We start from the raw sequence: 70,478 nt of genomic DNA, 5'->3' as shown, positions 1-70,478 counted from the left end.
GATTCAAATCACCGATGATCTTAGCACCGAACGGACGATGCCTCCGCGTTCAACACACGTACGGAACGGATGACGTCTCCTCCTTTCTTGATCCAGCAAGGGGGGAAGAGAGGTTGATGAAGATCCAGCAGCACGACGGCGTGGTGGTGGATGCAGGGCGTCACAGTAGCAGGGCTTCGCCTATACTACGAGAGAGAGACGTAACGGGGAGAGAGGAAGCACCAAAGGCTGAGGTATGAAGTCCTCCCTCTCCTCAACTATATATAGGAGGGCCAAGGGGGGGTGGTGCGCAGCCTAGGAGATCTGATCTCCTAGGTGCGGCGGCCAGGGGAGGGTTTCCCTCCCCCCCAAGGCACCTCGGGGTGCCTTCCACCACTTGGACTCCTCCTTGGTGGAAACCCTAGGCGCATGGGCCTAGTAGGGCTGGTGCCCTTGGCCCATGTAGGCCAAGGCGCACCCCCTACAGCCCATGTGGCCCCCCCGGGACAGGTGGCCCCACCCGGTGGGCCCACGGGACCCCTCCGATGGTCCCGGTACAATACCGATAACCCCGAAACTTGTCCCGATGCCCGAAACAGCACTTCCTATATATAATTCTTTACCTCCGGACCATTCCGGAACTCCTCGTGACGTCCGGTATCTCATCCGGGACTCCGAACAATCATTCGGGTTACTGCATATACATATCTTCACAACCCTAGCGTCACTGAACCTTAAGTGTGTAGACCCTACGGGTTCGGGAGACAAGCAGACATGACCGAGATGACTCTCCGGTCAATAACCAATAGCGGGATCTGGATACCCATGATGGCTCCCACATGCTCCACGATGATCTCATCGGATGAACCACGATGTCGAGGATTAATCAACCCCGTATACAATTCCCTTTGTCAATCGGTATGTTACTTGCCCGAGACTCGATCGTCGGTATCCCAATACCTTGTTCAATCTCGTTACCGGCAAGTCACTTTACTCGTACCGTAATGCATGATCCCGTGATCAACCACATGGTCACCTTGAGCTCATAATGATGATGCATTACCGAGTGGGCCCAGTGATACCTCTCCGTTATATGGAGTGACAAATCCCAGTCTCGATCCGTGTCAACCCAACAGACACTTTCGGAGATACCTGTAATGCACCTTTATAGTCACCCAGTTACGTTGTGACGTTTGATACACCCAAAGCACTCCTACGGTATCCGGGAGTTACACGATCTCATGGTCAAAGGAAAAGATACTTGACATTGGAAAAGCTCTAGCAAACGAACTACACGATCTTTGTGCTATGCTTAGGATTGGGTCTTGTCCATCACATCATTCTCCTAATGATGTGATCCCGTTATCAATGACATCCAATGTCCATAGCCAGGAAACCATGACTATCTGTTGATCAACGAGCTAGTCAACTAGAGGCTTACTAGGGACATATTATGGTCTATGTATTCACACGTGTATTACGATTTCCGGATAATACAGTTATAGCATGAATAAAGACAATTATCATGAACAAAGAAATATAATAATAATGCTTTTATTATTGCCTCTAGGGCATATTTCCAACATCACTCGTGAAATTATTTTGTTGGAAGAGTACATTGCCTTCCGGAGCATCAATCATATATTGGAGCAGCTATTGAGGCCGAAGTGCGAAGCCCCTACTTCATCATCATCATCATCACCAAAGAAGGATACTTGAATACATGGGTATGGGCACTCCCCTTGGCTTTTTCCAAGCTTGGGGAGATGCCCCGATATCGTATCACCATCACTTTTGTTACCTTCACCGGTTTTTAGTTCGATTCTTAGTTATTTCGTGATTTGGTTGAATAAAAGTTTAGTATGATCTATTTTCGAGTGATAGTTTCGTGATCTATCCCCCTATGTAATCGAGTTGAGAGTTATATAATAAAGTTTAGTTTGATTTTTTGCTTCTTTCCTTTCTTGTTTCAATCAAAATAAAGAAAAAAATGAAAAAGATCATGTGCTAATCGTATGGAAAGTAATGACATCACATAAGGAAAATTATAAGTGGTAAAAATTAAAAGTTGATAAACATAGCATTGGTCAATGATGCAATTCATGAAAGAATTAATAAGGAAGATAAGATTCACATGCAAATATACTATCTTGGACATCTTTTATGATTGTGAGCCCCCATTAAATATTTTATGCCAAATTGTTGACGTTGGACAAGGAAGACAATGTAATGATTTATGTTAGTTCATATTCACATAGAAGTTATATTGTCATAGATCCTCCAACATGTGGTGCTTGCTCAATAGCTTTGCTAGCCAAAAATCCGCACTAAGTAGAGATACTACTTGTGCATCCAAAACCCTTTAACCCAAAGTCATGTTTTGAAAGTCCATCATACCTACCTATGGATTGAGTAAGATCCTTCAAGTAAGTTGTTATCGGTGCATAAGGCAATAAAAAATGCTTCTAAATATGTTTGATCTTTTAGTGTAAGGGGAAATAAGCGTTGTACCAACTTGTGATGGCAAAGAAATAAAAGCGACGGATTGCATAATAAAGGTTGCTATCATAAGGGGCAATATAACGTGGTGTTCTTTTGCATTAAGAGAATGTGGATACAAAAACCAAAAAAGCGCATGACAACCTCTGCTTCTCTCTGCGAAGGGCCTATCTTTTACTTTTATGTATTTACTTTTTATGCAAGAGTCAAAGTGTTCTCCTTTATCCCTTTTTTTCTATTTTGCAAGCATCATGTGGTGGGGAAAGATCTAGGCACATATATCCAGTTGGATATGAGTGATCATGAGTTATTATTGTTGACATCACCCTTGATGTGAATAAGTTGGTAGGCGAAACTATAAGCCCCTATCTTTCTATGTGTCCGGCTGAAACTTTTTGCTCCATATATATGTTGAGACTGTTAGCAATCATAGAATACTAAATGATGGTTGAGTATGTGGACTTGCCAAAAGGCTCCGATACAAGACCCTTCCTAAAGATAGGATGAATTGTAATTGCAAAGTTGACTGAGAACATAATTTGTTAGTTTTCAAGAAAATTTATGCTTTATACTTCGATGTTGTGATGAATTGTTACTTGCTCAGGAGAAGTTTTATGATAAAGTTTATTGTTGTTACAATAATGGGCATGATGCTACTATGTACATATTTTGTTTTTATCAGCACCACTCTCTCTAAACATGTGGACATGATTTTCGATATCGGCTTTCGCTTGAGGACAAGCGAGGTCTAAGCTTGGGGGAGTTGATACGTCCATTTTGCATCTTGTTTTCCTACTGTTATCTATAGTGTTTTTATGCAATATAACACTTTGTGGAGTAATTCTAATGCCTTTTCTCTCATAATATGCAAGATTTACACAAAGAGGGAGAATACCGGCAGCTGAAATTCTGGATCTAGAAAATCTATGTCAGAGATACATATTCTGCACATCTCCATTTGAGCTGAAATTTTACGGAGAATTATTTTGGAATATATAAAAAATATTAGAGAAAAATGATACTGGAGGAGACCACCCAGGTGCCCACTAGGCATCAGGGCACGTCACCCCCTCCAGGCGCGCCCTGGTGGGTAGTGGGGGCCCTGGCCTACTTCTAGATGAAATTCCTGTGTGTCCTCAAGAATGCTTTGCTTACTATAAGAGATTGTTTTGGCGTGTCCTGTGCTACAAAAAGGATTGGGCTACCTTGATGCGCCTATTGTTACTATTGCTACTTGTTATTTGTTACAAATTATCTATTTATCAAACTACCTGTCGAGGCGAACATCAGGAGGAACTCATAGCGGCCACGGCTATGGACGGAGACCTCGTCGCTGGTCAGGACGGATCTTTCGCAGCGCTGGTTCGCCACCTCGTCACGAGAGACGCCGGAGCGGGTCCCGGCAACGATGGCCAATAGGGCACGCTCGCGCGGCGCCGTTTCGCTGGCGACAAGGCTAGGCGTATGGGGTAGATACCAGAGCGCGGCCGCTCGAGGTGGCCAGAGAGCACAACGGGTATCGTGCTCGAGGTGGTGGAGGGGTCAGTGCGGGGCGAGCTCGGGGGAAGGTTGGAGGGGAGAGGCGAAGGCGGAGCCGGACGAGGACCCGCCCCCACACACGGAGGACACAGGGTGGCTTGGGCCGGCAATGCCCGAGCTCGAGTCCGCAGAGGTCGCCATTGATGACGGGGCGCCCTGCCGTGGAGAGGGCTCGCGACAACGCTTCGATTGTGGTTTGGTGGAGGAGGCTGGGGAGCACAAGGCAGTGCAGTCCCGTACGACGTGGCCGGGGAGCGACATCGGCTGCAACAGATGGTGCGCCGACACTATGAGCGAGGATGGCTTGTGCTGAAGCACCGCAGGCATTCGCCAGGCACAACCGCGGGGTGGGCATGCCTTCCTGAAGCAGGGGCAACGCGGTGACGTCGGGGGGGGGGAGCACTATCGTGAGCCGTCACCCATGGCCTCCTGTTGGCGAAGGGGACGTCGGGCGTGACGCAGTGGACCTCAGATCTCAGGCCAGGGCGCGGAGCCGGCGGTGAGACGCCCTCAGAGGACACGAGGGGCTCGTCACATAGCGCGGCTCGGTAGAACGGGACGCGGGGGGCTTGCAAATCAAGCGACAGATGGGCTGGAGTCCATCCAGCGGAGCTCGCGGCCGTGGCCGCCAGTGGGGGAGGGTGAGTCCATGCTCAAGCAAGAGTGGTCGGCGGGGCCGGAGTGGCCGCCATCAAGGGCGGTGGTTTCCGGGGCTGGAACGGCTGTCGACGAGGAGCGGGTGCGGCTAGCTGTGGGAGCGGGTGCGGCTGGCTGCTGAAGTTTTACAAACTAGATGATGCACCGCACGTTGGTGCGGGAATGAGGTTTTGATTATATATGAAACATGAATGTTTAAAATGATAGTTTTGGAACAAATGTAAGAATTAAATGTTAATAGCATAATAGAATGGAATTTTTCATGCATGCGTGTTTGCATGTTGAGGCAGATTTTTATTATGAATAATTGCATGTTTGGGCCTTTCCCATAAATGTTGGGGTTCGGCTCACCTGCGGGGCTCCCAGCAAGGATTATCGTGCAAGGCCAGTAAGGGAGTGCCACGTGTCCAAGTGGGCCCGTAGCTCTAATTAAGTTAAATTACTTTGTTTCTTCCTAGTTCCTGCTGCTTCGGTCCTTCATCAGTAGACGATGGGGGAGACGACGAAGGGGGAATGGGGATGCGTCGCCGCCAAACGCAAGACGATGAGACAAGGAGGCGTTCAAGCTTGACAAATACTTCAGGATCTCCGACGTCCTCCACAATAGGTTCTCGTTCTTGCGCGTGAAGCTGTGCTTCTCGCCGGATCAATGCTCGTCGTTTAATTGGATATATGGACACACCACAGACGGATTAATCCTCAGATTGGCGACGTGCGACGGGATGCAGTGAGGAGAAGGCTAGCGCGGATCGGTTATTGCTCATCAGCCGGGACGCCGCTGGCCGCCTAGCCCGTGTACGGCCAGTCGAGGACGGCGTGGATGTCCGCGGCAACCGAGGAGAGTGCACATGATGCCGTCGACGAGCACGTCGTTGCAATTGTTGGCTTCGAGGTAGTATCCTATAGGAGTCTACTGAGACTGTGAGAAGGACTTCGATCATAGAGGGAGACTGAATCTCACCGCAGCGGGAGATTAACACGGCGGCGTCCCACTGGACAAGAAACTACGGCTTCCGATCTTGTCATTTGGAGTGCTTTGGCTCAATTAATTTGGCGAAAAGGTGTTAATATCAATATTTTAAATAACAGGCTATGCAAAATAGCGGCGGGTCTCCAAACAGCTATAGCGAAGTTATAACGGGCTATTTGTAAAGACAGCCACTTAGCGGCACCCTGCTGAAAAGGCTATAGCGAACTATAGCCGGTTATTTAAAACTATAATTAATATGCATGATCTAGAAAGAAACAACGAGGAGCTGAGCTGCATGTGTCATACAACCGCGCACGGTATTCCTCTACCGGTGGTACACGAGTCAGCAACATCGCCGGTGGATGAACAAGAACCTGTCCGCGGCTTCGTGATAGCATCCAGTCTCGTGTTTCCTTAGCGCAGAGGCCAGGTCAGGAAGGATCGAATCATCCAAGGAGCAAGTTTTTCAGACAAACACAAAATAAATCTAACTTAATTAGAGTTGCTGGCCCACTTGGACACAACGTGGCACTCTCTAACTGGCCCTGCACGATAATCCCTGTTGGGAGCCCCGCAGGTGAGCCGAACCCTGAATGTTGAATGATGAAATGTCATATTTGCATATTGAAAAAAATATGCTAATGAAGCTAGCTATTTAGATATAAAAAATGGGCAAGCAGTCTACGCGAACTAGGACCGGAAGCCGCTAGCCAGGGGTCACTGCACCTATTATGGTGCAGGCTCAATGAGTGCGTGCCATGTATGAGTGTAGGCCCACACAATTAATTAATTAATTTTAATCCTCCTCTAATCCCTTTCGTTCTGAACTCTCCATGCTCTCTCCAATCTCGGGACGAACTCCTCCGGCTTCGTACAGCACACGGCAGCATATGCTCGCCAGGTTCCTAAACACGTTATATCACCCCCAACCTTCACAAGTTCACAACTACAATGTGTTGTATATATTTTTATGGACATGCTCAAGGCATGGAGCACATGCCATCGACCTGAGCACAGAGCACACGCTCCTCGACGCTATTGATCAAATGATCTATCACGCTGCTTTCTCATGGCATCCAACTCCGGCTAGCCAGTAGTTTTGACTGTCCTACGGGAAGATTCTTCAGCAGGTTAGCAAGCATGGGGTCGCCATGATTCTTACGCGGACCTCGAGCATGCACTCACCATGGCCGATGGAGATTAGCTGCTGCATGGACAAACGGAGATGGGGATTTGCAAGTTTGCAATTGCAGCAAGGAAGAGGAATAAACGACAAAGAAATTAGAGGGAGCATGGAGAGTTCCGAAGAAAATAGATTAGTGAAAGGATTAAAATAGTTAATTAGTGAATTGTTTGGGCCTACAAGTACACATGGCATGCATTGATTGGGCCTGCAGCATAATAGGTGCGGTGACCCCTGCACCTGATCTTTATTTGTTGCAATAAAATAAGATCCATCTTCCATAAAAGCGTGCATCAGCTTGCCTCACGTTTGTCCATGGTGTCAACTCCATGATTGATTCCCTAGTTTCATGATAGCTAATGCATGCATGTCGTCTATATCTGTACAGCTAGAACTAGAATTGGCCGTATCAGCCGGTGGATGCGCTATGCTCATCAGCAAGACAACAAGAAATATGTCTTCAAAGTTTGAATTGGACGTTAAGGTATGGTCAGCTGGCCCAAAATTCAAGAAATTTTAGGCTAGGACCGAATATTTACATGCGATCGACCAGAAGTAGGTTACTGCAAGAAATTATAGACAAAGCTTTCGATTGGTATACGGACTTAATTAACCAAAGTACTCCCTCTCTTCCTGTTTATAAGGTTTATCTTAAAGAATGTATTGCTCCTCATCACATATTCAGATTTTAATGTGCATTAAATCGTTGTATGCAAGGATTATGAGAAAACTCACCAATGTATGTTTTTTTTTGGTGATTTATTGGTCACGCCAGCATGCATTGCAACTAATGCGTTGGTAACCACAATTTGTTTAGAAAATTGAGTGCAGTACTTTTGCAAACTACAAAACTATACCACCACTCAATATCTACCTTGTTTGTTGAGATTTTTGAATTGGGCCCTATAAATCAGAAGTGAGGGAGTAATTATCAATGCCTGGATGGCCTTCTAGGAAGAGCAACTGCAAGAGATCTTACATTTGATTTGGATGCACTGGTTATGCTCCCTACTCAACTGCCGGAGCTAGACACCATATTTATTGAAGAAGAAGTTTGGGAAGTTATTAATGAGATATCTCCTAGTCGTTCCCCTGGCCCCTATGGATTTATGGGTGCCTTCTTCCACAAGGGGATATAATGATGACATTGCTAAATTTTTGTGTTGGCGATGAGAGAGGTTTTGTTGCTCTTAACAAGGCCTTGATCATGCTCATTCTGAAAAAAACTAGACACACCCATTGTTGGAGTTCCAACCCATAACCTTGTACACGACTTTCCAAAATTAGTTGCCGAGTTTCTTTCCAACTGTACCAGATCGCACATGGCTATGCTAATTAGCGTGGACCAAACAACCTTTATCAAGCACAAGAGTTTGTATGGAACCACCCTTCTTGTTCTTCATAGGTGGCTAGGAGACATAATGACATAAAATGCAAAGGTGCAGTATTAAAATTGGATGTTTCTCATGTTGAAAGTATGGCCTAGAGACAATAATAAAGTTATTATTATTCTATTTTCATGTTTAATTAATTTTATATCTTGGTGCTATAATTGCAATAGTTATTGAACATGAAATTCGGAGGAAAACTCAGTTGCATGTGGGAAAACATAAACACCGAACAGATCCCTAGTCAGGCCCATAGGACTAGCCCATATACTGTCGATGATCCTGTTTTCCTAATCATTGGCAATGTCAATGTGACAAGGATGTCGACAATAATGAGAACACGATATTAGTAGAAGAGCAATGATATTGGAAGAGATAGCAGAAACACAACATAATTATTTAAGCCGGAAAGCGATAGCAGAAACACAACAGCACAACAAATGAAACTATTGGACGAGAGGAACGAAGTACTACTGCATGTCCTTAGTGCCTGCACCTGCATCGACGGGTTGGAACGATCATAGCTTGAGGGACAGGTCAATCGCCTCCTCCGCAAGCTCTTGGTCGCCTCTTCTTGCCCCGGACGAGGTTGCCCCCGAACCAGTACCCGTGCGCCGCGCCTGCTGACGATATCCTGCTCGCCAAGCGCGGGCGCCGGGGCGCGGCGGAGCGCTGTGGTGGTTCTCGATGGCGAGCTCTCCCGCCGCCGCTGAAGAGAGCGCCGTGGCCCGCCTGGCCAGCTTGTGAGCGTTCTGGTGGCCGCCGAGCGCCTGCGAGTTCTTGAAGCTGCGTGAGCAGTAGGAGCAGGCGAACACCAGCTGCGACCACGGCGGCGTGTACTGGCGCAGCGACAGGCTCAGATCGAGCCCCTCTTCCATCTCCATGCCCAGCCCTTGTCACAACACAACCGGAGCACTGCTCGAGTCACCCTGTAGTGGAACCTGGCGTAAGCGGCGTGGCAAGGCAGTCAATCACGCATGCAGGAAGCCGGATATTATTGGCGCGGCCGGCGGTACTCCCACAGTCCCACGGACAAGTTTCAGTATTCATCTCAGATTACTTTAGAGCCGGGTACGAATCGAAAGCGACGCTGCATGCTTGCGGCCGCTCAGTGCTCTCGTGATCAGCGGCCACCCTACACATCTACTGCAGCATTATTACTGTCAACAGAGCCCACAGACATGGCCGAAAAGGCTTGGAATCATGGACCTTAATAGGGTACCTGGCCTACTTCCGTGGAATTTCGTGATCCCGAAAAGCTAACTACACATCTATACGTAGATTTGTCATGAGCTGCACATGCCTATTCGCGTATACTCACTTCGTCCCGAAATAAGTGTCTTAACCTTAGTACAAGTTTATACGCCCTCCATTCTAAATATAAATGCTTTTAAAGATTTCAATACAAACTACATACGGATGTAATATAGACATACTTTAGAGGGGATTCACTCATTTTACTTCGTATGTAATCTATATTGTAATATATAAAAGGACTTATATTTAAGAACGAAGGAAGTACCACTAGTAGAAAACCAACCTTTCATCCGGAGCACTAGTCCCGGCCGGGTTTGGGCCCGGGACTAATGTGAGCATTAGTCCCGGTTCCAACGGCTAGGAGCGGACGAGGGCACGGACAAGATTAGTCCCGGTTCAAATGGGACCTCTAGTCCCGATTGGAGATACCAACTGGGACTAAAGGGGTTACGGCAGACTGGGCCCCTGCGAGCACCTTTAGTCACGGTTGATATGACCAACCGGGACTAAAGATATCCCTATATAAAGATGCTTCGTCCAGCCCGAGTCCAAGCTCTCTCATTTCTCTCATCTTTGTTTCCTTCCCCTAGCTCAAGTTCATCCTCCATTTTCGCCAAGATTTGTCAAGATTAGAGGCACCCCATCTATCCAAGGTTCTAAAAGGTTAGCAACTTCATCCTTTCATCTCTCGTTGCTAGTTTAGCTCGTTTCATGCTTTATAAGTATAGTGATTTGTGGGTTTTAGTTTGGGAGTAATTATGTGGGAGTTTATTTGATTTATATGCAATTTGAGCTCAAATTAACTTCTTAGTTTGCATATGTGTAGGTCTGGTTTAAGTGCCTTCCCGTCTCCGTCCTCACCGCCGTCGATCGCCCGCGTTGTCCCGTCACCGGCACCACCTTGGTGAGCCTCTTGTTCTTATCCTTTTTGTAAAAGAAAAAATTTTATTTGTATGATTTAGATAGTTACTTGTACTTTTCTTGCTTGTATGATTGTTTGTTATTTAGTGCCATGGTTGTGATATCTGTCCCTCATAGGTCTCCAACGTATCTACTTTTTTAAACACTTTTGCCTTTGTTTTGGACTCTAACTTGCATGATTTGAATGGAACTAACCCGGACTGACGCTGTTTTCAGCAGAATTGCCATGGTGTTATTTTTGTGTAGAAATAAAAGTTCTCGGAATGACCTGAAAATCCACGGAGACACGTTTTGGAATTAATGAAAAATATTGGCGAAAGAATCAGCATCAGGGGGCCCACACCCTGCCCACGAGGGTGCAGGGCACGCCCCCCCCCCCCCCCGGGGGGGGGGCGCCCCCTGCCTCGTGGGCCCCCTGGGACTCCACCGACCTCAACCCCAACTCCATATATTCACTTTCGGGGAGAAAAAAATCAGAGAGAAGGTTCATCGCATTTTACGATACGGAGCCGCCGCCAAGCCCTAATCTTTCTCGGGAGGGCTGATCTGGAGTCCGTTCGGGGCCCCGAAGAGGGGAATCCGTCGTCATCGTCGCCGTGCGTGAGTAATCCTATCATAGGCTTGCTGGACGGTGATGGGTTGGATGAGATTTACCATGTAATCGAGTTAGTTTTGTTAGGGTTTGATCCCTAGTATCCATCTAAGATTGATGTTGCTATGACTTTGCTATGCCTAATGCTTGTCACTAGGGCCCGAGTGCCATGATTTCAGATCTGAACCTATTATGTTCATGAATATATGTGAGTTCTTGATCTTATCTTGCAAGTCAATAGTCACCTACTATGTGTTATGATCCGACAACCCCGAAGTGACAATAATCGGGACCACTCCCGGTGATGACCGTAGTTTGAGGAGTTCATGTATTCACTAAGTGTTAATGCTTTGGTCCGGTACTCTATTAAAAGGAGGCATTAATATCCCTTAGTTTCCAATAGGACCCCACTGCCACAGGAGGGTAGGACAAAAGATGTCATGCAAGTTCTTTTCCATAAGCACGTATGACTATATTTGGAATACATGCCTATATTACATTGATGAACTGGAGCTAGTTCTATGTGACCCTATGTTATAACTGTTGCATGAGGAATCGCATCCGACATAATTATCCATCATTGATCCATTGCCTACGAGCTTTTCACATATTTATCTTTACTTAGTTACTTTTCTGTTGCCACTGTTACGATTGCTACAAAAACTGCTACTGTTTTACTTTTGTCATCGTTACTGTTACTTCCATACTACTTTGCTACTAAATACTTTGCTGCAGATATTAAGTCTTTTAGGTGTGCTTGAATTGACAACTCAACTGCTAATACTTGAGAATATTCTTTGACTCCCCTTGTGTCGAATCAATAAATTTGGGTTGGATACTCTACCCTCAAAAACTGTTGCGATCCCCTATACTTGTGGGTTATCAGTCCCCGTCGGCCCTCGTCCGGTTTATGATCCAAATGTGGTATATCATCTTTTATAACTATTTGTTTCATTTCGTGTTTATGACAATCATGCCCATCAAGTTGACAAAGATAATTTTATCTAAGAGGTATGTGAACCGGAAATTGCAACCGACTCTCTTGTCGAGAAGTTAAATTGAGTTGAAAAGAAAAATGGTTATTTGAAAGAAAAGTTGAAAAGAATTGAAGAATAGAAGTTGAAATTGGAGTTGTATGTTGCCGATGTCGTTGATGATCACAAGATCAAGATGGATACAATGCGCTTGAAGATTAGAAAGATTAGAAAATATGCCATTAATAAAGAGGCTTAGTATCACTATGTTGTTTGATCAATTATTACCTTAGTTGCGATTTTGATCGCATTTGTTAACCCACAAGTATAGGGGATCAATTGTAGCCTCTTTCGATAAGTAAGAGTGTCGAACCCAACGAGGAGCTAAAGGTAGAACAAATATTCCCTCAAGTTCTATCGACCACCGATACAACTCTACGCACGCTTAACGTTCGCTTTACCTAGAACAAGTATGAAACTAGAAGTACTTTGTAGGTGTTTTTGGATATGTTTGCAAGATAATAAAGAGCACGTAAATAAAAAGTAGGGGCTGTTTAGATAAAGACACAACTAAGTTAGTTTTAGTAAAGAGTTTTTTGTTACGAGAAAGTTATTTGTCCCTAGGCAATCGATAACTAGACCGGTAATCATTATTGCAATTTTATTTGAGGGAGAGGCATAAGCTAACATACTTTCTCTACTTGGATCATATGCACTTATGATTGGAACTCTAGCAAGCATCCGCAACTACTAAAGATCATTAAGGTAAAACTCAACCATAGCATTAAACTATCAAGTCCTCATTATCCCATACGCAAACAACCTACTTGGGTCTGTGCTTCTGTCACTCACGCCACCCACCATAAGCAAATCATGAACATATTGCAAACCCTACAGCGGGAATCCCTCACGCTTGCGCGACACAGAGAGCACCATAGGACAGCACCAATAATAAAACCTGCAACTCAAACCAATCACGATCATCAAATAACCCATACGACAAAACGGATCTACTCAAACATCATAGGATAGCCATACATCATTGGGAAATAATATATAGCGTTGAGCACCATGTTTAAGTAGAGATTACAGTGGGTAAGACAGAGGTTACACCGCTGCATAGAGGGGGGAAGAGTTGGTGATGATGGCGGTGAAGTTGTTGGTGAAGATTGCGGTGATGATGATGGCCCCCGGTGGCGCTCCGGCGCCACCGGAAGCGAGGGGGAGAGAGCCCCCCTCCTTCTTCTTCTTCCTTGACCTCCTCCCTAGATGGGAGAAGGGTTTCCCCTCTGGTCCTTGGTCTCCATGGCGTGGGACGGGCGAGAGCCCCTCCGAGATTGGATCTGTCTCTCTGTCTCTCTCTGTTTCTGCGTTCTCAGATTCTACCCTTTCATCGTTTCTTATATTCCCGGAGATCCGTAACTCCGATTGGGCTGAAATTTTAACACGATCTCTATCTGGATATTAGATTTATTGCAGCGGAAGAAGGGCATCAACCGCCTTACAGGGTGGCCATGAGGGTCAGGGGCGCGCCTAGGGGGGTGGGGCGCGCCCCCCTGCCTCATGCTTCCCTCGGGCACCGTCTCGCGTGGATTTTTCTTCCCAAAAATCATATATATTCCAAAAATAATCTCCGTCCGTTTTTATCCCATTTGGACTCCGTTTGATATGGATATTCTGCGAAACAAAAAACATGCAACAAACAGGAACTGGCACTGGGCACTGGATCAATATGTTAGTCCCAAAAATAGTATAAAAAGTTACCAAAAGAATATGAAAGTTGTAGAATATTGGCATGGAACAATCAAAAATTATAGATAATACGGAGACGTATTACTAACGCCCCGCCTATTTCATGAGTATGATGAATAAGGTGTTCATGGAGTTTTTGGATAAGTTTGTTGTGGTTTTCATTGATGATATCTTGGTATACTCGAAGAATGAAGAGGAACACAAGGAGCATTTGCGTTTATTTCTCGAGAAGCTCAGGGAACATCAATTATATGCCAAGTTCAGCAAGTGCGAGTTTTGGTTGAAGGAAGTTGGACTTCTTGGACATGTTATATCAGGAGAAGGTATAGTAGTGGATCCCACCATGGTTCAGTCAGTCACTGAGTGGTTGGCACCCACCTCAGTTGGAGAGATCCGTAGTTTTCTTGGACTCGCGGGATACTACCGAAGATTTATTGAGAATTTCTCCAAGATTTTGAAGCCTATGAAGGCATTGTTGAAGAAGGACACCAAGTTCCATTGGACTGAAGAATGTGAAGCAAGTTTCCAGGAGTTGAAGAAACGTTTGACTACATCCCCAGTGCTAATTATACCGGATATACGCAAGGATTTCCAAGTGTATTGTGACGCCTCTCTCTTAGGACTTGGAGGAGTACTTTTGCAAGACAGAAGAGTTGTTTCGTATGCCTCACGACAACTTAAACCGCACGAGTTGAATTATGCCACGCATGATTTGGAGTTAGCAGCCGTAGTGCATGCCTTAAAGACCTGGAGACACTTTCTTATTGGAAATCATTGTGATGTGTACACGGATCACAAGAGCTTGAAGTACATTTTTACTCAGAAGGAGTTGAACCTTAGGCACAGGAGATGGTTGGAGCTCATAAAGGATTATGATATGAAGTTGCATTATCATCCAGGCAAGGCCAATGTCGTAGCAGATGCTTTGAGCCGGAAGAGTTATGTCAATACCCTCGTAAGCGGAGGAATGCCAAAAGAGTTAGCAGAGGATCTCAGGGAACTTCGTTTGGAGATAGTTCCTAAAGGTTTTGTTACAACCATGGAAGTTCGGTCTACATTGTTGGGAAAGATTTGAGAAGCTCGGAAGGATGATAAGGAGATTGCCGAGATAAAGGAGACGATGAGTGAAGGAAAAGCCAAAGGTTTTCGTGAGGATGAGCACGACACCTTATGGTTTGAGGGTCGTGTATATGTGCCCAATAATGCAGAGATCAGGAAGTTGATACTACAGGAAGCTCATGACTCGCCATACTCGATACACCCCGGAAACACCAAGATGTATTTGGATTTGAAGGAGCGTTTCTGGTGGACGGGTATGAAGAAGGATATTGCCGAGTATGTAGCCGTATGTGATGTATGTCAGAGAGTGAAGGCAGAACATCAGAAGCCAACAGGATTACTGCAGCCTATGCCGATACCCGAATGGAAGTGGGATAAGCTTGGCATGGATTTTATCACCGGATTGCCCAGGACCCGATCGGGATATGATTCTATATGGGTAGTAGTGGATTGCTTGAACAAAGTAGCTCACTTTGTCCGAGTGAAAACCACCTATACCAGTGCAAAGTTGGCCAAGATATACATGACCAGGATCGTATGTCTGCATGGAGTTCGGAGGACCATCGTATCAGATAAAGGAACATAGTTTACTTCAAAGTTTTGGCACCAGCTGCACCAGACCTTGGGAACCAGGCTGGAGTTCAGTACAGCTTTTGAAAGTGCGTTATATCGACTAGAGGGGGGGTGAATAGGCGATTTTTATGAAAGTCTTCAGAACATAGAAGTTTTGAAGACAAACGATAAAATTAAACCTATTACCATGCAGCGGAAGGTAGACTACACTAGGCAAACCATAGTCAAGTATTCAATGAAGTGAAAGCACAAAGACTAATAGCAGCTAGGTAGTAAGGATCAGGTAGGAAGATATTGTGAAGCCAAACAGAACACGCAGTCACTCAATGAAGACAAATGATAGTGCAAACATACAATGACTTCACAAGGAGTAACAGTAAGTAATGGGAAGTGAAGATGAAACCAGTGACTCGTTGAAGACAATGATTTGTTGGACTAGTTCCAGTTGCTGTGACAACTGTACGTCTGGTTGGAGCGGCTAGGTATTTAAACCTTAGGACACACAGTCCCGGACACCCAGTCCTCACCGTATTCTCCTTGAGCTAAGGTCACATAGACCTCGCCCAATCACTCTGGTAAGTCTTCAAGGTAGACTCCCAAACCTTCACAGACTTCGTTTACTGGCAATCCACAATGTCTCTTGGATGCTCAGAACGCGACACCTAACCGGCTGGAGGATGCACAGTCCTCAAGTGTAATAAGTCTTCAGATCACACAGACAAGAAGACTTAAGTGATGCCCAATTCTCTCTGGCTCTGGTGGTTAGGGCTTTATCCTCGCAAGGAATTCTCTCTCAAAGGCTTCGAGGTGGGTTGCTCTCAAACGACAAAAGCCGTACTTTCAATCTGAGCAACCAACCATTTATGGTTGTAGGGGGTGGGCTATTTATAGCCACTTGGCAACCCGACCTGATTTGTCCGAAATGACCCTGGGTCACTAAGGAACTGACACGTGTTCCAACGGTCAGATTTCAAACTCACACAGCAACTTTACTTGGGCTACAAGCAAAGCTGACTTGTCCGACTCTGGACAAGATTTGCTCTCATAGTCTTCACTCGAAGACATAGGATTTTGGTTTAGGCATCACTTCAGTCATTCTGACTGGTTCTCTTGGACCCCACTTAACAGTACGGTGGTTCCTATGACTCAACAGAAAAAGAACTACGAAAGATCTAAGTCTTCGAGCTCCATAGGCTTCATATCGTGTCTTCTCTTGTCATAGTCTTCAATGTGAATATCTTCATATACCACCTTTGACTTCAATGTCTTCATACATTTTTAGGGGTCATCTCTGGTAGTAAAACCGAATCAATGAGGGACTTCTACCTGTGTTATCCTGCAATTCTCACAAACACATGAGTCCCTCAACTAGGTTTGTCGTCAATACTCCAAAACCAACTAGGGGTGGCACTAGATGCACTTACAATCTCCCCCTTTTTGGTGATTGATGACAAACTAGTTGAAGTTTTCAACAGGGAATATAATCTGTGAAATTGTAAAGAATAAGGAATTGTCTTCATAAGTTGCAAGGGCTCCCCCTGAAGATGTGCATATGAGTTAATTTGCTTTTGGAATGCAAATGCACATGGCAGGTTGTACTTGTGGAGATCCACTTCAACTTATGATGACAATCCACTATGCATGTGAAAGTATATGAAGATAATGACATGCATAATGGAAAATGGACGTCTGCAAAATGAGCTAAGTGCGGAATTTATCGTCGCACATGCGGAATTTATCTTCGCAAAACAAGGTGGCAAATAAGTTGCAGACGACCATCTAGTTTAAGTGTTACAACTCATAAGAACCAAATGTAGCAAAAATGAGAGTTGTAAGCACGAAGCAAAATATAGAGCACCCGACCATATGGACCCGCTTGAAGACTATCAATCTCATATGCTTCTCCCCCTTTTGTCAGTAATGAACAAAAAGGTTTGAAGACATAGAGTCTCTACTCGTTCCCATGAGGAGTAGGTGAAGTAGTAGGGTTGTTGGTGTTGTTTGGCAGTGCAGAAGAGCTTGGAGGTGCTGAAGGAGGTGGCGATGAAGTAGCATCGTCTTCTTCCTCAATAATTCTGGCAGTCACTGTGGCAGCAGAGGAAGAGAACTCAGAGTCTTCAAGTGATGGAGTTCCTAACAGCACAGCCCTTCGAGGAGGTGTGGAGTCAAACTTGAATCTCTCAGTGAAGCCATCCTCTTGAAGATCAGCTTCAGAACACATCATCGAGAGCCCTTTCCATGTGCGGCGACAGGTTTCATGGGCAACGAAAGCATTCTTGGTGGCAAGATTTCGAGTGCGATTACATCCACCAAGAGGCTTTTCATCTGACGCTTCAGCCAGTCATGATGCCTATCCTGTTTCTGATGTAGAGCCACAAGAAGCTCTTAGTCGTTGAGAACACGAGTGCGCTTCTTGGGTCTTGGAGCAGTGGCACTGTCAGTGGCTTCAGTGGAAGCAGGGTGTGGTGCACGTGTAGTGCCAGCCAAAGGATACACCCGAGAAACTGCTTCAACTCCTTCAACGTTCTGAGTAAAACTCTGATGTTCTGCATTCTGAAGACTTAGAGGTTGCTTGGCAGGCTCAGAATATATGGCTTCAGTAGACGTGTCCACGTCAGGCAAGAAGATCCGATGGTTGTGGGCTGAGGGCTGATACGAGATGGCGGAGTGTAGCTTGATCAACCGCATGACCCAAGGGGCGTAGTACTTCAAACCAAACAGATCAATGCCTGATGCAGCAAGTTGGTGTATGAAGAAGTCCTGTGCATTGAAGCATTTGCCATGAAAGATATAGAAGACCAAAGTCTTCATTGCACCCTGAAGCTTGGCATTTGGAGAGTGCCCTTTGATAGGCCAGAGAGTTCGCCTGATGATGTGATAGATGGTTCTTGGCAGGTACTCAAGGTCTTCAACGAAGAACTCTGTGGGATAAGCAGCATCTTGGGGCAATGGCTTCATCATGCTGAGCATCTGACTCATATTAGGTTCTGGCCGCTGAAAGATGCTCTCAATAGCTTCAGCATGCAGCTGACAGCCTTGCTCGAAGAGATCGCCAGGAGTGGGCAAGCCAGTGAGCTCAATGATGTCAAATGCATTGACTTCGTGGTGAACGTTGCCAGTCATCCACTCCAGGACCCAAGTCTTCGGATCTCTGCTGTACCCTCTGATGTGAAGTGTGGCATAGAATTGAAGCAGCAGCTCTTCATTCCAATGCTCTTCGTCAGTAATGAACGGCAGCAGTCCAACTTCCTTGAAGCAATCTAAAGCTTCTTCCAGACAGGGCAGACCAGCTATAGCTTCAACGTCAAGGCGCTTGTGTGGGAAGATGCGACCTTGGTTGTAAAGAATGCAAGAGTAATAGCTTCGCTGAGGATAGCTTCAGAACCGATCAGATGATATCCTTTCCCTTGAGTAGGGGTTCCTGGAGCTATTGAAGAACGTGTTGTTTGCCCTGAAGCCATTGATGTTGAAGGAGCCAGGTGCTGATGCAGGACCTGGAAACCTTGGCAGTCTTGGGATTGGCTTCTGGACCTGAGGCCTGTGCTCAACATGATAGTTGAACTGGGGACCGGCAGCAGACTCAGGAACAGAAGTGGCAGGATCAGTGGCTTCGCTGTCTTCTGAAGCTTTTGCTGGGGAGGGCTCCACATTAGCTTCATTGGTGGTTGTGGCAGCCTCATGATTTTCATCCTCCACTTGACTAGCTGGAGGGTCCGTCACAAGCACATTCTCCTGGAGAACTGCTTCTTGGTGGGACAGGGGAGTGGGATCTTGTGGGACTCCTTCTTCTGCGGCTGATGCAGCCGGAATGTCTTCAGCAGAGACTTGAGGCCTTGGACCTTTGCAAAGCCTGCGGTACGCAGACGACGCCTGTGGAGTTGGAGTGGGCTGGGCCTCATAGTCTTCTTCCTCTTGTGGGCGATCTGCCCATGAAGCATCCTGTGCAATTGGCGTCAGTGAACGACCAATGCTGATGATTTCGTTGTTTTCATGCTGAGGAAGGACTGCACCATCTTCTACATTGTCATGTTGACCAATGTCTTCAGCAGTGATGGGATCAGCTGCTGGAATGTCTTCAGCTTCATGAGCCTCTGTGGAAGCAGGCTCATGAATTGTCAGTTGTCGTTCAGCTTCAGGATAGACCATAGAAATGGGTTCAACTATCAAGGGCTCTGTGGAAGCAGCCCGAGCTTTCTTGGTCTTCCTCTTCTTCTTGGAGGGGGCAGTAGGAGAGGCTTCAGAGTGTTTCCTCTTCCTGGTTTCAGCCTCAGCAGTCCTTGTCTTCTTGAGCTCTGAAGCTGTTGACCGGCTTTTCGAGCCAGTCAGTCTAGTTGGGAAGACAATCGGAACTGCTTCTTGCCTTGGTGCATCAGATTCAGCCGTAGCAGGCTTCTTCTTCTTCTTTGCGGCCATCCTGGGGTCGATGCCAGGACGCCCAAGTGCCTTGCGCTTCTCAGCCTCATTATAGGCTTGCACACATCTGTCAGCCAGAGTCTTCATGCGTTCACGCGAACCTTGAGCTTCTGCACGTTTCTTCACAAAGGCTTCCTTGAGCTCGTGCATCATTGTCTTGAAGTTCTTCACTTCTTGCATGCTGAGCTTGGCCATATGCTTCTTGAACTGAGCCTTTTCATAGTCAATCTTCTGCTTCAGTTCAACAATGCGCTGGGCAATAGCAAGTTCTGAAGCAATGGTGCCTTGGAAGGCGACACTGAGGCCAATGGGTAGCTGCAGATCTTCAAAGCTGATGTTTGGCGTGTCAAACCACTCATCAATGAAGTTGTGGATGATGGTGACATCAAAGAGAGGCAGATCATTGAAGATTTCTGCTTCTTCTTTGCTCTTGATGAGTTGCTCAAGAGCGTCATCTACAAGATCTTCATCACTTGACAGATCAATGTTGTCATTGCACAGAATGGCAGTAGCTGTTAGCTCTTTGCCAGTGTGAGACAGAGGCATCTTGGCCTTCTGGGGCTTGGAGACACGTGATAAGTCTTCAGACTGCACACTGTCTTCAGGAGGGGCAGTTGCCAATGGCTTCGCCCTTGAGATTTTTGGTGAAGGGGCCGGCTTTGACGCTTTTGGCTTCTTCAACTACTTTGGCTTCGGCACTGCAGGCACATTATCAGACTCAGTGTCAGCTGCAGGCTCATTCATTGTAGTCCCTTAAACCAAGATGTAGGTGATGAGGCCTTCAAGGTTGGCGAAAGGACCGATGACATTGGGTTCTGCATGTCGTGTGCCATCTGCCCTTGGAGATGAGGGACCAGGGTTGAAGTCTAACCCAAAAGTCTTCTTGTTCTGCTTCGCTGAGTTTTGAGCAAACTGGAAGTTGCGCTTGAACAGATTGTCGTCACGACACCATAGCAGTGACGACGAGTGTGCATCAGCAGGCTGTGGTCCACGGACCATGCATGGATAGAAGCCTTGAGCAATGGCTTTATCTCTGGACCTGGGTAGAAGATTCTTGAATAGGATGTCTCCCCACGGTCTCTTGATGGCGTTTTTCTCAGCATACTCCTGGGTCACAAATCTGTATTTGAACCATTGTTCTTCCCAATATCTTCGAATCCATGGGATTCGGGTCTTGCGCTGACTGTAATCCTCTTCAGGATCTGTCTTGTACATTTCTGAGAGTTCATCTGGCAGATCTCTGGAGGTCTCACCATGACGCTTTCTGCCACCCTTCCTTGCTGCTTTCTCTGAAGCCATAAACTTTAACATGAAAGGCTTCAAGACATTCAAAGGCTTCAAAGGTTTTCGTTTGTTGGACCAACAGGAACTGGCTTCGGGAGAATTTATGTGATGCTGTAAGAATTCTGTAAATGAATGCAGACTATGAGAACCAAAGGATTCTCCCACGGACATGCACCTGTGACAGCATTAAGGTGCGAGGGAAGGGGAAGAGGTCATATGCATTCTCAGAAGATTTTGAAGATAAATCAGTTTAGAAGACATTGACCTCATCGTGCGAAGACATTCACTCATAGATAAGAAGTTGGTTCCAGATTTGTACGAATCCACAGATCAGTACAAGTGAGGAATCTAACTACTTTGTGAAGCACAAGTGAATATACTAGGCATGTTATGAGATGCAGTATGAGAGAGATCTAGCTTGTGTGAACAGAAACTGCTTGTGGTAGAAAGTGACAAATCCATAGGATCAATGGTGCTGTAAAAAGAGGAAGTTTTATTTACCACACTAAGAACTGCTAGACGGAGTGTAAGATGAGGCCGAGCAGTTCGATCTTCCATGCCCTAACTTGGCGATGGAGGACACCTACGGCGACGGCGGAGAGGACGATGTCCGCGGTCGGCGTGAAGACGGCGTCGGAGAGGTTGCAGTAGCGAAGCGCTTCGTCGCCGGCGTCGTCGAGGGCTAGTGGTGGCGCTAGGGTTCGTGCGAGGGTGGAAGAAGAGATAATGACCGCTGTGAGTGTGTATTTATAGATACAGGGGCGGCATTATGCTATTACATGGGTGCCCCTGGCGATTCGCATCTGAGGAACACGTGGCCATTATGCGGAATTTTGGGGTTTGTTCCACGTCCCACGCACGCCTGGATTGTCGGGTGGTCGTTCCTACTTCTCCGGATTTCATGTGGAGGAAAGAGCATAAACGGACTTAATGGTTGTCTCTGTATCTTCTTCTGACAAGGACGCAGAGAAGACATTCGACAGTTTCAATAGAATGCATATGACTTGGAGAGATAGAGTTTGAGATAGAAACCATAGAGAGGTTAGGGTCCGATCACATTCACTTAGTTCAAAAGATTCAACACGAAGACATAGCTATAAGTGAATGTTGTAGAGGACAGAACACTAGTATATATATATAATCAACATAATGATGATAATCATGAAAATATGTTGAGATCGAAGCCAAACCAAATGTGAAGACATTGCAAGGTAACGCCATGAGTGAAACACTTCAAAATAGAACGTTTGGTGGTGGCGTTACCCACCGTATAGGAAGTATTAGACCCAGACACGGCGCACAATTATCGTGGCGCTCCGAAGTCAAATTCCACATTAATGTATTCACACTTAGAATGTATGTCTTCATTGATTGAAGATATACTTTACTTCGTGTGTTGCACATCTAAGTCATCAATATGCATAAGGGTTAGGATGTGTGCCTGATCACAGGACATTTGAGGATTCCAGGATATTTAGCTCACACCGTAACTTGCAAAACCTCTTCTCATCCAAGGGCTTGGTGAAGATATCTGCCAATTGCTCTTCAGTGCTGACGTGTATGATATCAATGTCTTCCTTCACAACATGATCTCTGAGAAAGTGATGACGGATTTCAATGTGCTTTGTCTTCGAGTGCTGAACTGGGTTGTTGGCAATCTTGATGGCGCTTTCGTTGTCGCAGTAAAGTGGCACTTGCTTCAGATGAATGCCATAGTCCTTGAGTGTTTGCTTCATCCACAGAAGCTGAGCGCAGCAAGATCCAGCAGCAATGTATTCAGATTCAGCAGTGGAGAGAGATACACAGTTCTGCTTCTTTGAAGACCAACATACAAGTGATCGTCCCAGAAAGTGACATGTGCCTGATGTAGACTTGCGATCAACTTTGTCACCAGCATAATCAGCATCCGAGAATCCAACCAGATCAAACTTTGAGCCCTTTGGATACCATAATCCTAGAGTTGGGGTGTGAGCCAAATATCGAAGAATTCGCTTCACAGCTAAGTGATGCGACTCCTTTGGTGTCGCTTGAAATCGAGCACACATGCAAACACTGAGCATAATATCTGGCCTAGATGCACATAGATAAAGTAAAGAACCAATCATGGAGCGGTATACCTTTTGACCGAACTCTTTACCATTGTCGTCAGGACCCAGATGATGTTTGGCTGGCATTGGTGTTGTGAAGCCTTTGCAGTCTTGCATACCGAACTTCTTCAGGCAATCTTTGAGATACTTCTCTTGAGATATGAAGATGCCATTGCGTTGTTGTCGTATTTGAAGACCAAGGAAGAACTTTAGCTCCCCCATCATGGACATCTGATATTGCTCTTGCATCATATATCCAAACTCTTCACTGTACTTCTGATTGGTGCAGCCGAAGATAATGTCATCCACATATATTTGGCACACAAACAGTTCACCATCATATGTCTTCGTGAAAAGAGTGGGATCTAGGGAACCAGGTATGAAGCCTTTGCTCTTCAGGAAGTATTTGAGTGTGTCATACCAGGCCCGAGGGGCTTGTTTGAGGTCATACAGTGCCTTGTTGAGCTTGTATACCATGTCAGGATGTTTTGGATTTTCAAAGCCAGGCGGTTGTGCAACATACACTTCTTCTTCAATATTGCCATTGAGAAAGGCACTCTTCACATCCATTTGATATAGAAGTATGTTATGATGATTTGCATAGGCCAGCAGTATGCGTATGGCTTCAAGTCTAGCCACAGGAGCAAATGTTTCATCGAAGTCAATGCCTTCCACTTGAGTATATCCTTGAGCAACGAGACGAGCTTTGTTTCTGACAACTTGACCATGTTCATCTTGCTTGTTGCGGTATATCCATTTGGTGCCTATTATATTGTGCTTCCGTGGATCAGGACGCTTAACCAGTTCCCATACATTATTCAGCTCAAACTGTTGAAGCTCTTCTTGCATAGCTTGAATCCATTCAGGTTCCATGAAGGCTTCTTCAACTTTCTTGGGTTCTGTTATTGAGACGAATACAAAGTGCCCACAGAAATTTGCTAGCTGAGTTGCCCTTGAACGAGTGAGTGGACCAGGTGCATTGATGCTATCAATTATTCTTTCAATCTGCACTTCATTGGCAACGCGAGGATGTACAGGGCGAAGACTTTGCTCTTGCTGTTCATTGTCGTTGTTGGAAGGAATGTCTTCAGGCTGAGCATTGTCTTCATGTTGATCAGGTGCTGAAATGATAAGTTCTTCTTCAGGATGAGCTTCAGAGGGTATAATTTCTCCAGTTCCCATTAGCTTGATTGATTCACTGGATGGAACTTCATCTAGCACATTTGGCAGTTGCTCTCTTTGTGAACCGTTGGTCTCATCGAACCGCACATCCACTGTTTCAACCACTTTGTAATGAAAGAGATTGAAGACTCTGTAGGAGTGCGAATCCTTTCCATATCCAAGCATAAAACCCTCATGTGCTTTTGGTGCAAATTTTGAGGTGTGATGTGGGTCCTTGATCCAGCACCTTGCGCCAAATACTCTGAAGTAAATGACATTTGGCTTTTTGCCAGTAAGGAGCTCATAAGATGTCTTGTTCAGTAGCTTGTGAAGATAAACACGATTGATTGTATGGCATGCAGTATCAATGGCTTCGCGCCGGAATTTTCTTGGGGTCTTGTATTCATCTAGCATCGTTCTGGCCATCTCAATTAGTGTTTTGTTCTTGCGTTCGACGACACCATTCTGCTGTGGCGTGTACGGGGCTGAGAATTCATGTGTGATGCCCAAGGTATCAAGATATGTATCAAGGCCAGTGTTCTTGAATTCAGTGCCATTGTCACTTCTGATGTGCTTTATCTTGGCGCCAAGATTGTTCATAGCTCGATTGGCGAAGCGTCTGAAGACATCCTGCACTTCAGTCTTGTAAAGGATTATGTGCACCCAAATATATCTAGAATAATCATCAACAATAACGAAGCCATAGAGGCAAGCAGTAGTAGTTAGAGTTGAGTAATGAGTGGGACCGAAAAGATCCATGTGAAGCAGTTCGAAGGGTCGAGTAGTAGTCATGATTGTCTTCGAGGGATGTTTGGCCCTCGTCATCTTCCCATAAGTGGTCTTTCTTGAACTTGACGCCCTCGATGCCTATGACATGCTTCTTCTTCGCAAGGGTGTGGAGGTTCCTCATGCCAGCATGTCCAAGCCTCCGATTCTAGAGCCAGCATTCTGAAGCCTTTGCTAGAAGACATACTGCAAGTTGTGGCCCTGCTGAGAAATCTACCACGTACAAATCATCTTTTCGATACCCTTCAAACACTAGAGACTTGTCAGATTCCATTAGTACAAGGCAACGGTATTTTCCAAACATTACGATCATGTTCAAATCGCAAAGCATTGAGACAGACATTAAGTTGAAGCCAAGGGATTCAACAAGCATGACTTTATCCATGTGTTGATCCCTTGAGATTGCAACTCTACCTAGACCCAATACCTTACTTTTACCAGTGTCAGCAAATGTGATGTGGCTCTTGTCGGATGGACGTAAGGTTGAGTCCATAAGAAGACTTCTTTTGCCAGTCATGTGATTTGTACACCCACTGTCAATAATCCATTCTGAAGACGCTGGTGTCGTACCCTACAGTGCAGTTAGGGGGATAGGCTTCACCAAGAGCATTGTGAAGCAAAAACATTTGACGAACCAGTGGGTTATGAAAGCTTAGATCCAGGTTAGGACTAATAGGGAGAGTAGCAAGCGATTCAGGTACGAAGTACATAGTAAGACCATTTGGGCATTTGATCTTGCGCCCTACAAGATGTTTAAGGTCCCCAGCAATAGCGTCAGACGATTTTGGTTTTCTACTGGAGACCTTTCCCTGCAAAAGAGAGTTAAGCTTTCTTAGCCACCCACATCAAGGGCGGCTTAGAAGCAATAAGTCTAAGTGCAGCATCTGAGAATTTTGGCTTTGAAGCCTTAGCAAACAGTCTTGCAGGCGGACAATAGTACTCATAAGAATAAGCAGAATAGTTCTTGGTCTTATGAACATGGCGGTTTGATGAACCGCTCTCATATTCATATGCCTGAGTATGGTTTCCCTGCAAAACGTTTGCGTTAGTGCGACTCAGGTGAGTCCTCTGTCTGTATGAAGCCTTTGGACCGTATGAAGCCTTTGGACTGAGGTTTGTCTTCTTCACGTGAGGTGTCATGATGACATTCACAGGAAGACTCTCCAGACACCTTTTCGGAACCCAGATCTTCTTCATAGGCGGTCCATTCCTGCAGTTAGTACCAATGTATCTGGCAAACACTTCACCATTCTGATTCTTAAACAGTATATAGTTTGCATCAAGGGATTCATCAATGATAATGGGGTTAGCACAAGTGAAGCCAGATAGATTGGATGGATCTGTTGAAGGTTCCTTTGCAGCAACCCACATGGTTTTGGGGTACTGCTCAGGTTTCCAGTAAGAGCCATCTGCATTCATTTTCCTTACGAACCCTACACCCTCTTTCCTAGGGTTTCGGTTCAGAATCTGCTTTTTCAGGACATCACATAGCGTCTGATGCCCTTTAAGACTTTTGTACATCCCTGTTTCAAGCAATGTCTTCAACCTAGCATTCTCATCAGCAATAGCGGTGGTATCCTCAGCAGAGGGGTTAGTTACCACATCAACAGTTGAAGATATTGCAACAGCAGTAGCAGTAGAACATTCAGCAATAGAAGTAGCATTATCACGCTCAATGCATTTAAGACATGGTGGTTCAAATCCTTCCTGAGCGGGACTGACCTGTTTGGCGCGAAGTGACTCGTTTTCCGTTTGAAGATCTTCATGAACCGCTCTCAATTTCTCAAGATCTTGCTTCCTTTGAAGATAATCATAGGAAAGCTTTTCATGAGTTGTTGAGAGAGTTTCATGACGACTTTCAAGTTCCTGATACTTAACGTGAAGATTTTTTATGTCTTCAATTAAGGACTCAGATCGAGTCATTTCAGCACCTAACAGATCATCGCTTCTATCTAACAGTTTTTGAATATGTTCCATAGCTTTCTGTTGCTCAGTTGCAATTTTAGCAAGTGTTTTGTAGCTAGGTTTGAACCACAATCAGAGTCATCGTCACTAGATGTTTGATAGTGAGTAGTGCGTGTGTTTACCTTGGCACCGCGTGCCATGAAGCAGTAGGTAGAAGCGGAGTAGTCCTTGTCATTTGCATCGGTGTCGGTGATGAAGTCATTGTCTTCAGTGTTGAAGATCGACTTGGCAACGTATGCTGTAGCCAGACTTGCGACGCCTGAGTCGGATTCCTCCTCAGACTCCACCTCCGCCTCCTCAGAAGCAGACTCCTCCTCTGAATCCATTTCCTTGCCAACAAACGCACGTGCCTTGCCAGATGAGCTCTTCTTGTGTGATGAAGACTTTGAGGAAGACTTGGAAGAAGACTTTGAGTATTTCTTCTTCTTCTTCTTGTCGTCAGAGTCATATTCCTTGCTCTTCTTCTTCTTTTTGTTCTCATTGTCCCACTGTGGACACTCAGAGATGAAGTGGCCAAGTTTCTTGCACTTGTGACATGTTTTCTTCTTGTAGTCATGAGCAGGAGCTTCATCATTCCTTGAACTTGATCGGGAAGACTTTCTGAAGCCTTTCTTCTTGGTGAATTTTTGGAACTTCTTGACAAGCATAGCAAGTTCCCTTCCAATGTCTTCAGGATCATCAGAACTGCTGTCAGATTCTTCTTCAGATGAGGAGACAGCTTTTGCCTTCAAGGCACGAGTTCGCCCATAGTTTGGACCGTAGATATCTCTTTTCTCCGAAAGCTGAAACTCATGTGTGTTGAGCCTCTCAAGTATGTCAGACGGATCGAGTGTCTTGAAATCAGGACGTTCTTGAATCATCAGGGCCAGGATGTCAAACGAACTATCAAGTGATCTCAACAGCGTCTTGACGACTTCATGTTTGGTAATCTCAGTGGCGCCGAGGGCTTGAAGCTCATTTGTGATGTCAGTGAGTCGGTCAAATGTGTGCTGGACATTCTCATTGTCATTTCGCTTGAAGCGGTTGAAGAGGTTGCGAAGGACACTGATTCTCTGATCTCTCTGGGTTGAGATGCCTTCATTGACCTTGGAGAGCCAGTCCCAGACCAGCTTGGATGTCTTCAAAGCACTCACACGGCCATACTGTCCTTTGGTCAGATGACCACAGATGATATTCTTGGCAGTAGAGTCCAGTTGAACGAATTTCTTGACATCAGCAGCAGTGACACCTTCTCCAGCCTTGGGAACGCCGTTCTCGACGACATACCATAGGTTGACGTCAATGGCTTCAAGATGCATGCGCATCTTATTCTTCCAGTAGGGATATTCAGTTCCATCGAAGACGGGGCACGCAGCGGAGACTTTAATTATCCCTGCAGTCGACATAGCTAAAACTCCAGGTGGTTAAACCGAATCACACAGAACAAGGGAGCACCTTGCTCTGATACCAATTGAAAGTGCGTTATATCGACTAGAGGGGGGTGAATAGGCGATTTTTATGAAAGTCTTCAGAACATAGAAGTTTTGAAGACAAACGATAAAATTAAACCTATTACCATGCAACGGTAGGTAGACTACACTAGGCAAACCATAGTCAAGTATTCAATTAAGTGAAAGCACAAAGACTAATAGCAGCTAGGTAGTAAGGATCAGGTAGGAAGATATTGTGAAGCCAAACAGAACACGCAGTCACTCAGTGAAGACAAATGATAGTGCAAACATACAATGACTTCACAAGGAGTAACAGTAAGTAAAGGGAAGTGAAGATGAAACCAGTGACTCGTTGAAGACAATGATTTGTTGGACCAGTTCCAGTTGCTGTGACAACTGTATGTATGGTTGGAGCGGCTAGGTATTTAAACCTTAGGACACACAGTCCCGGACACCCAGTCCTCACCGTATTCTCCTTGAGCTAAGGTCACATAGACCTCGCCCAATCACTCTGGTAAGTCTTCAAGGTAGACTCCCAAACCTTCACATACTTCGTTTACTGGCAATCCACAATGTCTCTTGGATGCTCAGAACGCGACGCCTAACCGGCTGGAGGATGCACAGTCCTCAAGTGTAATAAGTCTTCAGATCACACAGACAAGAAGACTTAAGTGATGCACAATTCTCTCTGTCTCTGGTGGTTAGGGCTTTATCCTCGCAAGGAATTCTCTCTCAAAGGCTTCGAGGTGGGTTTCTCTCAAACGACAAAAGCCGTACTTTCAATCTGAGCAGCCAACCGTTTATGGTTGTAGGGGGTGGGCTATTTATAGCCACTTGGCAACCCGACCTGATTTGTCCGAAATGACCCTGGGTCACTAAGGAACTGACACGTGTTCCAACGGTCAGATTTCAAACTCACACGGCAACTTTACTTGGGCTACAAGTAAAGTTGACTTGTCCGACTCTGGACAAGATTCGCTCTCATAGTCTTCACTCGAAGACATAGGATTTTGGTTTAGGCATCACTTCAGTCATTCTGACTGGTTCTCTTGGACCCCACTTAACAGTACGGTGGTTCCTATGACTCAACACAAAAGAAAAAGAACTACGAAAGATCTAAGTCTTCGAGCTCCATAGGCTTCATATCGTGTCTTCTCTTGTCATAGTCTTCAATGTGAATATCATCATATACCACCTTTGACTTCAATGTCTTCATACATTTTTTAGGGGTCATCTCTGGTAGTAAAACCGAATCAATGAGGGACTTCTACCTGTGTTATCCTGCAGTTCTCACAAACACATGAGTCCCTCAACTAGGTTTGTCGTCAATACTCCAAAACCAACTAGGGGTGGCACTAGATGCACTTACAGCTTTTCACCCGCAGACAGATGGACAAACAGAGAGAGTCAATCAGATTCTGGAGGACATGTTGAGAGCTTGTGCGCTAGATTATGGATCTAGTCGGGATGATAATTTGCCTTACGCAGAATTCTCATACAACAATAGCTACCAGACCAGTTTGAAGATGGCACCGTTCGAGGCCCTGTATGGAAGAAGGTGCAGAACACCGTTGATGTGGGATGAAGTTGGAGACCGCCAGTTGTTGGACCGGATTTGATTAAGGAGTCCGAAGAGAAAGTTAAACTGATTCGAGATAGACTGAAGGTAGCTCAGTCCAAACAGAAGAGTTATGCAGACTCAAAACGCAAGGAGGTAGTCTATGAAATCGGAGACAGGGCGTATCTGAGAGTGTCACCACTTTGAGAAGTTAAGCGTTTTGGAGTTAAGGGAAAGTTTGCCCCGAGATTTGTGGGACCGTATCGTGTGTTGGAACGTATGGGAGAGGTTGCCTACAAGTTGGAATTACCCAAAGGACTGTCTGGAGTTCATGATGTGTTTCACGTATCTCAGTTGAAGAAGTGTCATGCAGAGATGGCCGATATTCCTCTAAGAGATACAGTGCTCCTAGAAGCAATTCAGTTGGATAGTGACTTGACCATACGGAGGATGAAGCCACCTGGGAATGAGAGGATGATCTACGCAAAGACCACCCACACCTATTTTCTAGCCAACCCGAATCTCTAGGGCGAGATTCATCTTAAGGGGGTAGGTTTGTAACATCCCAAATTTCAATTTGGAATGTTATACATAGGTCATTCATGCATATCATATATTTTTTTATTGCATTCCGTTTCGCGATGCTCGAAATTCTAAGCAACTCAAGGACCCTCGGAGAGAGTTGGGGATTTCACGATTTTCATATTTGAATTCTATCAAATATTGAAACAAGGATCATTTTGGCTTTAATAAATTTTCTCTCCGAAAATATTTCATACCAAAATATATGAGAGGAGATATATGACTTCTCCAAAATAAATGAAATATTGGAGAAAAAATATTAAAATCAAATAAAAGATTTTTTTTATTTGGTTTTTATTGCAATTTTATTTGAATTAGGAAAAATACGTGTTTTTCAAAATTGCATTTAGGCCCAAATAAATGTTCACCTTGTCCGGCATATTTTTAGAGGATGGGGAAACATTATTTCGGCATTTTTGGAGTCTGTTTAGTATTCTTTTTCTTTTTTTTCTGCGCGTCAGAATTTATTTTTTTATTTATTTTTTGAAAAAAGGTAACCGACCTACGGGCCGTATCCGGCCCGGACTCCTCAGCCCCCCCCCCACTTTAAAGCGCCCTGCAGCCCACCCCGCCGCCCCACCCCGCAACCCTAGCTGCGCCGCCGCTAGCCGCCGCCGCGCAAGCCGCCACCGCCGCAGCCGACTTCGCCGGAGTTAGCCGCCGCCGCCGCCGTTTTTTTGGTAAACCATACATCTGAATCCGTTTTTTTTATTTTCGCGATTTATTTTATTAGATCAGTTTATTTATTTTGCGGACGTTCGTCCATTCGTTCATTTTAACGAATGCCGTTCACCCGTTAGTCACAGAGAGCGAACGTTCGTTCGTTAGCCTGTTTGTCCGTTTTTCTTTTTCCAGGGTTTTTTGCGATTATTCTTGATTGTGATCTCTGATCCGATTTTCGTTTTAGTTTATCTTTTCGCTCGTTTATCGGAATCAGGCGATTCAAGCACCTGGATCTTTGTCTCGAAACCCTCTTTCCGTTTATCCAACTTAAACAAGATTTTGGTACTGTAAAATTTGACTTTAGTCCAGAGTAGTAACCGGATCTTGTTTCTTTCGTCGTTTGAGTTTCATTGCTCCGTTTGATTTGATTCTTTTTGCAAACCGGATTTCTTAAGTTGAACTTTCTGGTTAGATCTTCTTATTTGAGTTTTACCCGTGCATCTTTGTTTGGTTGCTTATGTATGCTATTGTTTGTTTGTGACAGAACACCCGGAGTGCGAAGCGTGCTACTACGAGTCTCTAGGTTTTGCGGATCATTAGCAAGTCAAGTAACACTTTGATCATACCCCTTTATCACCTAGTTTTATGCATTAGTTTCAACCCCTCACACATTGCATGAGTAGGATCTCTTAACATGTGGGTTTGGGAAGTAGATGATGAGGTAGAACCTATTACATGTTTTATTATCAAATCCCTGAGAGTTACTTCTACGTTATGCTGATATTGCTATGCTATGCTCGTAGACGTGGATTGGGTTTGAGTGTATCCATGACAGATGTGAGATTGTTAATTAATGGTTCAACTTAAGGTGGCAACTTTAATACACATCTGGGTGGATTGCTTGTTTTGGGTACCTGGGGATATACCAGTGTTGTCCTAGGAGATCCCGGGGTTATACCGTGTGATCCTCCTACGGTCCGCCACCCAGGCTCAAAGGGATCATAAGATTATTCATGCTAGAAACTTCTGTGTGCAGCCACAAGCCATTATGGGCTCTGGCATAGTTGAGTATGTTGTGTGGCATCTTTCAGTGGTGGGCTAGCAGATGTAGAGGGAAAGTAGGTGTAACTGTCCATCCGGAGTAAAGAGTTAATGCTTCTGAAGACTGTGTCTCGGTCATCCATTTCTCAAACACCCTGCAGTGTGAGAAATACAACGGAGGAGATCGAGTCTTGTGGGGAAAAGTGCGCAAACCTCTGCAGAGTGTATAAACTAATCATGGTTAGCCGTGTCCCCGGTTATGGACATCTTGAGTATATATCTAGTATTTGGATTATCCTACTGTATCTCATCACTCTAATTTAATTTGCTGGGATGATAATTACTTTTAATTGGGATTGAGAAGGGGGTACCACTCTCAATGTTTCAACCAACTTTGATAGTTAAATAAAATATATTCCTTTGTTGTAGGAAAAAATTGGCTTTTCACAAAAACCTTGTAACCATAGAGCCTCCACCAGCCATATATGCATGTAGTGATAGCATTTATCTATTCATTGCTCTACTGTGTTACATTGCCAGCATATTCCATGTGCTGACCCGTTTTCGAGCTGCAACGTATTATGTTGCAGATTTTCAGACGACGAGTAAATGTGCGATAGGTCGTTGTCATGCACTCAGCTATGTCGTTGGAGTTGATGGACTCACTTTATCTTCCGAGTCTTCCGTTGTTATCGTATTAGATGGCCATAAGCCATATTTATTGTAATAAGTTTTCTCTTGAGACATTCGATGTAATAAGTGTGTGATTGCCACTCTATTATAAATCCTTCGAGTATTGTGTGTGTCAGCATTACCGATCCAGGGATGACACTGAAGCACAGAGACTTGACCGTTTGAGGTCGGGTCGCTACAGCTATGCTCAAAGCTGCGGAAGTAGAAATCAAGAAAGAGCATCAAGTGTTGATGGTTAACAAGACCACTAGTTTTAAGAAAAAAGGGCAAGGAAAAGAAGGGAACTTCAAGAAGAATGGCAAGCAAGTTGTAACTTCTGGGAAGAAGCCCGAGTCTGGACCCAAGCCTGAAACTAAGTGCTTCTACTGCAAAGGGACTGGTCACTTGAAGCGGAACTGCCCCAAGTATTTGGCGGATAAGAAGGATGGCAAAGTGAACAAAGGTATATTTAATATACATGTTACTGGTGTGTACCTTACTAATGCTCATAGTAGCGCTTGGGTATTTGATACTGTTCTGTTGCTCATATTTGCAACTCGAAATAGAGGCTACGGATTAAACGAAGATTAACTAAGGACGAGGTGATGATGCGCGTCGGGAGTTCTAAGGTCGATGTGATCGTCGTCGGCACGCTACCTCTACATCTATCTCTAGGATTAGTTTTAGACCTGAATAATTATTATTTGGTGCCAGCGTTAAGCATGAGCATTATATCTTGATCTTGTTTGATGCGAGACGGTTATTGCTGAATGTAAGCAACTCTCCATCGACTTTGCAAAGATCACGTTCAAGCATTGTTTCAGAGAAGCAAACCAAGTGGCTGATGAGTTAGCAAAACAGTCTTTTAGATCGAATTCTGTAGTTCTTGGGATGCTATCATCCCTGGCTTTATTTCTCACCATCTTGTAAATGATATGACAGTTATTTGAGAAATAAAGTCTGATTATGCTCCAAAAAAAAAAACTGCACCCAAGACGATATCCACATTCCATTCCTGTCATCTCAATCTGCAGGGCTTCACAGCACAAGGCCAACGACGACGACAAAGCCATATATCCTCCAAGTTTCAATCAATGCCAGAGACATTAGCACAGCATAACCTCGGCATCCATCCAATCCGATCCGATCCAACCAAAATTTTCCGTATTCTATTTAGACCAACTCAACTCAGGGTTTCCTCTCCTCTCCTCTCCTGGTCCTGGACATCTCTACTAGTGTTCTACAGTACTTACCTAGTAGTAGTGGTATGATAACCAACACAAGTATGGTTGCAGCAAAATTGCTCCTTCACGTTACGCAGAAGCAGCTGGTACCAAAGAACGGACACACAAAAGCCCACTCTCTGCTCTCTTCTATACCTGGCATAAACCGTCTCTCCCAACCCAAACCCAACCAAGCCCCGATGATATGTGCAGCACTCTGTTAGACTAGCATAGTATTTACCATGAGCCTCACTCCATCAGGGGCCTCCCTCCCTGGGCCATCCAGCTCGCGATGGCGCTCATAAGAGACAGGTTAGGCACCAGCTTCTTGTCACGCAGCCGCGCCTTGGTCACCGGCGACGTGTTCTGGTCGCACAGCCACATCTCCATCGCGTCGCGCTCGTACGAGTACCCGTCCGCCGCCAGGCACGGGTTCTGCATCACCTTCTGCACCAACCCCACACACACACACACAGGTACTGTATTAATCACACGTGCATGCACCAAAAATGATCAGCCTGTCTATCTACTGTATCACACAAACTGCCACATTCATAAATCTAGTCTAGAAAACGTACCTTGAGTATTGGGCACATGAAGTGGCTGGGCGGTCCGGCCAAGCCTGGCACGGCCGTGCCATGCTTCAGCCGTTCCAGATCCACCGCCACCACGCTCTTGAGGTCAGGCCGGTCCTTGCTCCGCATCTCCAAACACTTTAGCCCTAGCTGGGCAAGTTCATGCGCTTCTTTCACGGGCCAGTCCCCTGCACTCTTGTCCAAGACATCAGTAATCTGGCCGTCTTCCACTGCTCGCTCCACCAGCTCAGGTAGTCCGATCGGTGACTTGGCCGTCAGCAGCTCAAGGATCACCATGCCAAGCGCGTACGTGTCCGACTTCACCGACACCTGCCCGCTTCTCTGGTACTCCGGGTCCAGGTAAAACAGTGTGCCCGCCAGACCGGTCCTCTTGTACACCGTGCGGTTTGACAGAGTCTCCTTCTGTGGCATCAGGGTTGACAGGCCCACGTCACCAATCTTGCTCACTAGGTTTCTGTCGAGGAGGACGTTTTCAGGCTTCAGGTCACGGTGGATGATTGGGCTGGGCTTTGCGCTGTGCAGGAACACCAGGGCTGAAGCAATTTCCCAGGCAATGCGGAAGCGATCAACCCATGGGATCGCTGGTGTGCCCTTTCTGCGCTGCAGACGATCCGCAAGGCTGCCGTTCTCCATGTACTCGTACACCAAGCAGCCCTTGTCCGGACAGGCTCCCAGGAGCACCAGCAAGTGTGGGTGGCGTATCCTGCTCAGAACCTCAAGCTGCAGAAACAGGCACTTGCATCAACTTTTTTTGAACATTGTCACTTAATAACTTGACATAAAAATTCTCAAGATGGGACCCTATCTGCTTCACTGTGTCATGATGAAAATGCCATTAAAAACACACACAGTGCTGCCTAATAAACAAACATCTCACCAGAAGAAGAAGAAGAAGAAGAAGAAGAAGCACAGAATGAATTCAGCCAATACGTACCTCTTGATTGAAATGCTTGGTACTGGAGGTGTCATTAGAATGAAGGACCTTTATCGCTACATCCAAGTGGTTGAGATGGCCCTTGTATACAGTCCCATTAGACCCAGTTCCGATCTTGAGTGACTCTGAGAATGATGCTGTAGCGTTATCAATCTCTTCCCAAGTGAACGTCGAGTACGAGTCGCCTTGAAGCACAAGGAGCTTCTCCAGCCTCGCCTTCCTATCAGCGTCCTTGGATGCCTTTGCCAGCAGCCTATTTTTCTGCATAACCTCCGCCCTCACAAGATCCTTTACTTGGGTTGCTGCCTCCTCTGCGAGGAGTCTCTGCGCCATCTGTTCCTGTACATCGTCATTGGCCTTATCCACCCTGGCCTGTATCTCACTTAACTGAGCTTCCACTTCCATGCGCCTGGCAGCTAATTCATTCACCTGATCGACATCAATAAGGATCAGAGGCAAGATGATTTAATCATTTGTGCTGAAATGGTAAATTCACCCTTTTTTGACAGCAGCCAAACCACTGACTTGCCTGATGAGATGCATCGACAGACTCATCCTGAACGAGTTTATATGCTCCCTGTATATGTCCCAGTTCAAGCTTCAGCTTTTCAAGCTCTGCACTGATATCATCCTGCATTGGCACAGGTTATGAGAGCAGAGCAGAGTTAGAGTGCAATCCACAAAACATACCATATTCCATTCACATCTTTTTCCAGCGCAACAGTAAATTTGGCTAATTAAGGAATGCATCTATAATAGCCTAATTAAGGAATGCATCTATAATAATTCAAGATCCATAAGGCACGTGCGAACTCCATAGTAACTCATTACCAATCGGATTGGAGGAAAACAAACTACTGTGGCAAAGTTAGCGAAAAAACTGGGAATCTTTAATATGTTAAATGTTATCTGGGAAAAAATCAAAACAAAAGCTATGGGTTGGACGTGTAAATATAGTTTCAATGAAGACGTTCATATAATTAAAATCCTGTCAATAACCAAGAAATTGCACCACTAACCTTGTTCTCTGAAAGCATTAATCCCAGCAGTGAATTTTCTTTTGTTGGCACCTTGCCCGAACCCTGCAATTAACCAAAACAAAAGCTATGTGTTGGACGTGTAAATATAGTTTCAATGAAGATGTTCATATAATTAAAATCCTGTCAATAACCAAGAAATTGCACCACCAACCTTGTTGTCTGAAAGCATGAATCCCAGCAGTGAACTTTCTTTTGTTGGCACCTTGTCTGAACCCTGAAATTGACTTGATATAGAGCTTTGAGCACCAGTGCATGGGGTAATTTTTCTGTCCTTGTTGGCATATACTGATTCATTTCCAGTGATATAATCATATAGATTAAAACCTTCAACAGAAGAAATACTTTCAAGGTTCTCTGATGCCAAGTTGGAGCGTGGCACGCCCCGCCCTGAACTGTCATCCAAATCTGACGAGACAAGGGAACAGGTAACATTCAGATGATGAGAAGGGGAAATAAGCAACTCCAACTTGTCTATCTTTGCATTTGATATTATACTTTTAAGCCAAGTATTAGAAACAATAATAGGCTTATGTCTTCATGCAAGCTTGCTGCAGTTTCACAGTTCCAGCAGCAATGAGAAATGCGAAGGAATATACTGCACGCCAAAGATGCACAGGAAGGGAACAATACGTGAGAAATATTTGATGGTAGCTTGACGACTATGGGGCCTTACCTGATATTGAGGAATCTATAAATTCTTCGGTCTCGGAGCTCCCGGAGTTGCCTTTTGGTACTAGAGAGCCAGAGGGCGAGCCACTTTCTGATTCAGAAGCATAAACTGAAGACAATCCATCCTTTGAAACAACATATGCTGTGCAAAAGCTGGGGACACTCTTGCAGATTTTGGAGGACGTCCTAGTTACACTGGACATCCTATAAGACATATATCATCCAATGATCAACAGGAGCATGCACAATAATTATTATTCACCACGAATTAGTACAGTACAGGTATGAGTATGAGTATGAGGAGCTACCTAGTGAACGGGATCATGCTGGAAGAGTTACCGACAACGAGGATCTGTATCTGGTACTGAGAAACAAGACTGGAAATGGTATCCGCGACATCGTTACCCTCAACAAGCAGTACTTGAGCTTCAACCTGGGCCGAGTAAGTAAACAAATTAATTCAACCAACAGAAAAGGGGTTGATTCATCCAGTCAGCCTATAATAGGAAATGGAGATGTGCTTGTTAAGGCAAGTCAACCTGTGCCAAGTAAGCAAGCAAATAAATTCAACCAACAGACAAGGGGTTGATGCATTCATTCAGTGTAGAATATGAAATGGAAACGGACTACTTGTTGAGTCAAGTCAACCTGAGCCAATTAAGTAAACAATTAAATCCAACCCACATGCATTTGAATTAGCAAGTACTCCCTCTGTAAACAAATATAAGAGCGTTTAGATAACTACTTTAGATCTAAACGCTCTTATATTTCTTTACGGAGAGATTCAACCTGAGCCAAGAAAGTAAAGAAATCAATTCAACCAACAGACAAGGGGTTGATGCATTCAGTCAGTCAGTCTAGAATAGGAAATGGAAACATGCTCCTTGTTAAGGCAAATCAACCTGTGACTAGTGAGTAAACAAATAATCTAGATGTGCTCTAGTTATTGCACATCTAAGTGAGTGAATCAAGCATAAAGAGAAAAAGAAAAAAGAGAAAGAAAATATTCACACGAATCTCAATGTAAGATCAATGACATATGACTTAGATGTGCAATACTTATGGCACATCTAGATGTGCTTTAGCAAAACTGAACAAATAAATTCAACCAGCAGACAAAGGGGTTGATGCATTCATTCAGTCAGTCTAGAATAGGAAGTGGAAACATGCTCCTTGTTAAGGCAAGCCAACCTGGGCCTAGTAATAAGTAAACAAATAAATTCAACCAACAGACAAAGGGGATGATGGATTCATTCAGTCAGTCCAGAATAGGAAATGGAAATGGAGTACTACTTGTTAAGGCAAGCCAACCTGATCCAATTAAGTAAACAGATAAATCCAAGCAACATACAAGGGGGTCGATCCATCCATTCATTCATGCATTCATTCAGATTCAGTCTAGAACATGAAACGGAAATGGAGTAGTTGCTAACTGAAACCACCTTGTTTTCATCACATGTGTCTTTGCAGCGGAACAGCATTTGCTGCTTCTTGATCCACTTTTTCCCGAGATAGTCGTCGAGGACGGTGGACTTGACTTCATCAATCGGGAGGCGGCCCCCCACTGAAGGCAAGCCGCACACAGGCACAGGCACAAACAGATGGTGAGCATGTAGCGGAAGCAACTCAAGCGGGCGGAAGCGACGAGGTAAGAAGGAGCGGGGCGTGCAGAGGTGCAGCGTGCGTACTTGGCGTGGGCACGGCCAGGACCGGGGTGAGGACGTGGATGAGCTTGAAGGCGGGAGGCGCGTCGTCCCTGGCGAAGTTGGCGAGCGCCCACTGGAGGACGTAGGCGCTGGATTTGGAGCCGCCGAGCGCCAGCCCGACGACGGTGGGCGCCGCGCCCGCTCCGGTCCCGTCTCCCTCGTTGGCGGCCATCGTTGGATCAGCCGCACGCCCTGTTCATCAGCGAGAGGCAGGGAAATGAAATCGATCAGCAACAGAAGCAGGAAATTACCGACGCGCCCTCGTCGGAGAAGAGCGAGAGAGAGACAAGCACAGGGGTTCCACCGCCGCGGATGCCGCGCGCGGAACCGCCGACTAGACTAGGGTACGGCCTCTCGAGCCGAGCAGAGCAGTCGAGCGCGCGCGCGCTCTGGTCGGGGAAGAGCGAGCGAGCGAGCGAGAGGTGCACAGGGGTTGCGCCGCTGCGTCTGGCGCGCGAAGCCTCGCCTCCGCCACCGCCGACGACTAGGGCTTCTCGAGCGAGCCGAGCGGTAGCGGTCGCGCGCGCTCTGGGGTAGGGGGAGGGGTTTCACATGCATTTGGTGGGGGTGCGGCGGGGCTTACCCGTGGAGCGCGGGCGGCGCTTCACTTCGGCCGGCGTCGGCGTCGGCGACGGCGACGGCGAGGCCCCCGGAGCGGAGGAGAGAGGAGGGAAGCTACGCTACGGCGCGGCGGTTATGGAAGAAGAGAGCAGAGGGGTGCGGAGTTTGTAGGACGGAACGGACCTGGTCGCATGGGCCACGCTGGTTTTGTGGGCCGGTCAGAGTGAAAGCCCGCTTCGGTTGGCCAGCTGGCTGTTGGGCCCATCCATTCCTTCCTTGCTCTAGGGCTCGGCTCGGCCCACCCACCTCCGCTCTGCCCCCCCTCAAAAAAAAAAAACTGTCGCCGCTGCACGCTGAGCCGGACCGCCGCTGGAGGGGAGGAACCGCGGTCGCCGCCGGCCGCTGGGAAGAAGATGATCCCGCCGGGCGGCCGTGCGCTGCTCCCTTCCAACGAAGAGCTCCGACCGGAGGTATACCCCTCCGCTTCCGTTCCTCCACCCCCGAGCTGCTGAATCACCATGGATTCACTCCCCTATGGCAACCTAGGCCTGCCTCCCCTCCACTTAATCGATCCCTAGCTCTAGCTCATTTGACTCCCAACAGGATTTTCCTTAGGATTTAGGGTCAAAGCAGCAACCACTAGTAGCATTTCGATTTCGTTTTTGACAAGGCATGAATAATAACCTGTAAATGCTAGCTACAATTCAGTATGTGGTATGTTTGTTTCTCTGTCTGAGTGGCATGCTGCCATTGCTTGCCAATTTCACTGCACAGGAAGCTGGACTGCACATGAGCACATTGATCTAGTCAGCAGTCTTGTTTCATGACAAATATGATGTGAGTAAATGAGTGCCCTCACAGAAGAGACATTATCTGAGTCCCAAGATAGATAGATAGATCATTGCACTTTGATGAAAACCCAATCATCATATATAAGGTGGTTTCTTTCATATACAGGAGCACAGGTGAGGGCTTGTCTTCTGACATGCATCTCTAGTTATAAGCAGAGCTTACAAAACCGTATCTTATTTAGTCAAGCTGCTCTGCAATATACTCCTACCTTATTACTTTCTGCCATTCCAAACATCAACTTATATATAGGTTACATTAATTCATTCATACTCACAGCTGCACTGAACTATTGACTTGAGTTAGGATACATACAGTATATATATATTATGGCTATATGAGTACCTCACCTTGTACATGCAGATGTACTAGTTCATCATTTCTGGGTGCAGGTTTTACACCCCCCAAAAGAATGTCACTAACTGCTATGTGGTGTGGTGGACATGGCTATGGCTCCTGCACCAGTTTGTGCCTGATCCACCTCTTCTTCCCCCTCCCCAATTATCCTCTTCCAGAACCAGTGCTTCCTCCACACCTGCTCCATCTGCTCCATGGGCAGCTGCTTCGTCTCCGGCAGGAAGAAGAAGACGAACAGCGTCATCACGCACACCCACCCGCCAAACAGGAAGAAGGTGCCGAACTTGAGATGGCACAGCATGTTGAGAAACGTCTGCCCGATCACAAAGGTCATCAGGAAGATGACCGCAATCACAACGCTCTGCCCTGCCGACCTGATCTCCAGCGGGCAGATCTCTGTTGGCACCAAGTAGGTGAGAGGTCCCCAGGACCAGGCGAACCCTGCCACGAACACGCACATGATGATCAGGACCAGGTATCCATACTCCTTATCCATGACTCCATGGTCCTTGAACTTCACAGCCAGGATCGCACCGACAGTGAACTGTGACAGGATCATCTGAACACCGCCTACCAGCAAGAGCTTTCTTCGCCCGAACTTGTCGACGACGATCATGGCCACGATGTTGGCGACTGTGGCGCAGAGGCGTGTCACGACCGCTGACATGAGTGCTGCACTCTCCCCTAGCCCGATGGTCCGGAACATGACCGGCGCATAGAAGTTGATCACGTTGATTCCCGTGACCTGGTTGAAGAAAGGAATGAGGAGCGCTATCACGAGCTGCGGCCTGTACTTCTTCTTCAGGATGTTCCGGTACGGGTTCTTGATTGCTCTGGATATGTTGCTAGCGGTGACCAGATCGTCGAGCTCTTTCTGAACCCCCGTCGTGCCACGCAGCCTCTGGAGCATCATCTTCGCCTCGTCGACATTGCCATCACGCTGGATCAGGAAGCTCGGGGTCTCAGGAAGGAAGATCGCACCGATAGTCAGAAATGCAGCGGGGACAGCAGCCATGGACAGTGATATCCTCCACCCCCATCCTCCTTCGATTTTCTGCACTCCATAGTTGATAACGTTCGCGATGAGGATGCCGATGCTGATACAGAGCTCAAAGCCGTTGTTGATGGCGCCACGGTACTGCGGCGGCGCCATTTCCGAGAGGTACAGTGGAATCGACTGCAAGGCAATTTACTCATTAGTTAGTTACCAGTACAATAGAAGTCTAACCTGCAATTATCCTGAAAAAGATATACTTGTAGGACACATGAATATCCTTTCTAGATTGTGTATGAAAAGAAAATTCAGACAGCATAAAGTTTCAGGAGATAGCATCTTGTATTTCATTTTTGCAAAAGCATATCACAAGGAGGACACATGAATATACTTTCTAGATTACGAATATGAAAAGAAAGTTGAGACAGCATAAAAGTTTCAGGAGAGAGCATCTTGTATTTCTCTTTTGCAAAAAAAAAACATGTTGCGCTGGTGGTTGCTTTTGGTGATGATCATAGTGAACTTCATTTTCTGCTCTTTCACGGATGTGAATGGTCACCACTTTAGCAGGTTGAGATACTGATCTATTTTGTTGGTTTCTTCCTGGTTTGATCTAACGAATGAATCCCGGTATTTTAATTAAAAAGAAATAATCCATCAAATTCCCCAAAATAGAAATTGTACCAATTCATTCTGGCGACATTTAATAAGGGTTGAAATTTTGACTTGTGGGCTAAATTGTCGCTGTGTCCATGAAGAAGACTGCTGACTTGACTTTGATTTTTGCAGCTATAAACTTGAAATATCCCAAACGTAACATTTCCGTTCAGGCAGCACATTGCTGTAGCAAGTTGAGACACTGACATAGTTTGTTGGTTTCTTGCTGTTTTTCTCTAATTGCCGAATTGCCGTGTTGTATATAAAGTAGAAAGAATCCATCTAATTCCCCAAACTAAAAATTACACCAATTCATTCTGGCCACAATAATAAAAGATTGAAAAGTTGACTTGTGGACTAAATTGTCGTTGTGTTCATGAAGACGAGTGCTGACTTGACTTTGATTATTACTGATGCGCACTCTCAAACGGAATATTTTCCCTTGAGGTAATTCTATATGATAATATGAATGAATAATCTGTGGACAGTACTAATGAAGTGTGTAGGTGTGGTGCCACTTGCCAATTTTGACAAGGACAAAAGTGGATCCACAGTGAGACGGTGACCGCAACCGGTTGCTTTCTGGCTAGACTGGAATGGTGATGTAAGAAAGGTACTTGCAGAAAACGAAGTCCACTAAATAATCTCGGGTGTGTGTGCGCGCGTGGAAGCTTTGATGAGGACAAATTACAGAGCGACGTCTGCCTCTCGTGATCAAGTTCGGTACCAAGTGTCAAAGTCAATGGATCATGGACTTGCTTGTGACTGGAATTTTATTTAAAGACTAGCTAATTAATTGAGCATGTGACATTTAGGAAGTACCTGGTTGGTGAATCCGAGGCCGATGCCGAGGAGGATGCGGTTGACGAGGAGCATGTAGACGTTGACGGCGGCGCCCCCGAATGCGGATCCGGCGATGAAGACGGAGCCGCCGATGAGGATGGAGGCGCGGCGGCCGTAGCGGGTGGTGACGGTGGAGGCGAAGAGGGTGGCGACGAGGCCGGCGACGTAGAGGGAGGAGGTGAAGACGGTGAGCAGCTCGCTGTCGAAGCGGCAGTAGTTGGAGACGGCGGCCTTGTCGCCGTTCATCTGGTGGTACACGTCCGGGAAGAATTTCTTGAGGAACGACTCCATGGACGTGACGCCGCCTGTAGTGTGTATTCAGTGCATCCATCAATCAACATCAGAATCACATCATGTTTGTATGCAGGAGTATATACAGTAGTTATTGTTAACTGGGTTGGCTAATCACATCAGTCACATCTTACTATGCATTGGTGTGCTGCTGTGTACTAGGATTAATTAATTAGTTTTCTTTGACAGGTTTTATTGAAAAAAAGTTTGACAGGTGGTACTACTAGAATTAAGTAGTACTCCTCTACTTAATGATATAAACACTCTTATATTAGTCTACGGAGGGAGTAGTGTAAAGTTGAGACGGTGAATTAAGCAAGTCATGGTGATGAGTTGATCATCGCAAGAAGAGATATACTACTCCCTCCGTCCCATAGCCCATAATGTAAGACGTATTTTCTTTCTTGACACTAGTGAAGTCATGTTGATGAGGTGAATTTGTTGGTAGCAAGTGGTGGTGGTGAAGAAGGATCATGCGTATGGGTGCAGAGGAGGAGTACGGGCAGTGGGTGGGTAGGTGTTCAATGCAGAAAGAAGGGAAGGGAAGGGAAGCCCATCCATCCAATCCAATCTGGTGCAAGAAATAAAGACAGGGAGGGCTTCCAATCTGGCACCGCCGCAAGTACGCCCAAAGACCCCTTCAAAAAAAAAAGGTACGCCGCCCTCAAAAAAAAAAGACCGAAGTTAATAACCGTGTCCTTAATCACCGTGTCCTTTGACTGGAGTAATCAATCAATTTGACTTGTCTTGCCTCCTCATTCTGAGGAACTCCCCTTGAAGGGGGGAAGGAAGGAATGCGAGCTAGACGAACTACTCTGCTCGGTGGAAGAATTGCAGGAGGAGGAGGATGTAGCTAATAACCTGAGATTCCGAGGTCGTAGCCGAAGAGGATGCCGCCGCTGCCGGCGACGATGCAGGAGAGGACGACGAAGGAGGTGACCCGGCCGCTGTACCCGGCGCCGCCCGCCGGGCCCTCCACGAACGCCCCCCCTATCGCCATTGATTGATTAATTCTTGGCTGGAGTTGGAGACGAATTTGGGGGGAAGGGGAGAGCTCAGCCAGCAGCAGCTAGCTAGCAGTGGGGACTGAGCGAGTGAGAGCCCCTTGGGATGGGATGGGAAGGAAGGGGTCGTGGGGTGTGCCTATTTATTATCGTGACCCGTGAGCTACCTATCCTTGTTGTGCTTCTGCTTCTGGTTCGGTTTCTCTTGTCCTGTGTGCGTGCGTGCTTGGCTGGCGCTCGGTCCGTCCGTCCGTCCGTCCGTCCTAGCAGATGTTTACAGCCGGGCCCGGCGCGGACGGATGGGTCTCTCGGGTTGGGTTGGGTTGGATGCTTCTGGCCGACGGTTTGGCCTTGCCTCCCACCGCCAGCGCCAGCGGCACGAGGACGTGGTGTGGGGACCGCACCTCAGCCTCACTCACATCCACCAGGACCAATCAGTTTAGCGGTCTCAAATTTTGTCTAGCGTTGGCTTCTTCGGTTTCGGTTTCGGTTTCGGTGGGTAGGTAGGTAGGGGCCACGTGTCGGCGACCCGGTCCTCGCTCGACTTGGAGCAACTCACCGAGCATGCCACGTGCTGTGTCACTCCGCATTCATCACTCTTTCTTTTAATACGAAAATTAGTTTAAAAAAAACCTCATCACTTTTTTTTTGCGGCAACACCTCATCACTACAATGTACTCCATACATCACAAAAAATGTCTATCTTCATTACAAAAAATTTAAAAAACAAATCTCAAGGTTCATAAGAAATACAGCGCATCATATCATAGACATAATAAAAATCACCTCAAGGACCCTGCATCACTAAACAGCCACTACGCCACTAGTGCAAGTCGCTTCCCTATCAAAGCCAACTTTGACTTTGTCAATGTCCAAAGACCAACACCCCCCGAGTTGCAGACATCGCCGTTGAACCATTTAATCGATGCGAAGCGCCTGGCGTCAAATCTCGTCGTCACGCATGCACGGTGAGAAACCATAGCTTCGTCGCCGAAGGAGACTGGAGCTCCATCGAGCCAGCCCCGATTGACAAACTCGAAAAGGATTGGAACCCGAAAGACCAACTCGAAGATGAAGGGCTCGTCGGCGAAGCTTGGAGGGGGTGAGCGCCGTAACCACCAGCCATATCTTTACTAAAGTTAATGTAAATGTAATAACCCAAAAGAAAAAAAAACAGAAACTCTTCCTATATCTTCTCTTTCCGCTTGCAGAAAACCAGACGTAAACTACTAACCGAAGCATAGGGGAGATGGATCCACGAGCTCATCGGCAAAGCTTGGAGCGAGTAAGTGTCCTAACCGCCACAGACACGAGAGGAAATGAGAAACCAAACCTTTATGAAGATATTTTTTCTTGCGAGGGATCATAGGGTTTATTATTCCAAAGTGTTAACACATGGAGGGGATTTCCCACGCCAACAAGCCGTATTATTCCCGGTTCTACCAAGTTCGCTAAACTATCTGCAGCTTTGTTCTATCGACGAAGAACTTTAACTGGAATAACAAGCCTATCATTCAAAAAAGCCTTGATCTCAGACATCAAGTTGCCATAAACTGATCTATCCAAGGAATCATCGGAGGGTGCTTTGAGAGCCGTATTATGAAGTGAATGTAATAACCAAAAAGAAAGAAAACTCACACTCTTCCTATATGGCTATATCTCATCTTTCCGTTTGCAATAACCTCTTCCGAAAGAAAACACAATTCTCATTTATCCTAGCTGAGCATCTCTCTCTCTCTCTCTCTCTCTCTCTCTGCACACATTTGCTTTCCTTTTCTTTTTCGAGACGATACACACATTCGTGAGGTGTAATTCGCTATGTCAGCATGCATCGCTGGAACATACTCCCTCCATTTCTAAATATTTGTCTTTCTAAAGATTTCAACAAATGACTGCATACGAAGCAAAATGAGTGAATCCACATTCTAAAATATGTCTATATACATTCGTATGTGGTAGTCCATTTGCAATCTTCAAAAAGACAAATATTTTGAACGGAGGGAGTACCATGCATGAGTTGACTTGGGTAAGTACAAAGTGAACGCAAGCACGTAACTAGGGACAAAGATGTGTTTCTACCGTGCACGCTATGTAGCGTTGAGCAGGGGTGGAATTCAACTCTAGTCCTCGACTAATTTCACTTTGGATAAACGGTGTTATTGCTAGTGGTTTTTCTGCATGTCATTTTAGTGAGGAGCTGCTGGCCGGGTCAAGAAACTGTATATATGCATGCATGGCATAGATCGATCCAGCTAGCTGCGATCGACAGGACTTACTTTGCACTAGTGCATCACTACTACAAAAGAAAAGAAGGCAAGGATGGAAGATTCTACACATATACTACCACCCAATCCCACACACCTGGCTTGGCTGATCCCTCTCTCTTTTATCCCTTTCATGCTTTGGGGCAGCAGCACAAAGGCAGGAGTATCCAGCAGTATGAGACGTACACATCATCGTTAACTAATTAACAGGGGATTTGGGCATGGATTGGGTCTGACATAGGGCGTGTACGTAGTAGGTACACGAAACATCATCGACGTACGACCGACGATTGACGAGACAGTAGAGATTGCACTGCATTTTCTTTAGGGAAGACGAGATGATCCATCCTTTTCATTTCATTGTCTTTATGTTGCTGTTCGATTTTTGGTACACAACACAGACGTAAAGCTATAGCCACCGATGATGGTGCACTCTCACCTTTGTGTATGCGTGGATCGTCGCGTGACCATATACCCCTAGATCTAGATGACTAGATTGATACGCATAAAGATGATGATCGAGCTGGACCTTCTAGAATGTAGCTTTGGTCATACGCAGATCAACAAACAGAAAGACAGATCACTAGTAGCATTCTCGCTGTGGAGAGTCGTGTTGGCGACGTGGCATTCGTTCGATGTTGGTCATCGGCATGTCAGGTGATGCAACAGGCGAGTCTCTGCTCTTCCCATAGCGGTCATGGCTTCTTCTTTTTGAGGCGGTGCGGGGCGCGCGGTATGTTTCGGTGCTTGGGGGTAGACTTGGGCCGTGTTGTATCGGTTTCGTCCGTTTTTCCTTTGTTAATTAATCATCAGAATCAGACAACTATCTCCTGCTTAATTAATGGATGCGTTAAATCTTATGTCCTTCGTTTCGGGGGAAAATTCATACTGAATGCAAAGTTGTCCTAAAAAAGGCAGTTTAGCGAATTATTACCACGACGATCGGTAGTACAAAAAATATCCAGGATGAACCAACCACAATTTTCTAAAAACGACATATCAAGCATCAAATCTCGTGGAAACAAATAGGGATTGCAAAACTAATCTAATAAAGCTCCCCGTGACCGTCCAGTGCTGGAGGAGTGGTATGATGATGGCGATGGCATCATGCTGCTTGATTGTGTTCATCAGGTGACCAGATAGTGTATGCCCGTGGTCGGGCCGCTTCGATCCGCCACCACCTTGAGCACACTCTCGCCATCACCCTCACCGCCAGGCTGAAGAGGCTGCTTCTCGAGCACGGCGTATGCGCAGTACTCCACCTCGTAGACCTCCATGCCCGTCGCCCCGAAGCATGCCACCGACGAACCCACGCCCTCCCCTGCAGAAACAACAAACCACCTCAGCTTGTAAAAATGGGATCAATAGAATACACCTGATCGGTGGCGTGATTGTGGTATACTGAATCTCAACTGTTATTTTGCTATAGAAGAGGCAACACGCTTTGGAACTCACCGTGTGTTACTAAGAGTAAGTTCTCGCCAGGATATTTGTCGGCGAGAGCCTTGATCACGCTAGCGTATCTGATTCTGGCCCCCCTCACAGACTCTCCCCACTTGGGTACCTGCATTGGAAAAAGATGACAGTTTCAGGTATCTGTGATGGATTTCTGCGACAACCTGTTTGTCGGTCTGTGCAGAAAAGCAGACACTGGGGATTAACGGTGACTTAACAGATGGTTACTGGCTGTGTAAATGGATGTTGACAGCAAAAAGGAAAGAAATCACAATTCGTGGATCAAGCTGACCTCCGGGAAGAGAGGTTGTGTAGAATGGTCGATGGTTCCAGGTGGCAAGACGGCTTCGAGTTCTGCCAAGTTAGGGAACCACTTCTCGACACTGGGCGCGACCTGGCTGACGAGAGCGCCCATCGCTTCAACATTCATCATCTCAGACAGTCCATACTCGATCGACACCTGAAATTGTCAAAGAGATTCCTTATCACTGTACATAACTGTTGACTGCAGGAACAGCAAACTTGAGAGTTCAGTCTCCGCACTAGTTTAACCAATCTGCAACAGAAAATGCAGTGAGGGTAGAAGCAGCAATCGCATGAGAGTACACTAAGCATACAACAGTTGAACCTCAAATCCACGATGCAACTCGACCACGGTGGCAGGACGGTAGAGCTAAACTAATATTACAATCACCCTAAATCAGTATCTCTGTTCCAACAAGTTAAGTTTCTTTCAGAGAATCAACTTGAGTGAGTTCAGGTGTGTGGCACATAAAGAACCTTCAGTTCAGGTTTAAGCAATAGGAAGTTAGGAACAGTCATTTACTCCAGCTATTCATCGGCTATAAGGATGCAAATCGGAAAGCTAAACTGTTGTTAGGATTTACCCTATATCATAATGAGTATCTGTACAAACAGTCAGTCAGTTTAACTTTAACTTGAGTTCAGTTAACTGAAAGTCTGAAACCTGTCTGGTGTGTTTCAGTTAACTGAAAAACAACTCAAGTTCAGGTTTGTTAACATGGCGCAGATCCAACCAATATCAACGCGAGCATGAGCGAATGAATCCAACACAGAGCAATGGAGGGAGGAGAGGGGAGCGAGGAGGAAGAGAACAGACCTTGACGCGGGAGGCGTCGAGGGGCACATTGGCGCTGGAGTCGAGGACGGCGGCGAGCGCGGCGTCGTCGGGGACGGCGCAGAGCGCGGCAACGGCCTGGGCGGCGGTCTGGAGGCAGCGGTGGAAGGGGGAGACGAGGACGCGGTGGAGCGCGTAGCCGTCGGCGGCGGCCTGCGCCCGGATGCGCTTGCCGACGGTCCAGGCCCGGAGGACGCCCGCGTCCGTCAGCGGCGGGTCCCACGGCCGCGGCTTGTTGGCCGGCCACATGGGCTCCGCGTGGTCCAGCCGGTCCCCGTGCCGCATCACCACCACCCGCTGCTGCCCCGCCGCCGCCGCCGCCGCCATGGACGCCGGCCGGTCAAGATCAAGCCTTTCTTCCCTCTCCTCTGTTTCTCGGAGAAGCGGAGTAGAAGGCAGCGCTGCTGGGACCGTTCCTTGTCTGGATCTTTTTTGAACAACAACTAGCATCTTCTCCGTTTTAAACAGAAGAAAAAAGGCCGACGTTTTCAATTGTGTTTCTTCTTTTGATTGTTTTTATACTTATTTGCAACAATGATTGCAAAGTCGACTTGTGAACAACTCTTCTTCTTCATGTTTCCAACAATTTTGAAACAAACAAATGAAATAGATAAGATATCTGCAAGAGTCGACTTGCCAACAACTCCTCTTCTTTTTCCTCTGATCATTTCGAACAAACAAATGAGATGGTAGTAGATAAAATGCTGATCATCACACATAAAATATTTGCAAAAATATTTTTGAATTTCCTACTTTTCTCTACCTGTTATCTCCACCTAAACAGGGACAGGGACAGGCCAAAAAAAAGGTCAACTTGTACTGCAAAAACATTGACACCTGTCCATCTCTCCTCACAGCCAATCAACACATGACATGAGATGATCACATTCACCATGTATACTAGACAGACAGTGATGCGCGCAACAAGACCACAATCCAGTTCAACTCATAACCACCAAACATTCATTCATACTGAATCCAACATAACCAGGTGAGACAGACTGACAGAGGATTCGGTGTTCAGATGCCAACTCCTGCCAACATATTCACAGGCATTCGTAATTCCAGAGCCCATACATCGCCTAGTCCCTGTTTATTCATTCATTCTTCTCCTACTGGAAAGGAAGATGGTGCTTAGTTCTACGGGATCAGCAGTACGGAGCCTGAGGTCTTCCGGGCCTCGAGGTCGGCGTGGGCGCGGGCCGCCTCGGACAGCGGGTAGGTGTGCTTCACGCGGGTGTGCAGCACCCCGTTGGCCACGTTGGCAAACACCTCGCCCGCCGCCTCAAGCAGCTCGTCACGGGTGCCTGTGTAGTGCATCACGCTTGGCCTCGTCAGGAAAAGCGACTTCGCCGCCAGGTCGCCCATGGAGATCGGGTCAGGCGAGCCCGAGGATTGCCCGAACGACACCAGGAAACCACGGGACGCCAGGCACTCCAAGGATGCCTGCACACATGAACAGATCGGGTGTCATTACCCGTATCAGTACTGACACCATGCATCCGTAAACTCATAAATATGAATAATGGAAAAGGAAAGATAGAGGCGATGTTTCAGGTGGTTACACAAAAGCTATACAGGAAGACCGTTGACTCCAGACAAAACAACAGATAACATGCTTGTATCTATTGAAAGATAGGAAAATGCAGGTGGCGCAGTTACAACCAATTATGCCCAGGAATGCTATTGAATCATGACGATGTGAAGGGAAACTGTTGACGTATAAATGTATTGCCTAGTCTCTTCCATCAGATCGGTCTTTTGGTTGCATTGGCTAGAGCATGCACTTCTACAGAAACACCAACTGATTCTTTTGAAACGAGTACTCAGATCACATTAACAGGTACTAAATACTCCCTCCGTTCCTAAATATAAGTCTTTGTAGAGATTCCACTATGGACCACATACGGATGTATATAGATGCATTTTAGAGTTAGATTCACTCATTTTGCACCGTATGTGGTCTATAGTGGAATCTCTCCAAAGACTTATATTTAGGAACGGAGGGAGTATATATTAGTTGTTCCTTTTACTGGTGGGAATTGGGATGATCGCAACATGAGCAGATTATGTTCATGTCGTCTCAGTATTCAGAGTGTTCAGCAAACAGTAGTTCTACGCAAAGTATCATCAGAAGGGCAAAAAATATGTATTCCAAGTGAATCAAGCTTCCAAACTAGGGCCTGGTACAGCAATCTTACCTTGTATGTGTCCTTTCCAACAGAATCATAGACCACATTTACACCTTTTCCACCTGTAATCTCCTTGACTCTGGTTGCAACATCTTCCTTTGTGTAGATGATCACATGGTGACATCCATCAAAATGTGCATGTGAGGCTTTCTCTTCATTTGAAACAGTTCCAATGACAGTGGCACCAAGGGCGTTTGCCCATTGACAAAGGAGTGATCCAACTCCACCAGCAGCAGCGTGGACGAGAACGGTATGGCCGGTCTCAACCTGCACGGCAATCAAAATGTAGTCAAGGTCTCTGTCATGGCAATCAAGTGAATCAACATGAAGCGATGTTGATCTCTGAGCATATCTAATATATGGACACACAGTAATTACAGGTTGCAGAGATCCACATATATATGCTGTAGAGGTTGGCAATTATTTTTGCAATAATCCATGATAAGGAAAAACCCCATGTTCACTCTTACAGTGGATCTCTTTAGTATATGATACATGGATAGCTTGCATTTAAGCAGTTTAAATTGCTTATCAGGCCTTCAACAAGCAACACGTAATCAACAGTAATCATGCCCCTCGACACATACAGTGTGTTTTATCCATCTAGGTGCTCCGATTGACCTATGCACAATTCTTAGCTTTAGGACTTTATTAGTATGTCACACAACACCACAACACGAACAAGACAGAATGTACCTTAAATATGCGGCGAACTAGCATATGAACAGTCATCCCCTTGAGCATGATGGCAGCCGCTGTCTTGTGATTTACTGAAGGTGGGACAGGAACAGCAACATCGGCTGGAATAATCTGCTCTTCAGCATAAGAACCCATAGGCTTGCCTGCGTACGCGACAACATCCCCGACTTTCCTGCCGGTCAGGCCAGGCCCTACAGCGGTCACCACACCAACAGCTTCCATACCTGGAGGTGGAACAGACCATAAAGCTAGAGAAAAATAGAACAGAAACACTAATAACGGCGCAAAGCACAAGCCACAAGCCAAATGACAGAAGTCTGATGCCATATAGTAAATGTCACAGGATAACACAAGAGAGCACCAATTCTTGATTGAACAATAAAATAAATTGGACCATTTGGTCTTATGTTCAGTGAGCAATGATCTCGAGAGAATCATGCTTCCAAGCATCTAAAAGAGCCAACGGCCAAACTTAAGAGACATCTCTGAACCTAGGTAAGTGAGACAATGTTTGGCTTGAGTGGCAATAGGCCCGGGTAGATATGGTTTCTTCAGTTTCATCAGCAAGCTATCATCGATCTAGTCTAAACAGGATAAGAAAAGTGAGCAGCAATTTTGAGCAATAAACTAAACTTATATAAGCAATACTCTGATGCTATATCGTACTAATACTTGTATGTCACAGTATAACACAACTGAGCGCTAATTCTGAGCTATAAAATTAGTTGGACCATTCGATGTGACTCAGTTAATCTCGAGAATCCTGCTCCTGAGCATTTACACCAACCGAGGATCGATAAAACTATGGTGACTCAACTGGTAAAATGGTAAGTGAGTGGGACAGCGTTGGTTCGAGTGGCAACTGGCCCAGGATAGATACGGTTTCTTCAGTTTCGTCAGCAACAAACAGCAAGCTACTATCAATCAATCAATCAACTTAGTGGAAATCTGTTTTAGGAATTAGGGTTGGGTTGGGTACGGTACCGGGGGTGAAGGGGAGGGGAGCGGGGTAGACGCCCTTGCGGAAGTAGACGTCGATGAAGTTGACGCCGATGGCGGTGTTCCGGATCCGGATCTCGCCGTCCCCGGGCTCGCCCACCTCCACCTCCTCCCACCGCAGCGCCTGCGCATCGGAAATCACATCGATTAGAGGACAGAACCCACCCCTGCCCCTGCCCAGAGAAAAAAAGGAGATGGCTCTGGTTTGTGCTTGCCTCGGGGCCGCCGAGCTCGTGGACCCTGATGGCCTTCACCATCGCCGCTGAATCGCCGGTGGAGCAGCAGCAGCGGAGGCGGAGGCGGGCAGCGGGGTGCGAGTTGGAGCGGCGGGGAGTGAAGGCGACAGGAGTCGCGGCAGGGGAGGGGGAGGAGGAGACGGATTGGAAGGGTGCCAGGCGAGTGGAGCGGGGCGTCGATGTCATCGATCGGCCACGTCGTCTACCTCCCGGTCCGGGTACCACCTTCCATCCATTGATTTGACCTTTCCCCTCTTTGTAAATCAAAATCCAATCATCCAAAGTTTGTTCCCTAAAAATAAAATGAATCCCAATAAATGTTCATCATGTCCGAGTTTATTTGGCCACCTACCAAAAGGATTCTAAGTATTCAGATGTGATGGCATTCTCGATTCTAGTGTACCTTTCCTATTAGGGTTTATTGTACTCTTCGATGGCGATCCTGATCTATGCCGAGGGTTTAAACCTTAATCTCGCGGGGCGCTGTCCGGTGGGAGTTTTCATCGCTGGATCTCTTCGGTTAAACCAAGGTGGATGCGCATGAATCCTCGCCTGGCGCAGGTCCTTGGACAAAGGATAACCTAGAGGAGATGCTCAAGCATATGGACCTTCGGGATGACGAATTAGATGATGTGATCTTGGGGAAAGCGGAGGTGGAACATATGAAGGCGAAAAAGTGTTGGCTAGCGGTGGAAGGTTGAATACCGATCGCCAGTGTAATGCAACTACTGCGATGTTTCAGCAGATGAAATTCATGTGGAGCTTGTCCCATATCCCAAAGTCCAGAGAAGCAGGAAAGAGTTTGTTTGTGTTCTAGATATTTTGCTTGCACGACTGAAAGAAGGTTGTCCATGGGGGGCCGTGGATTTTCTATGGCTATGGACTGATTGGGGGGGCTACAATGGTAAAACTAATCCAACGAACAATACGATGGACGGAATCTATGTTGCGGCACAGATTAATAAAGTTCCTAATTTTATCGTCAGGAATAGGTGGTGAGTAAAATGGCTCGTCGAATTGGTGGGGTAAGGGAGGTGCAGTTATCCCTGTTGTTGTACTACGAGGGAAACTATGTGTGCGTCCGTGCTTATGTGCTTGTTGCAAAGCCTTTGACCCAATTTTCTCCCTTGACAGTTGAAGGAGAAGGACGCCGCATGTTGCTGGTTAACTATGTGAAAATTCCCTTTTTCTACGAGGTTTGGGGTTTGATGGATCATGGTTTTGAGGAGTGTGGCAATGGAGTCTGGCAGGTGAAAGACAAGTAGTGGGGCAAGAGCTTGCTGATCGCCCCAAGGAGGGTTGTGTCCTATACCCCCGTCATCGTGAGGTCGGCCCCTATTCAAGACAATAAGGGTGGATGACATAACAGAGGAAGGGCAAGGGGAGTCCGGACAAAAGCTAGGCCCAGAAAGTGTGCATCCGAGGAAGCGGACTTGGAACGGAAGTGTGATCTTGATGGCGCAACTTTGAGCCCTTTGAAACCTACTGATAGGAGAGAATAAAAAAATCCTCTGATTGAAGTTGTGAGAAATAAGATTGACTTCTCAGGTGAGGGGGCGACCATGGTGGATGGAGGGATGCACAAACACACACTCTCTCTCCCTCCCTCCCCACCTCTCTCATGGGTCTTCCACCGTCCAACGCCTCATCGAAGATGGCCGCCGTCAAATCCAAGCCAATATCTCCCGCCATACCTGTCGTGGGTGGCACGCATCACAACCACAAAGGACTACGAGGGATGCTGCAAGCCGAGGTCAAGCCTCGTATGACCTCTCCCCTAAAGCGCAGAGGGGCATTTGTCATGCTTGAAGTGCCCACGACAACGACGACAAACCTTAGTGTTGTGACCGACGAGCATGGTGTTGCAACAAGCAATACACGGGGTTGGAATCGACTCATCGGTAAGCTCGGACCGGCAATTTGCAGCCCGTGCAGCGTCGACGTCGCAGACAAACGACGCCATGCTACAAACCATTGGAGACAATGCCGGAATCGTAGACGGGCGGAGCTGGGACCAGCAACCACCAAGCTGCAATCACGAGCGACTGTGTTGAGGGGCAGCAACTCCGTGCTGCATCCGTGGGTGATTTGCTAGAACCGGCATGCACAAAACTGCAACGGCGGGCGATGGTGCTGAAGGCAGTAACGCCGTGCTGCAACTTTGCTGGAACTGGCAATCACAAACATGCAACGTAGGTGGCGGCAATGAAGGAAGCGGCGCCGTGCTGCAACCGTGCGACAATTTTGCTGGAACCATAGACGGGTGGAGCTGCCGCAACAGGGGAAGGCGCAAGTTGCAGGAGCCGGCGACCGCAGCTCGGTGTGGGGGTGGAGCGTCACCGACGACGACCTAGGCAGAGACGAGCGGTAGCATTCGGTTGAAATAGTAAAAGAAAATTCAGATCCATTCAGTTGAAATAGTTAGTAATGAAAGGCGAGGCACACGACGGGGATGAAACTATTTCTATAGACGGATGAGAAGAACCTTTTCCCCGTAGGCATTCAGTTGTTTCAATAAGTATTGAACCTCCTTTCCAAAATGTAAGGTGCGCTTGAATTTACACGGCCTTGGTGCACGAATTTAACCATTAATGGATTGAATATGCATAAATGATATCATTGTATTCGTCTTACAAATCAATTTTATTTCACATGCTTTTACAGTAATTTTGTAGGCATATGATAATTAAAAAATCATAGTCAAAGATGTGCGATGAAGACCAGAAAAGTAGTGTGCTTTATATATTGGTATTTTGGAAAGGAGGGGGTAATATCTTCCGACACTCAAACTTGCTCAACAAAATCCGTACTCCCTCTGTAAAGAAATATATACGTACTAGTAAGTTTCTTGAAAAAAAGCCTTTGAGAGCCATCTTATGCATCGAACCCTAATTAGATTCTTTTTTTTTCTGGGGAAAGGGGATTGTATTACTTAAATTGGTGCATCATCCTTACAAAGCCTGATAACATCATCTGTACCCCCTTGCAACCAAATTGCTGTACGAGGTGTACATCGCCCATATGCAGCTAAACAATGGCTAGCTTTATTTTATGTTCTACTAATGCGCATAATCACAATCTCCCTTTCATTTTGTATTAACTCCTTGATCTCCTTGACAACAGTCATTAACCTTGATCGGTCTGGCGTCTTTGCTTGTACCATCATTACCGCTTCTGCACAGTCCATCTCAAGCTGGATAGAGCAATTCGTCCGCTGCAGAGCGAAAGCAAGACCCTCTTTGCATGCTTGCAATTCAGCTTCTAGTGCGTTATCACATGTAAAGAGCTGCCTGCCTGCATGCTGTAAATATGATCTCCCCATTGGAGTCCCGGAGAACCATACCACAACCAGCGGAGCTGTCGGAGGCGAGGTAACTTCCGTCCGTGTTAAGCTTTGCCCAGCCCTTAGGCAGACGCACCCAGCGCAACACTTCTCCCTTACTTGCACTTTCCTGTCCCTGAAGCTTTGGGTCAGCTCGTCCACTCTCCACCATGAGAACCATCTTGCCTTTGACCTGATCGTCCTGTGGGAACTGCTGAATGCAGAGCAACGAATTTATATAGCTAGTAAGAAACCGACGGGAAGCTTCAGTAGGAGGAGGCGCCTTATCATGAGTAATCTCATTTCGAACATGCCATATGCGCCAAAGAATCATCAGCGGCACCATGCGGGAGACTTCTGGCAGCTTGTCCAGTACGCCGAACAGCCATTCAGGCCCCGTATTGCGCACCGTCTCGACGTCTGGGATAGGCCAATCAGTTGCCATGGCTCGCCATAGTTCCTTCGCATGTGGACATCTGCACATAGCATGGTATCCATCCTCGCATTCCATACCACACAAAGGGCACGGATCATTTGGTTCCAAAGTTCGAGAGAATTTATTAGCCCAAGTGACGAGTGAATTTGTGACCAGACGCCAAGCAAACACGCGTACCTTAGGGGGAGAAGGGCACCCCCATATAGTCTTCCAGATGGCGCGACGACCATCTGGTGCCCTGCTCGAGGCGCTTGCCGATGGACGCTCGCGCTCGTCCATGGCAAAGCGATATGCTGACCAGACTGAGAAGACACCGGATTTCTCTGGGGCCCAGGCAATGACATCGTCAGGGACACGTGGGGACGTCATGATGCGCGTGATGGCGTCGACGTCGACCGGCAGGAAGTGTTGTTGAAGGAGGTCCAGCCGCCATGCTCCATTGGCATCCATCAGGTCCGCGACACGACGTAACCGGCAAGTCCCTTGGGGCGTAATGAGCTGACCCGACGGCTCCCGGGGCAACCACCGGTCCCTCCAGATGCGGATTTGCGTACCACTGCCCACCCGCCAAATCAACCCCTTTTTCAGGAGCTCTAATCCATATTGGATCGCTTTCCATGTTACCGAAGCGTTTCCTGAGAAGACCGTGTCCTCCAGTCGCCCCTCCGGATAATATCGAGCTTTTAATACCTGTGCACAAAGACTGTCAGGTTTAGTCAAAAGTCGCCAAGCTTGTCGTGCTAGCAAAGCTTGGTTGAACACCCTGAAGTCGCGGAATCCCAAACCACCACTAAGTTTATGCTTCTGGATTTTTGGCCACGCCTGCCAATGAGTTTTTCGCTTGCCTTTAGATGATCCCCACCAAAAGTTACGGACCATCCTATTAAGATCATCACATATGGACATAGGCAGCTTAAACACCCCCATCATATAGGTGGGAATGGCCTGCGCAATTGCTTTTATCATCGTTTCCTTTCCTGCCAGAGATAAGGTATGACCCCACGCAATAATTCTTTTGGTTAACCCAGCTTGCAAGTTCTGGCATTTGCCTTTTGACAGTGTATCTAACCGAGGTGACACAAGTCATAATCCAGTTCACCCATCGGTCAGCGAAACACAACTTTTGCATCATCCGCTTCAAGAAAACCCAATCAACTCGATCATATGCCTTTGAGAGGTCCAGCTTATAGGCACAAAAACTCTTAGCTGGATCCTTCTCTTGCTGGATACGATGTATGCACTCAAATGCAATCAGTACATTATCTGTTATCATTCTTCCTGGTACAAAGGCGCTTTGCTCTGGTGATATAATGTCATCAAGGATTGGCCTCAATCTATTAACCAAGCACTTGGACACCACCTTATATATAACATTGCATAAGCTTATAGGTCTAAAATCAGTAAGTTTTACCGGGTTGTCAACTTTTGGGATAAGCACAATAGCAGTATTGTTCACCCCTTCTGGCATCACCCCCGACCGGAAAAACTCTTTTACACCAGCAATAACTTGATCTTTCATTGTGGCCCAGTTCCTCTGGAACATACGCGCTGGAAAACCATCTGGTCCAGGTGCTTTGAGAGGGCCTATCTGGAAGAGCACATCAGCAATCTCCTTACTAGAAAAATCTGCACACAGGCTAACATTCATGTTATCAGTAACGCGAGCTTTGATAAGATCAATAACATGGTCTGCACTAAGCGTCGGATCAGCTGTAAACAGAATTGTGAAGTAATCCGTCACCATGCCCGCCATAGTGGCGCTGTCCTGCATCACACCACTATCACCCACAAGTAATTTAATTCTGTTTTTATGTGCACGCAAACTGCCTTACGGTGGAAGAATTTTGTGTTCCGGTCGCCCTCCCGCAGCCAGTCAATCCGAGAGCGCTGCATCCATATCATCTCTTCCCTGTAAAGAAGCTCATTCATGCGGTCAGCAGCTTCTCTAATGGTCCTCTGATCGGCATTCATAGCCATTAGTTCCTCGAGACGAGTACGGGATTTATTTATTTCCTTCACCACATTACCAAATTGCTTTGTACTCCACCCATGAAGCGCTTGCATGAGATCACCCAGGGCCGCAACCACGTCACCAAGGTTGCCCATGGCACCGGCTAAAGTCCAGGCTTGCATGATTACCTCGGGCAGCATCGGGTCGCGCTCCCAAGCCACTTCATAGTGGCGACATCTCCTGCCAGTACTCTCTCTTGGTGGCTCGGACAAGCACCTCAAGAGGATCGGAGCATGGTCCGACGAGGGAGCAACAAGGTGCTTGACACCCGCCTCTAGAAACATGTCCCGCCATAGATTATTTGCCACCGCACGGTCAAGCCATACTTTGGCGTTCGCTCAGCCAGACCGCCGGTTATCATAAGTATATGGAAGACCTGAAAAACCAAGATCACCGAGGCCACATAATTCCAAAACATCCCGAAAATCAATCATCTGACCTGCCGATCGGGGAGTCTCAGAAAAATGTTCGAAACCCCACATGGCCTCATTGAAATCTCCAATCACTGCCCATGGCATGTCAACTTGGTGGTGTAGGTCCCGGAGAAGCGACCACATGCGGTGTCGGTCCTCCGTTTGGGGCTCGCCGTAGACGCATGTAAGCCTCCAAGGGGGCTCTCCTGCCGCGCCACTCACATAAGCATCGATATGCCTTTCGTTCATAGATTTCACATCGAGATTCAACGACTCATGCCAATAGAGAGCAAGACCTCCACTAAGACCAACACTATCAACTGCTTCAAAGCCACTTAACCCTAGGCGAGATCTATATCTTTTCATTCTTTCCTTCGACTGCCTAGTTTCACAAAGGAAAACAATACTAGGAGAATAACTTTGCACCAAGCTCACAAGATCACGAGCAGTCCGAGCATTCCCTCCTCCTCGGCAGTTCCAACTCAAAATATTTAGGTTGCTCGTCTGGTTCCCCGGTAGCTCTGTTCGAGGCAATTGTGCCGCTTGCATCACTGGACTCGCGGCCGCATGTCTTTTAGCTCCCATGTCGGCTGGCTTCGGGTGGGTAGCGTCCTCACCGGATGCCCCTTTTTCACCCCCACCAATGCTCAGGATCACTGATGCAGCCGTTGGCCTGTGCGACGGTGGCGGCCATATAGAACTAGGATTCCTGGAGGAGCCGCCGGGGTCAAACTGAACACTGGCTGGACAGGGAGTGCAGCGTTCCCCTCGCAAATCTGCTCCTTCTCCATGACTATCACCATCTGATTGGGGGTGCCCTCCCCCGCCTGGTGGTGCACCATCCTCTATCAGCAGCGAATAACCAGATGAGGTGCTGGCCTTTCCAGATCGAACAACAGCGGGACCGCTACGGCCCTGGGAGCCCAGCGGTGGAGAGGCGGACGAGGCCGCAACGGTTCCGACATGCGGCCGAAGCACACACACGGATGTATCACCAACGGCGGCCAGGTTGAATTCAACCAAGGCAGACAGAAGCAGAACAAACTCAACTCGTGTTTCCGCGAACAGTGGGTATCATTGCTCTGCAATGTCAGTCTAACACATTACTCAAATCCAGACAATTCATGTCCAAATCAAATTCAAAGGTACTCCGTATCAATGCGAAAGTCCAAGGCTCGCTGGCAAGGAGATCCCCATGGTTCGAGGTCAGTCTTAACCACGACGGTGGAAGTCAACTCGTGCATGCAACACATGCACCACGCTTACCACACTCGCTCCAGCTCTATGCTAGCGCGTTTCTACTCCGGCACAGCATCTCAGCCAGCGACATGGCGACACCGGCGTACGCGCACCTCCTTCGTGCCACCACTGCGCTCCTCCTCCTTCTGGCGGTCATCGTACCGGCGGTGACCGCGGCGCCCTCGCAGGCCGACGCTCTTCTGGCATGGAAGGCCAGCCTCGGCCACCCAACCGCGCTATCCAGCTGGACTCTGGCCACGCCGGTCTGCACCTCCTGGTTCGGCGTGGCCTGTGACGCCGCCGGCAGCATCACGGCGCTCAAGCTCCGGGGATTTGGAGTTGGACTCACTGGCACGCTCGACGCGCTGGACGCAGTGGCGCTACCGGCCTTGGCCGCGCTCGACCTCAACAACAACAACCTCACTGGCGCCATCCCAGCAAGCCTCTCGCAGCTGCGGTCCCTCGTCAAGCTCGACCTTGGCGACAATGGATTCAACAGCTCCATCCCGCCGCAGCTCGGTGACCTCTCCGGCCTCGTCGACCTGCGACGACTCTACAACAACACCCTCGTCGGCCATATCCCGTAACGGCTCAGCAAGCCAACCAGGCTCAAAATCTTGCATCTCTATAGCAACAACCTGTTGGGATATCCTGCTCATGTGGGCTGTAAGGAGATGACCATTTGAGGCCTTTTAGGCAGCCCAAAGAGGTGCATGAGCCCACTACCCATTAGGGTTATGACCTAGGGTCATTTTGGACTTTGCACATGAGTGGATGGGGATGCTTTACCCTCCATCCAGTAGCCACCACCAAGAGTGATGAAAATCAGTTCATCCTCCAAGAAAGAAGAAGTGAGAAAACCAAGAGAGTAATGGAAGAAGAGGAAGATTGAAGGAAGAAGCAAGGGAGCTCCTCCCCAAGGTTGTGATGGTCCAGATCCACTACCTTGTCTCCTTCAAGCTTCGGTTTCACCATCTTTGGTGAGATTGTTCCAATCGCTAGTTCTTGAACCCCAAATCTTGTTGTGTTCATCCAAGATTCAGAAATCTTGATGTATGAGATCCTCTAGTGCTTTCTAGAGAAGAACTTATTGTATCCCACATTTGATAATAGTGGAAGAAGATTTGGGTGGCTTCGGCCCGTGGTTTTCCCCCTCAAGTTGAGGGGTTTTCCACGTAAAAATCTGGTGTCTCTTTGTTGATGCTTGGTGCTGTCCAGAAACTTACTCCTACCACAAGACACTAGGGTGAGGAGTGTCTTGCCTGCTGAGTAATATTTTCTGCCTCCATATATGCTGCTGCCTATGTTTCCTTCCGTGCTAAGCAACGATCCTTGAATTAGTACATGATGTGGTGCTGAGATTACTTGTTTCTGCTGCAGTTATCAGTTAACCATAAGTGCATTTGTGTGCTAATTCCCATCAGAGTGGCATCAGAGCCTTGGTTGCTTAGAAGGTTGCAAATCCCAGTTGATTGATTGTTGCTGGAAGTGCTGCTCACAATGGCTTTGGAAGAAAGCGCTACTACAAGTGGCATGATAAAACTTGATTCTTCCAATTACTCATTATGGAAGCCCATGATGGAAGACATCCTTTATTGCAAGGATTTGTATGATCCAATTGTGAAAGACAAGATACCCACAGGTGTCACGGAAGAAGAATGGAGAGTGTTGCACAGAAAGGCAGTAGGTATGATTCGGTTGTACATCAACCACAATATTTTCCACCATGTTGCAAATGACACAAATGCTTATGAGATGTGGCAGAAGTTGGAGTCTATGTATGAGAGGAAGACATCAATGAACAAAGCATCGGTGATCAAAAGACTTGCAAAGCTTGAGTACCAAGATGGCACAAGTGTGATTGAGCACTTAAATGTCTTCCAATGCCATATAAATCAACTTTCAGCCATGAAGATCAACTTTGAGGATGAGGTGCAAGCATTGTTGCTGCTGAGTTCCATGCCTGGTAGTTGGAACACGCTTGTTGTGTCACTTAGCAATTCAGCTCCGGATGGGAAGCTGACTTTGGAGATGTGAAGAACAGTATGCTGAATGAAGAAGCCCGAAAGAAGGAAAAGGGTGATGCCTCTTCTTCTGATGCATATGTCGCTGAAACCCATGGGAAGAATGAGAACCGTGGACGCAGCAATACAAGATTTCAGCAAGGCAAAAACAAATTCAGGGGGAGATCAAAGTCAAAATAGAGAAAAGATATTACTTGCTTTCATTGTGGCAATCCGGGACACATAAAGAGCGAGTGCGAGAAGTACAAAAGAGAGCTTGCATAGGGGAAACTCATAAAGAAAACCGAGCAAAAGGCTGAGAGCAGTTCAGCCATGACCGCAACAGATGAGGACTATCTAGTCATTGAAGATGAAGATTGCTATAGTGCTGTTCGTGATGATGCCATGAGTTGGGTTGTGGATTCAGGTGCGTCCTTCCACATCACATCACACAAGGAGTATTTCACATCTTACACTAGTGGTGTTGCTGGCCAAGTGAGGATGGGAAATAGTGGTTCGTCAGCAATTGTTGGCAAGGGCTCTATATGCATTGAAACAAACACATGTTGCATATTGGTGCTCGATGATGTGAGGCATGTGTTCCCGACATAAGGCTGAATTTGTTGTCAGTGGGCAAGCTTGATGGTATCAAACATCCTAGTTATTTTGGTGAAGGAAAGTGGAAGCTCACCAAAGGCTCTTTGATTGTGGCTCGAGGAAGTAAGCAAGGTAATCTCTATGTGACTAAAACCAAGTTGTGCAATGAGGTGTTGAACATTGTTGAAAAAGACACTTCGGTTGAATTGTGGCACAAGAGGCTTGGGAATATGAGTGAGAAGGGCATGCACGCTCTTGCTCGCATGGAGTACCTCCCTGAGTTGAAAGGTATATCCTTGAAACCCTGTGCACATTGTTTTGCTGGCAAACAACATATGGCTGCATTTCGTACACTCCCTCCACATCGTGCAGAAAATGTTCTTGATATTGTGCATACTGATGTTTGCTCCATGACTGAAAAATCTCATGGTGGAGCATTATACTTTGTGAATTTTATTGATGACCATTCCAGAAAGGTTTTTGTGTATGTGCTGAAACACAAATACCAGACGCTTGAAGCCTTCAAGGAGTTCCATGCCAAAGTTGAAAGAGAAACGGGCAGGAAATTGAAGTGCGTGAGATCAGACAATGGTGGTGAATACAGAGGTCCTTTTGAAAGGTATTACAGAAATGTTGGCATCAGACTTGAGAAGAGTCCACCAAAGACATCCCAGCTCAATGGTCTTGCAGAGAGAATGAACAGGACACTCACAGAGAGGGTCACAACTATGTTCTCTCATGCTCATTTACCTAATTCATTTTGGGCTGAAGCATTGATGAATGCTATGTATGTGGTTAACCTATCTCCCTCAGTTCCTCTTGCAGGTGATATTCCTCAGAGAGTTTGGTCAGGGAAGGAGGTATCATACAAGCACTTGAAGGTCTTTGGTTGCAGGGCATTTGTACATGTTCCAAGGGACGAGAGATCCAAGCTTGATAGCAAGACAAAGCAGTGCATCTACCTCAGCCAACCAAGTGAAGAGTTTGGCTACAGGTTGTGAGATCCAGTAAATAGGAAGATTGTGAGAAGCCGAGATGTGGTGTTCATTGAAGATGAAACAATAAAATATATTGGGAAACCAGAGAAGCCAATGACCAACACACCTCAGGTTGACATGGATCCAATCCGTCCTCCTCTCGTGCATGACAATCATGGGGAAGATGATGACACTGAAGACAGTGGAGATGCAACTGATCAATGCAGTACAAGTCAAAGTGGCGAGCAACCATCAAGTGATGATGATGATGAAGTTGGTAATGATGATGCCAACGAAAATCCACCTGATTCACCACCAGTGCAGCAGCAAAGAAGAAGTGAAAGAGGTCACATTCCTTCTTCTAAATATCCACCACATCAATATGTGTTGATGACAGATGCAGGTGAGCCCTCATGCTATGAGGAGGCAATGTCTGATGAGAACAAGGAAGAATGGTCAGAAGCCATGCAGGATGAGATGAATTCCCTGTATGAGAATGATACTTATGAGTTGGTGAAATTGCCAAAAGGCAAGAAAGCACTCAAGAACAAGTGGGTGTACAGAGTGAAGACCGAAGAAAACACCTCACATCCAAGGTACAAAGCCAGATTGGTTGTGAAAGGATTTAGTCAGAAAAAGGGCATTGATTATAGTGAGATATTCTCTCCAGTGGTCAAGATGTCTTCGATCTGAGTTGTGCTTGGCATGGCTGCCACCATGGACTTGGAAATTGAACAACTTGATGTGAAGACTGCACTCTTACATGGTGACCTAGAGGAGGACATATACATGGAGCAGCCAGAGGGATTCTGTTGGAAATATGCCCTAGAGGCAATAATAAATTGGTTATTATTATATTTCCTTGTTCATGATAATCGTTTATTATCCATGCTATAATTGTATTGATAGGAAACTCAGATACATGTGTGGATACATAGACAACACCATGTCCCTAGTAAGCCTCTAGTTGACTAGCTCGTTGATCAATAGATGGTTACGGTTTCCTGACCATGGACATTGGATGTCGTTGATAACGGGATCACATCATTGGGAGAATGATGTGATGGACAAAGACCCAATCCTAAGCCTAGCACAAGATCATGTAGTTCGTATGCTAAAGCTTTTCTAATGTCAAGTATCATTTCCTTAGACCATGAGATTGTGCAACTCCTGGATACTGTAGGAGTGCTTTGGGTGTGCCAAACGTCACAACGTAACTGGGTGGCTATAAAGGTACACTACAGGTATCTCCGAAAGTGTCTATTGGGTTGGTACGAATCGAGACTGGGATTTGTCACTCCGTGTAAACGGAGAGGTATCTCTGGGCCCACTCGGTAGGACATCATCATAATGTGCACAATGTGATCAAGGAGTTGATCACGGGATGATGTGTTACTAAACGAGTAAAGAGACTTGCCGGTAACGAGATTGAACAAGGTATCGGGATACCGCCGATCGAATCTCGGGCAAGTATCGTACCGCTAGACAAAGGGAATTGTATACGGGATTGATTAAGTCCTTGACATCGTGGTTCATCCGATGAGATAATCGTGGAACATGTGGGAGCCAACATGGGTATCCAGATCCCGCTGATGGTTATTGACCGGAGAGTCATCTCGGTCATGTCTGCATGTCTCTCGAACCCGTAGGGTCTACACACTTAAGGTTCGGTGACGCTAGGGTTATAGAGATATTAGTATGCGGTAACCCAAAAGTTGTTCGGAGTCCCGGATGAGATCCCGGACGTCACGAGGAGTTCTGGAATGGTCCAAAGGTAAAGATTTATATATAGGAAGTGCTATTTCGGCTATCGGGACAAGTTTCGGGGTCACCAGTATTGTACCGGGACCACGGGAAGGGTTCCGGGGTCCACCGGGTGGGGCCACCTACCCCGGGGGGCCACATGGGCTGTAGGGGTGTGCGCCTTGGACTGTATGGGCCAAGGGCACCAGCCCCAAGAGGCCCATGCGCCAAGAGATAAGGGAAGGGAAGAGTCCTAAAGGGGGAAGGCACCTCCTAGGTGCCTTGGGGAGGATGGACTCCTCCCTGGCCGCACCCTTCCTTGGTGGAAGGGCCAAGGCTGCGCCCCCCCTCTCCCTTGGCCCTATATATAGTGGGGGGAAGGGAGGGCAACCTAACCTAAGCCCTGGCGCCTCCCTCTCCCTCCCATGACACATCTCCCTCCTCCCGCAGCGCTTGGCGAAGCCCTGTTGGAATCCCGCTACTTCGACCACCACGCCGTCGTACAGCTGGATCTCCATCAACCTCTCCTCCCCCTTTCTGGATCAAGAAAGAGGAGATGTCGCTGCTCCGTACGTGTGTTGAACACAGAGGTGCCATCCGTTCGGCGCTAGGATCATCGGTGATTTGGATCACGACGAGTACGACTCCATCAACCCCGTTCTCTTGAACGCTTCCGCACGCGATCTACAAGGGTATGTAGATCCACTCCTCCCTCGTTGCTAGATGACTCCATAGATAGATCTTGGTGACACATAGGAAAATTTTGAATTTATGCTACGTTCCCCAACAGTGGCATCATGAGCTAGGTCTATGCGTAGTTTCTATGCACGAGTAGAACACAAAGTAGTTGTGGGCGTTGATTTTGTTCAATATGCTTACCGTTACTAGTACAATCTTGATTCGGTGGCATTGTGGGATGAAGCGGCCCGGGCCGACCTTACACGTACTCTTACGTGAGACTGGTTCCACCGACTGACATGCACTAGTTGCATAAGGTGGCTAGCGGGTGTCTGTCTCTCCCACTTTAGTCGGATCGGATTCGATGAAAAGGGTCCTTATGAAGGGTAAATATCAATTGGCATATCACGTTTTGGTTTTTGCGTAGGTAAGAAACGTTGTTGCTAGAAACCCATAGCAGCCACATAAAACATGCAAACAACAATTAGAGGACGTCTAACTTGTTTTTGCAGGGTATGCTATGTGATGTGATATGGCCAAGAAGAATGTGATGAATGATATGTGATGTATGAGATTGATCATGTTCTTGTAATAGGAATCACGACTTGCATGTCGATGAGTATGACAACCGGCAGGAGCCATAGGAGTTGTCTTAATTTATTTATGACCTGCGTGTCAACATAAACGTCATGTAATTACTTTACTTTATTGCTAACCGTTAGCTGTAGAAGTAGAAGTAATAGTTGGCGAGACAACTTCATGAAGACACGATGATGGAGATCATGATGATGGAGATCATGGTGTCATGCCGGTGACGATGATGATCATGGAGCCCCGAAGATGGAGATCAAAAGGAGCAATATGATATTGGCCATATCATGTCACTATTTGATTGCATGTGATGTTTATCATGTTTTTGCATCTTGTTTACTTAGAACGACGGTAGTAAATAAGATGATCCCTCTTTAAAATTTCAAGAAAGTGTTCCCCCTAACTGTGCACCGTTGCGAAAGTTCGTCGTTTCGAAGCACCACGTGATGATCGGGTGTGATAGATTCTTACGTTCGAATACAACGGGTGTTGACGAGCCTAGCATGTACAGACATGGCCTCGGAACACATGCAAAACACTTAGGTTGACTTGACGAGCCTAGCATGTACAGACATGGCCTCGGAACACAAGAGACCGAAAGGTTGAGCATGAGTCGTATGGTAGATACGATCAACATGAAGATGTTCACCGATGTTGACTAGTCTGTCTCACGTGATGATCGGACACGGCCTAGTTGACTCGGATCATGTAATCACTTAGATGACTGGAGGGATGTCTATCTGAGTGGGAGTTCATAAGATGAACTTAATTATCCTGAACATAGTCAAAAGGTCTTTGCAAATTATGTCGTAGCTCGCGCTTCAGTTCTACTGTTTAGATATGTTCCTAGAGAAAATTTAGTTGAAAGTTGATAGTAGTAATTATGCGGACTAGGTCCGTAAACTGAGGTTTGTCCTCATTGCTTCATAGAAGGCTTATGTCCTTAATGCACCGCTCAGTGTGCTGAACCTCGAACGTTGTCTATGGATGTTGCGAACATCTGACATACACATTTTGATAACTACGTGATAGTTCAGTTAAACGGTTTAGAGTTGAGGCACCGAAGATGTTTTTGAAACATCGCGAAACATATGAGATGTTTCGAAGGCTGAAATTGGGATTTCAGGCTCATGCCCACGTCAAGAGGTATAAGACATCCGACGATTTTCTTAGCCTACAAACTAAGGAGAAAAGCTCAATTGTTGAGCTTGTGCTCAGATTGTTTGAGTACAACAATCATTTGAATCGAGTGGGAGTTGATCTTCCAGATGAGATAGTGATGTTTCTCCGAAGTCATTACCACCAAGCTGCTAGAGCTTCGTGATGAACTATAATATATCAGGGACATATATGATGATCCTTGAGATATTCGCGATGTTTGACACCACAAAAGTAGAAATCAAGGAGCATCAATTGTTGATGGTTGGTGAAACCACTAGTTTCAAGAAGGGCAAGGGCACGAAGGGATACTTCATGAAACGGCAATTCAGCTGCTGCTCTAGTGAAGAAACCCAAGGTTGAACCCAAACCCGAGACTAAGTGCTTCTGTAATAAGGGGAACAGCCACTGTAGCAGAATTACCCTAGATACTTGGTAGATGAGAAGGCTGGCAAGGTCGATAGAAGTATATTGGATATACATTGTGTTGATGTGTACTTTACTAGTACTCCTAGTAGCACCAGGGTATTAGATACCGGTTCAGTTGCTAAGTGTTAGTAACTCGAAATAAAAGCTACGGAATAAACGGAGACTAGCTAAAGGTGAGCTGACGATATGTGTTGGAAGTGTTTCCAATGTTGATATGATCAAGCATCGCACGCTCCCTCTACCATCGAGATTGGTGTTTGCGTTGAGCATAGACATGATTGGATTATGTCTATTGCAATACGGTTATTCATTTAAGGAGAATAACGGTTACTCTGTTTATTTGAACAATACCTTCAATGGTCTTGCACCTAAAATGAATGGTTCATTGAATCTCGATCATAGTGATACACATGTTCATGCCAAAAGATATAAGATAGTAATGATAGTACCACCTACTTGTGGCACTGCCACTTAAGTCATATCGGTATAAAACGCATGAAGAGGCTCCATGTTGATGGATCTTTGGACTCACTCATTTTTGAAAAGTTTGAGACATGCGAACCATGTCTATTGGTGTATATGCATGAAGAAACTCTATGCAAATGGATCGTTTGGACTCACTTGATTTTGAATCACTTGAGACATGCAAATCATACCACATGGGCAAGATGACTGAAAGCCTTGTTTTCAGTAAAATGGAACTAGAAAGGAACTTGTTGGAAGTAATACATTTTGATGTGTGCAGTCCAATGAGTGCTGAGGCATGTAGTGGATATCGTTATGTTCTTACTTCACAGATGATTTGAGTAGATGTTGAGTATATTTACTTGATGAATCACGAGTCTGAATTATTGAAAGGTTCAAGTAATTTCAGGGTGAAGTTGAAAGATCGTCGTGACAAGAGGATAAAAGATCTATGATATGATCATAGAGATGAATATCTGAATTACGAGTTTGGCACAGAATTAAGACATTGTGGAAATTGTTTCACAACTAATACAGCCTGGAACACCATAGTGTGATGGTGTGTCCGAACATCATAACTGCACCCTATTGGATATGATGCATACCATGATGTCTCTTATCGAATTACCACGATAGTTTATGGGTTAGGCATTAGAGACAACCACATTCACTTTAAATAGGGCACCACGTAATTCCGATGAGATGACACCGTATGAACTATGGT

The 70,478-nt window shown here is 46.4% G+C and overlaps 5 protein-coding genes across 6 annotated transcripts; all 5 read right to left on the bottom strand.

Annotated features, from left to right (window-relative positions):
• Positions 1–8,544: 8,544 nt before the first annotated feature.
• LOC125506497 (uncharacterized) lies at positions 8,545–9,214 on the bottom strand. Its single transcript, XM_048671301.2, has one exon. It carries the CDS (start codon positions 9,097–9,099, stop codon positions 8,734–8,736), a length of 366 nt encoding a protein of 121 aa, XP_048527258.1. The 5' UTR covers positions 9,100–9,214; the 3' UTR covers positions 8,545–8,733.
• Positions 9,215–34,051: 24,837 nt separating this feature from the next.
• On the bottom strand, positions 34,052–39,886 carry LOC125511608 (U-box domain-containing protein 35). 2 transcript variants are annotated; one of them, XM_048677027.2, is made up of 11 exons: positions 39,737–39,886; positions 39,136–39,345; positions 38,890–39,011; positions 37,756–37,880; positions 37,452–37,651; positions 36,930–37,183; positions 36,758–36,820; positions 36,268–36,369; positions 35,739–36,167; positions 34,787–35,524; positions 34,052–34,655 (listed from the first exon to the last, which is right to left on the bottom strand). In XM_048677027.2, the coding sequence occupies exons 2-11, from the start codon at positions 39,323–39,325 to the stop codon at positions 34,458–34,460; spliced, it is 2,421 nt and encodes an 806-aa protein (XP_048532984.1). In that variant the 5' UTR covers positions 39,326–39,345; positions 39,737–39,886; the 3' UTR covers positions 34,052–34,457. The 2 variants fall into 2 exon arrangements, with proteins under 2 accessions (XP_048532984.1, XP_048532985.1); XM_048677028.2 differs by having other exon boundaries at positions 34,052–34,652.
• Positions 39,887–40,610: 724 nt separating this feature from the next.
• LOC125511609 (hexose carrier protein HEX6) lies at positions 40,611–44,843 on the bottom strand. Its single transcript, XM_048677029.2, has 3 exons — positions 44,567–44,843; positions 43,394–43,719; positions 40,611–42,097 (listed from the first exon to the last, which is right to left on the bottom strand). Exons 1-3 carry the CDS (start codon positions 44,703–44,705, stop codon positions 40,982–40,984), a joined length of 1,581 nt encoding a protein of 526 aa, XP_048532986.1. The 5' UTR covers positions 44,706–44,843; the 3' UTR covers positions 40,611–40,981.
• A 3,030-nt stretch (positions 44,844–47,873) lies between these two features.
• LOC125511611 (uncharacterized) lies at positions 47,874–50,012 on the bottom strand. The gene is made up of 4 exons (XM_048677032.2): positions 49,549–50,012; positions 48,721–48,888; positions 48,429–48,537; positions 47,874–48,294 (listed from the first exon to the last, which is right to left on the bottom strand). Exons 1-4 carry the CDS (start codon positions 49,891–49,893, stop codon positions 48,101–48,103), a joined length of 816 nt encoding a protein of 271 aa, XP_048532989.1. The 5' UTR covers positions 49,894–50,012; the 3' UTR covers positions 47,874–48,100.
• A 494-nt stretch (positions 50,013–50,506) lies between these two features.
• LOC125511610 (GroES-like zinc-binding alcohol dehydrogenase family protein) lies at positions 50,507–53,915 on the bottom strand. The gene is made up of 5 exons (XM_048677031.2): positions 53,672–53,915; positions 53,442–53,580; positions 52,455–52,681; positions 51,768–52,025; positions 50,507–51,012 (listed from the first exon to the last, which is right to left on the bottom strand). The coding sequence occupies exons 1-5, from the start codon at positions 53,876–53,878 to the stop codon at positions 50,707–50,709; spliced, it is 1,137 nt and encodes a 378-aa protein (XP_048532988.1). The 5' UTR covers positions 53,879–53,915; the 3' UTR covers positions 50,507–50,706.
• Between the last annotated feature and the right edge of the window lie 16,563 nt (positions 53,916–70,478).

Source organism: Triticum urartu, chromosome 5A, assembly GCF_056163025.1.
Source record: "Triticum urartu cultivar PI428250 chromosome 5A, HENAU_Tu73, whole genome shotgun sequence".
Taxonomy (NCBI): Eukaryota; Viridiplantae; Streptophyta; class Magnoliopsida; order Poales; family Poaceae; genus Triticum; species Triticum urartu.
The sequence above is the reverse complement of the archived record's forward strand: the minus strand, read 5'-3'. Positions and strand labels throughout refer to the sequence as shown.

What these genes read in the sequence shown, in the direction of transcription:
- LOC125506497 (XM_048671301.2), bottom strand. Translation starts at nt 9,099, where the DNA reads ATGGAGATGGAAGAGGGGCTCGATCTGAGCCTGTCGCTGCGCCAGTAC.
- LOC125511608 (XM_048677027.2), bottom strand. Translation starts at nt 39,325, where the DNA reads ATGGCCGCCAACGAGGGAGACGGGACCGGAGCGGGCGCGGCGCCCACC. An exon ending in ACACATGTGATGAAAACAAG is followed by an intron (nt 37,881 to 38,889) that starts GTGGTTTCAGTT and finishes TACTCGGCCCAG; the next exon opens with GTTGAAGCTCAAGTACTGCT. An exon ending in TATAGATTCCTCAATATCAG is followed by an intron (nt 37,184 to 37,451) that starts GTAAGGCCCCAT and finishes TTGTCTCGTCAG; the next exon opens with ATTTGGATGACAGTTCAGGG.
- LOC125511609 (XM_048677029.2), bottom strand. Translation starts at nt 44,705, where the DNA reads ATGGCGATAGGGGGGGCGTTCGTGGAGGGCCCGGCGGGCGGCGCCGGG. An exon ending in CTACGACCTCGGAATCTCAG is followed by an intron (nt 43,720 to 44,566) that starts GTTATTAGCTAC and finishes TACACACTACAG; the next exon opens with GCGGCGTCACGTCCATGGAG. An exon ending in GCCTCGGATTCACCAACCAG is followed by an intron (nt 42,098 to 43,393) that starts GTACTTCCTAAA and finishes ATTGCCTTGCAG; the next exon opens with TCGATTCCACTGTACCTCTC.
- LOC125511611 (XM_048677032.2), bottom strand. Translation starts at nt 49,893, where the DNA reads ATGGCGGCGGCGGCGGCGGCGGGGCAGCAGCGGGTGGTGGTGATGCGG. An exon ending in TCGACGCCTCCCGCGTCAAG is followed by an intron (nt 48,889 to 49,548) that starts GTCTGTTCTCTT and finishes TGACAATTTCAG; the next exon opens with GTGTCGATCGAGTATGGACT. An exon ending in CTTACTCTTAGTAACACACG is followed by an intron (nt 48,295 to 48,428) that starts GTGAGTTCCAAA and finishes TTGTTTCTGCAG; the next exon opens with GGGAGGGCGTGGGTTCGTCG.
- LOC125511610 (XM_048677031.2), bottom strand. Translation starts at nt 53,878, where the DNA reads ATGACATCGACGCCCCGCTCCACTCGCCTGGCACCCTTCCAATCCGTC. An exon ending in ACGAGCTCGGCGGCCCCGAG is followed by an intron (nt 53,581 to 53,671) that starts GCAAGCACAAAC and finishes TCCGATGCGCAG; the next exon opens with GCGCTGCGGTGGGAGGAGGT. An exon ending in TTGGAAAGGACACATACAAG is followed by an intron (nt 51,013 to 51,767) that starts GTAAGATTGCTG and finishes TCATGTGTGCAG; the next exon opens with GCATCCTTGGAGTGCCTGGC.